Raw genomic sequence first — 71,010 nt, 5'->3', positions numbered from 1 at the left:
AGGAGTGCTATAGTTGGGTCATATGGTAAATCTTTTACTCAGGAACCTCCACACTGATTTCCACAATGGCTGGACCAGATTCCCACCAACAATGTAGAAGGATTCCTCTTTTTTACGCATCCTCGCCAACATTTATTGTCATTTGTTTTCTTGATAATAGCCATTCTGACAGGAGTGAGATGGACTCTCAAAGTAGTTTTAATTTGCATTTCCCTGCTGGCTGAGGATATAGAACATTTTTGACACATTTACAAGCCATCTGTGTTTCTTCTTCTCCTTCTTCTTCATCTTCTTCTTCTCCTCCTCTTCCTCCTTCTTTTTCTTTTTGGTTTTTCGAGGTAGGGTCTCACTCTGGTCCAGGCTGACTTGGAATTCTCTATGGAGTCTCAGGGTGGCCTCTACCTCATGGTGATCCTCCTACCTCTGCCTCCTGAGTGGTGGGATTAAAGATGTGCGCCACCACGTCTGGCTGTATTTCTTTTTTGGAGAACTCTTTATTTATTTTCATAGCCCATTTTTTTCTTTTTTAATTTTTATTTATTATTATTATTACTTTAATTTTTATTAGCATTTTCCATGATTATAAAAAAAATCTCATGTTAATTCCCTCCCCCCCACACACTTTCTCCTTTAAAATTCTATTCTCCATCATATTACCTCCCCATCACAATCATTGTACTTACATATATATAATATCAACCTATTAAGTACCCTCCTCCCTTCCTTTCTCTTCCCTTTATGTCTCCTTTTTAACTTACTGGTCTCTGCTACTAAGTATTTTCATTCTCACGCAGAAGCCCAGTCATCTGTAGCTAGGATCCACACATAGCCCATTTTTAATCTACACCTTCCATAATTATAAACACTAAACCATGGCAATTCCCTCCCCCATAGACCAGTTTTTAATTGGGTTGTTTAATTTCTTATTATTTAGTTTTTTGAGTTCTTTGTATACCATAGATATGAATCCTCTGTCAATTGTATAGCTGGCAAAGATTTTCTCCCATTCTGCAGGTTGTCTCTTTGCTCTGTTCACAGTGTCCTTTGCTGTACAAAAGCTTTATAATTTCATGAGGACCCAGTGTTTGATTAATGGTTTTATTTCCTGAGCACCTGGGGTTGTATTTAGAAAGTCACTGCCTATGCCAGTATTTTGAAGGGATTCCCCTACCTTTTCCTCTAGTTTCAGGTCTGATATTAAGGTCTTTAATCCATCTGAACTTGATTGTGCTTGGGGAGAGAGAAGGATCTATTTTTATCCTTCTACATATAGATATCCAGTTTTCCCGGCACCTTTTATTAAAGAGGCTATCTTTTCTCTGTGACTATTTTTGGCATTTTTGTAAAAAAATCAGATGGCAGTTCCTGTCTAGACTTACATCTGGGTCCTCCAATCTGTTCCATTGATCTACATATCTGTTTCTGTGCCAGTACCATGCTGTTTTTGTTACTATGGCTCTGTAGTATAGGTTAAAAATCAGGTATGGTGATACCACCAACCTTATTTTTGTTGCTCAGAATTGTTTTAGATATTAGAGGTTTTTTATGGTTCCAAATGAATTTTTGGAATTTTTTTCTATTTGCATGAGGACTGTCACTGGAATTTTGATGGGGGATTGCATTAAATGTGTAGATTGCTTTTTGGTAAGGTTGCCATTTTCACAGTATTGATTCTTCCGATTCAAGAACAAGGAATGTTTTTCCATTTCCTAGTGTCTTCTGCAATTTCTTGCTTGAGTGTTTTGAAGTTTTCATTCTAGAGATCCTTCACTTCCTTGGATAGGTTTACTCCAAGGTACTTTATTTATTTATTTATTTATCTATTTATTTTTGAGGCAATTGTGAATGGGAGTGATTCCCTGTTTTCATCCTCAGCATGTTTTTTAGTACTATATAGGAAATCTACTGATTTCTGTGTGTTCATTTTGTACCCTTCTACATTACTAAAATTGTTTATCAGCTCTAAGAGTTTGCTGGTAGAGTCTTTAGGGTCCTTTATGTATAGAATCATATCATCTTCGAATGATGATGGTATGATCTCTTCCTTTTCAATTTGTATCCCTTTTATGAGTGTGTCTTATCTTATTGCTATAGCCAAGACTTCTAGTACTATGTGAGTATTCTAATAGGCTGGTTGGAGCAAAACACAGGCAAATTCTAAAATTCAACTGAACAAGATACACATTCAATCAAAACCAGCATGGGGTATTTAAGTAAGAGTGGGCATTAAAACAGACAGATCAAGCCGGGCGTGGTGGCACACGCCTTTAATCCCAGCACTTGGGAGGCAGAGGTAGGAGGACCGCCGTGAGTTCAAGGCCACCCTGAGACTACATAGTGAATTCCAGGTCAGCCTGAGCTAGAGGGAGACCCTGCCTCGAAAAACAAAACAAACAAAACAAAAAACCAGACAGATCATCTAACAAAGTCAAAGTCCCCAAGGGTGTGTGTTGCCCCACATGCTTAATCCTGTTAACTGGGAGGCTGAGATTTCTGGCCTTTAAAGAGTTCCAGGTCAACCTGCGGTTGAGTGAGACCCTGCCCCCATGAGTGACAGAAGAGGAGACAACTGCACCATAAATCAGGAAGCAACAAAGGACAGCCCCAAAATATAGCTTATTTAAAAATGGCAGATCCCATCATCCATCAGATTTAGCACATAACTTGCTCTGATGTGGAACCTGTGATTAGCGCTTGCAATGCTGGGCTATATACCGGGCTCTTTGGGTGGGTACTAAGCTGGGGTAAGCAGGCCCCTGTGACCTTTTGGGATGGCTTTGGTCTCAGCTATGTGGCATGTCTGCTTGGGTCCCCTCTTTACTGCACTGTGGGCTCAGGTAGCGAGGCTGGGCCAGTGGCTGCTCTGATTCCCTGTGCTGTGTTCTGTGTGGCTGAGTTCCTTTCCCCAGGTCTCCGGTGGTTTCTGGAGGCTCTGGAGGGTGCCGGGCTGGTCCGGTGATCCTCTTCCTCATGAGCCGCTCAGCTGGTCCCTGCCGTCTTCTCCTTCAGCTTTCCTGTTTGGGGGGAGGTTGGTGTGAGTGGAGAATCCCTTCACCAGGCTGCTTCTGCGGTCTCTGGAAGCCCTGGGTCTCTCCTGCTTCTCTGCTGCGGATGACAATTTGTTATCTGCCTTCACTTTTTGGTAGAAGAGGAGTGTTTTGTTGATTTTTTTTTTGCACACTCCACTCCCCCCCACCTCCCCACAGGCTGCTTTGGTGTGGCTCCTATGCCACCATCTTACCTGGAAGTCATAAAAAACACCTTAAAATTCATATGAAAGCACAAAAGACCCCAGAGACCCAAAGCAATGTTGAACAAAAAGAGTGCTTCTGGGGCTGGAGAGATGGCGTAGTGGTTAAGCGCTTGCCTGTGAAGCCTAAGGACCCGGGTTCAATGCTCAATTCCCCAGGACCCACGTTTGCCAGATGCACAAGGGGGCGCATGCGTCTGGAGTTCGTTTGCAGTGGCTGGAAGCCCTGGCGCCCCCATTCTCTCTCTTCTCTCCCTGTCTGCCTCTTTATCTCTCTGTCACTATCAAATAAATAAATAAAAATAAACAATATATATATATATATTTTTTTTTTTTTTTTAAAAAGAGTGCTTTTGGAGGGATCACCGTGCCTGATTTCAGGTTTCATAGTACAGAGCCGTGACAGTGAAAACAGCATGGTACTGGCCCCCAAACAACAGACATGTAGATCAGCAGACTAGAGAAGAGCAGTGTGTATCAGTCTACGCAACCGTAGCCACCCGGTTTTGACGAAGATGCCAAATATATACAGTGCCTCCAACAAATGGTTCTGGGAAAACTGGATACCCACATGTGGGAAAATGAAGTTAGACCTTTATCTCTCACCCTGTGCAAGGTTATAAACTCCAAGTGGACCCAAGACCTCAATATAAGACCTAAAAGTATGGAACCACAGAAGGGAAGGAGTAGGGAGCACACTACATGACGTAGGCATAAGTAGAGGCTTTCTAAACAGGCTTCTAGGACTGGAGAGATGGCTTAGCAGTTAAGGCATTTGCCTGCAAAGCCAAAGGGTCCCGGTTCGACTCTCCAGGACCCATGTAAGCCAGATGCACAAGGGGGAGCACAAATATGGAGTTCATTTACAATGGCTGGAGGCTCTGGCACACCCATTCTCTCTCCTTTTCTCTCTCTCAAATAAATATATATATAAAATATTTTAAAAATAAAGTTTTAAATAGGTCTCTAGTCACACAGAAAATAAGGTTGGCAACTGACAAATGAAATTAAAAAGCTTTTGTAGGGCTGGAGAGATAGATGGCTTAGAGGTTAAGGCATTTGCCTGAAAGTCAAAGGACCTCGGTTCGGTTCCCAGGGTCCCATGTTAGCCAGACGCACAAGGGGGCACACGCATCTGGAGTTAATTTGCAGTGGCTGGATGCCCTGGCATGCCCGTTCTCTCTTTCTCACTCTCTCAAATACATAAATAAAAAAATTTTTAAAGAAAAGAAAAGAAAGCTTTTGTAGGGCTGGAGAGATGTCTAAGTGGTTAAGGTACTTGCCTGCAAAGCCTAATGAACTGGGTTCGATTCCCCAGTACTCATGTAAAGTCAGACGCACAAGGTGGAGCATGCATCTGGAGTCCATTTGCAGTGGCTGGAGGCCCTGGGCATCCACGTCCTATTTCTGTGAATAATGCCACTGGAATTCTAATGGGGATTGCATTAAATGTGTAGATTGATTTTGGTAAGATTGACATTTCCACAATACTGGTTCTTGCAATCCAAGAACAAGGATGTCTTTCCATTTCTAAAGAATGCAAAGTGCCTGAGCTTTGCCTGGAGTTCCTAAGTGTGCTTGCCCATGTCGGTGGTGGCTTTTCCGTTGGTGTGAAGGGAGCCCAGCTTCTGCCACCGTGGAACTTCCCCTGGATCTGTAAGCTTCAAGTAAGTTCCTTCTTCCTCCCATAAACTGTGTCTGCTCTTCAGGTTCATCCCCGCTGACGACTACAGTTATATGAGTTTAAAAGCTATGAGCAGGGCTGGGGAAATGGCTCAGTGGTTAAAGATGCTTGCTTGGAAAGCCTGCTGGCCCCAGGTTTGGCCCAGGTTCGAAGCCCCAGTACCCACATAAGGCCAGATGCACAGAGCGACACACGCATCTAGAGTGTGTTTGCAGAGGCAAGAGAGGCTCTGGTGTGCCCATCCTCTCTCTCTCCTTGCAAATAAATAAGTAAACTATTAAAAATTGTGAAAAGGGTGTGCCTCAGTGTGATCCAGGCTGGTGATGGGTGCTGTGCCCAGGTCTGAAAGTGGGGCCAGAAGGTTAGCAGACGTTCCCTCCGGGCAGAGGCGGTGGCTGTCTCAGCAGCAAACAATGGGCTGGAGAAGCTCTTTCTCCTTCCCTCCTTACATCCCTCTTTCCTTCCTTCCTTCCCTTTCTGCCTTACCGAGAGTCTGACCATACAGCCCAGACTGACTTTGAACACGGGACCCTCCAGACTCTTCCTTCTGAATGCAGAGGTTACGGGTGTGTGTTACTAATGGCCAGCCTTGCCAAGTCTTTCTTGGCAAGCTAGCTGTCCCTCCAGGACCTGGAGGTGCCAAGGGGGCCTCGGCACGCTGTCCATGGTGCTGAAGAACGGAAGGGATGCTGAGTTCCGGGTCTCTTACATTCCTGATAGCTGTGATCATCCTTAGGGAGCGCGTGCGAAGAGGGTGTAATGTAGCCTGCCCCCTCCCCCCCCCCCCGGGGAACTGAAGGATGCAGTAGATGTCGCTGCTCATCAGGACGTCCCAGTCCAGGTGCCCTCATGCAGTTTTTAGTGACCAAAGATGAGAAAAATGGCCCTGAGAGGCGTGGTGGACTCAGAAAGATCTCTTTAAAATGTCACTTTTGGGGCTGGAGAGATGGCTCAGTGGCAAAAAACACTTGCTTGCAAAGCCTAACTACTCAGGTTAGATCCCCTAGCACCCATGTAAAGGCAGATGCACAAAGTGACGCATGTGTCTGAAGTTCGTTTGCGGTGGCAAGAGGTCTTGCTGTGCCCACACCTGCTCTCTCTGTCTCTCATAAATAAATAAATAAAAAGTTTGTAAAAAATCTCATTCTTTATCCTATGTCTGTGAATGTATGACATGAGAAAAATATTTTATAGATTATATTAAGATGATTTATTTATTATACATTATTATATTGTTATTAGGTTGGTCAGAAAGTTTGTTTCTTTTTAACTTAAAAAAATTTTGCTTTTGGTTTTTCAAGGTCTCTCACTCTAGCACAGGCTGACCTGGAATTCACTCTGTAATATTAGGGTGGCCTCGAACTCATGGCAATCCTCCAACCTCTGCCTTCCTAGTACTGGGATTAAAGGCGTGCACCACCACACCTGGAAATTTTTAAAAAATATTTTATGAGAGAGAGAGAGGGAGAATGGGTGTTCCAAGGTCTCTAGCCAGTGCAAACAAACTCCAGATTGCATGTGCGCCACTTTGTGCATACTGGGGAATCAAACTCAGGTCCTTGGGCTTTGTAGACAAGTGCCTTCCTTAACTGATGAGCCATCTCTCCAGCCCCAGGAATTTTTTTGTAAATAATTGAGTGTGGTGGTGGCTTGATTCAGGTGTCACCCACAAACTTAAGTGTTCTGAATGCTAGCTTTCCAGCTGATGGAGATTTAGGAATTAACGCCTCCTGGAGGGAGTGTATTGTTGGGGGTGGGCTTATAGGCTTTATAGCCAGTTTCCCCATACCAGTGTTTGGCATACCCTCCTGTTGCTGTTGTCCACCTTATGTGGGCCAGGGGGTGATGTCCACCCTCTGCTCATGCCATCGTTTTCTCCTGCCATTGTGGGGTTTCCCCTCGAGCCTGTAAGCCAAAAAGAAACCTCTTTTTCCCAGAAGTTGCTCTTGGTTGGGTGATTTCTACCAGCAATGTGAACTGACTGCAACAGTAAAGTGGTACCGAGGAGTGGGATTGCTGCTAGACACCTGACTGTGTGGCTTTGGCCTTTTGGAGCTGATTTTCAAGAGGAATATGGAAGGATTTGAAACCTTGGCCTAAGAGATGCCTTGCAGTGCTGTAAGTACAGCTTGATGGACTATTCTGGTCAGAGTTGAGAGACCTGAATTCTGTAAGAACCATGGACTGTGAGGTTTGGCTTATGAGGATGAGAAAGAGCTTTGCCTAGACTGGGCTAGCAGTTTGTGTGAGAAGCTTGCTGTTATGCCCATGTACTGAGAAGTTGTGCAGGGTTGCTTTACATAGAAATGAACTGGTGTGAGCAGAGGAATATGACATAGAAAAAATGAAATCTTTGGGCCTAAACTGCTGCCCATTCAGCTGTAAATTGTTTGAGAGATTACAACCATTGAGACTGGGTCAGCTGACCTGCATTGGGGCAACAGGAAGAATGTAGACTCTTTTGAAAGGGCCTGAGTGCTCAAGGAGTGTCTTGTTCTTCAAAGTCTGTTTTATTTCCCCCAGATTAACAAGTTGGCACTCTACCTGGTATTACAGAGTATAAAAATGCAGGAAAGAGGGTCACTGAGTTTGCAACACGGTCTTGTGTTTTGGAATTGGCCATGGACGGTGTGAAGCAGGTTTGCTGGATGTCTATGTGGAGACCCCATGGAGACTTGAGGATGAACCATGGATTGCAGTGGAGACCCATTGGAGATGCTGGGACCACGAGATGGCTGCTAAGGAAAGCTGTCGGTCTGGATGAAGTTTTCCAGGACCGTGAGTAGCTTAGATGGAGGGGTGGAATTGGAATACCAGAGACTTGTTGCTGGTTAGAATTATCAGACTTGAAGCTACAGAGTTTGATGTTTGTCCTGGTTGTTTTAAGTCTTGTATTAGCTGAATGTTTCTTTGCTATGCCCAATGCCATCTTTTGCAGTGTGAATGCTTATTCTGTGCCATTATGGGTTTTGGGGGTTATTTTTTGGTATTATGGCTCAGTTAAAAGATATTGGACTACAGAGATGTATGAACATCATTGAAATTGATAAAAATTATGGGGTTTTAAAGTTGGATGAATGCATTGCATTTTATATCACATATGGTTATCAGTTTATGGGGCCAGGGACAGAATGTGGTGGTTTGTTTCCGGTGTCCCCTATAAACTTAGGCATTCTGAATGCTAGGTTCCCAGCTGATGGAGATTTAGGAATTAATGTCTCCTGGAGGCAGGGGCGGGCTTGTGGGTGTTATAGCCAGTTTCCTCTTGCCAGTGCTTGGCACACTCTCCTGTTGCTGTTGTCCACCTTATGTTGGCCATGGGGTGATGTCCACCCTCTGCTCATGCCATCGTTGAGCTTCCCCTCGAGGCTGTAAGCCAAAATAAACCTCTTTTCCCCAGATGCTGCTCTTGGTTGGGTGATTTCTACCAGCAATGCAAACCTGACTGCGACATTGGATGAGAAAGGACACCAGGTATTGTGGCACATGTCTGTAATCCCAGCACTCATCAGGCTAAGGTAAGAGGATGACCATGAGTCTGAGCCCAGCCTGGACCACACGTTACAGGTTCTTAGAAAGATTTGCTTAGGGAATGAGGTATTTTAATTCCCTTTGCCATTACACAGTGGCACACATTCCTCTTCATACACTTTATTTATTTATTTGAAGGGGGGGAGGATATGAATGGGCACACCAGGGCCTCCTGCCACTACAAATGAACTCCAGATGCATGCACCCCTTTGTGCATCTGGCTTTACATGGATACTGGGGAATCCAACCCAGGCCATCAGGCTTTGCAAGCAAGCACCTTTAACCGCTGAATCATTTCTCCAGTCCTGCTCTTCATAAATGGCTGCTATTAGAGATGACATAGTGTTTTCTCCATCTGAAATTTTCTTTTCTTCATTAGAAGTACCTTCTTTAAAAAAATTTTTTTTTGTTTATTTATTTGAAAGCGACAGACAGAGAGAGAGAAAGAGGCAGAGAGAGGAGAGTGGGTGCACCAGGGCTTCCAGCCACTGCAAACGAACTCCAGACACGTGCGCCCCCCCTTGCGCATCTGGCTAAAGTGGGTCCTGGGGAATCAAGTCTTGAACTGGAGTCCTTAGGCTTCACAGGCAAGCGCTTAACTGCTAAGCCACCTCCTCAGTCCCCCCCCCCCTTTTTTTTGAAGTAGGGTCTCGCCCATTGCCTCAAGTAGTATGTATGTGTGTATATGGAGAGAGAGAGAAAGAGAGAGAGAGGGAGGGAGAGAGAATGGTAATTCCATGGTCTTCAGTTACAACAAACACACTCCAGACACATGCACTGCAATGTGCATCTGGTTTACATGGGTACTGGGGTACTGAACTTCGGTCGTTAGGCTTTGCAGGCAAGTGCCTGAACCACTAAGCCATCTCTCCACCCCCGGGTATTTTCTTCCTTTTCTATTTTAGAGAGAGAGGGAGAATTGGGTTGCCAGGGCCTCAACCACTGTAACAGAACTACAGACACTTGCACCACCTGGTGGGCATGTGCGACCTTGCGTTTGCCTCACCTTTGTGTGTCCGGCTTATGTGGGACCTGGAGAGTGGAACATGGGTCTTTAGGCTTCTTAGGCAAGCGCCTTAACCAATGAGCCATCTCTCCAGCCCCAGATATTTTTTCTTTTAATGAAGCTTACGCTTCCTGCTTAAGTCCCTGGCAGCCTGGCTGGGGGAGGAGTCACTGGGGAGGCAGATCCTGGAGGTAAGGCTGAAGATGTGGTTTTGGGGGTGGGTGGGTGGGTCTTGATTCCAGACCAAAGGTGTGAGGAGAGCAGTTTGAGAGCTGGCCATGCTGGCTCGGGGTGCCGTCTGTCCGCTTGGACCTGTGAAAGGAGTCCGCATCTGTTGCCAGTAATGGAATTTCCTGTGGACTGTGTGAAGTAAATTCCTTCCTCCCATAAACCGTGTCTGGTGGATGTTCACCCCAGCAATGTGCAGCCGACCACAACAGTCCCTCGCCATTTGTGTCACAGGGGAACATTGACCCAGGACCCAGAGTCATGACTGAGCACCTGGCAGCTGTGGTGGCATGGGAAGGTCCAGCCTTGAGAGGTAAAGGAAGGGCCAGTGGCATGGGCAGGGCACTAGGGAGCTGTGTGCCTCTCCAGTGTCCCTGAACATGGCGTCCCCGTCACGGCCAGACCCTTTGCTCAGCTCAGCGTGCGACAGTAGTCATGTGGCAGGAGACCCCCCCTCCATGTTCACGGGCGCGCTGTCTTGGCTGGTCCCAGGCACTCTTATCTCAACACATGCGGACGCTGTGCACAATTCTGGAGACATGGAGGTGTCCAGGCTACGGTAAGCTCCCCCTGTGACGTCACTAAGGCCAAGCTCAGACCCGGGTTGGGGCGAGCCCCCTGTCCTGCAGGAGAAGAACGACCACCAGACGAAGATCCTTCTTGATCACACTTTATTGGAGAGCCTCTTGGTTAACAGGAAAGCTGATGGCGAGGGGCGCAGGAGTGTAGCTGCTTTTATAGGGCAGAATACTACGGGGCGCCTGCTGATTGGCTGCCACAGGCTCACCCGCCCACAGGAGCCACGGGATAGGCTCGGGACAAGGTGCGTCAAGCGCATGCGCAACCTCAAGCGAGGTTGGCGCCAAGGCGCTGCCTAAATAAGGAATTGATTACCTCGCGCTGAGCAATGTCTCCCTCGTAGGCAGAGCTGCGGCTCTGCTGTGTGGGGGGCACGAGGACAGGGGCCAGGAGTGGGTCCCTGGTCATGCCCAGATTATCCACGAGGGAGATTGGAGGACGCATCCCGGGTCTGCAGGCAGCAAGGGAGCAGCTGACAGAATGACAGAATGAGCAGGATCCTTGGCAGTTCTGGGACGGGAGAGAAAAAGACCCAGAATCACAGGATGAGTTCTTCCTCCTGCACTGCCCATCCTGGGGTGGGGTCACCTTGGGGGAAGCCGTGGTACCTTCCAGTCCTTGTGAGAGGGGACAAGATACAGGGTGGACCCCAGAGCCACGCCAGCTAGGACCCCAGTCACGATGCCCACCACAGTCCCCGCCAGGAGGCCTGAGGGGGTCTCCTGATGCTACAAAAAGAGAAACGGGAAGAAAGACCAGGTGGGCATCAGGGAAACCACAAAGGGCCCAGCGGGGTGGGGCCACGTGAAGGCCAAAGGACACAGGGCTGAGGGCCCAGTGAGACCTGATGATGTCATCACTGTGCTTCCCCCCCCCCCCAACCCCGTTGGCTGTGGCTTCTTGACTGTGTGGAAACCCGAGTCTTCCTCTAGACGTCCATCCTCCCGCACATAGCCCGTGCCATGTCCCATCATGTCTCTCTCTTCCTCTGCGTCTTTTCCATCTTTGACGGCATTGGGGGCAGGTCTCAACCATCATCCTGAAGCTCGTTTTGATAATGCGAGGAGCTGACTAATTTCAGGAGCATTCTATGTGTTACTCACCCTGTGAATCCCTTCACCCATGTCTCATCTGATCTGACTTTCTCCAAGAAGAGAGGTGGTGCCACCCCACTTTGCTGATTTAGAACTCGATGTATGCGTACTAATTCAGCCAACACAGCTCTCCGAGCCTGCGGAGGACGCAGGGCTCACCTCCTCCCCCTGTCTCAGCATCTAACACCAACCTTGTCAAGGGATTGAGTCGATGGAACCTCAGCTCTGTGCAAGATGCCAGGCCTGGGGCTGTGGTCCCAGTCATCCACCTATTAAACAGCCTCGCAACACAAACAAGATGCAAGTTTCTGTAAGAATTATACAGAAGGGGGAACTGAGGCACATCTTGTTGGGGGGGTCCCATGCAAAGTCCTACGTGGGGCTCACATCAGAACCCAACAACAAGGCAATGAATCCTGATTTCTATACACATTTTCTCCAGGTATTGTGGATGCCCTGTCCTCACTCACTGTGCCATTTTACTTTTCTTTCTTTCTTTCTTTCTTTCTTTTTTTTTTTTTGGTTTTTCGAGGTAGGGTCTCACTCTGGTACAAGCTGACCTGGAATTCACTATGTAGTCTCAGGGTGGCCTCGAACTCACGGTGATCCTCCCACCTCTGCCTCCCGAGTGCTGGGATTAAAGGCGTGTGCGCCACCACGCCCAGCCTTTTTTTTTTTTTTTTTTTTAATAACACAAAACAGCAGATGTTCAAGCAAGGGTCTGAAATAGGCTGAATGTCACCTACAGATCCCAGCCAGCCGCAGGGTGTCACTCTTGCTGGAGTTCAGTGTTGGAGACCTCACACTGGCACCCCCCGGGCACTCTCCTCGCCCCTCACAGGGCCAATGAGGACACCACTCATACTGAGGGGTTTCACCCTGTCCGTGAGCGGCAGATATGTTTGCTATGAAAGATCCGCTGGATGGAGAGTCCACTGCAACTGGAGAGGCATGCAAACCCCACAGCATCCTACTGGGCACGGAGCTGTCGGTGGCTTGGATGGAGGGCGGGGGTCACTGGATCTGTGGGCACACAGAATGGGATGGAGTTAGAGTGGGCCTGTGTCTGAGCCATGCTCCTTCCTCAGAGACCACAGGGCCACAGTGAGCTGTGTGAGGCAGCCCAGAGAATGACCTTGACAATCTGCAAAGATGGTGTGTCACGCTTTAGATGACTGTAAGCACAGGGCTGCATATTGTTTTCATAACCCCATAGAGACCGTTGAATGGGCCCCTGGACATGCCGGCATGATTCACAAAGAACTCTCTGGTCAGTCCATGAATCCATGAACTTGAGCATAAGGTGGATCTGTTTTTACTACTGGGCTGTGGTCAGGCATCTCCCACAGGTATTTAGTGATGGCATTAGTGGACTGTGATCTGTAACAATGGAAGATCTGAGCAAGGTGAACGCGAACAGAGCAGAGACCCATTACTCACAGTGGTGCACCCTGGGAAGTCCATGATCCAGGGCCGCATCCGATTAGGATCCTGGAGCTGCACTGTGATGGAGCCAAATCCTAATAAGACCTACTAAGAAAGAGAGGAAAATCCCTCTCTGCTCTCCTGTGCATCTCCCGTCCTCCAATGAGCGTCCCTCTCTGCTCTCCTGTGCATCTCCCGTCCTCCAATGAGCGTCCCTCTCTGCTCTCCTGTGCATCTCCCGTCCTCCAATGAGCGTCCCTCTCTGCGCTCCTGTGCATCTCCCGTCCTCCAATGAGCGTCCCTCTCTGCTCTCCTGTGCATCTCCCGTCCTCCAATGAGCGTCCCTCTCTGCTCTCCTGTGCATCTCCCGTCCTCCAATGAGCGTCCCTCTCTGCTCTCCTGTGCATCTCCCGTCCTCCAGGTTGGCAAGGTTGATGGTGATTTTGCAGCCAGAGAGGAAGAAAAGGAGAGAAATGCCCTGGATGATAAAGACGCCCTCCACAAGTCCCCTCCCTGCCTTGCCTTGCTTCCCTATCCACCAAAGCCCTTCGTGGGCTTGAGTTCTCCAAGAGAGGGCGAGGCGGAGTCCCACAGTAGCCCAGAGTGACCCGCAACCCACTGTATCCCGGGCTGACCTCAGACTCACAGCGAATGAACCTCCTACCTCAGCCTCCCCAGTGCTGGGACTGTAGGCGTGAGCCACCGGCTTCCAAATGCCGCTTCCAGGACAGCAGCCCCTCTGCCTCCCAGGGTGCTGGCCTTTGAATTGCTTCCTCCCCACTGACTCATCTCCTGAACGCTGGGATTTTGTTGTTTATTTTATTTTATTTTATTTTATTTTATTTTATTTTATTTTATTTTATTTTATTTTATTATTTGAGATAGGGTCTCTCTCTCTAGCCCAGGCTGGCCTAGAATTTCCTCTGTAGTCTCACGATAGCCTTGAACTCATTGCGATCCTCCTATCTCTGCCTTCCCAGTGCTGGGAAGAAACCCTACCTCAAAAAAAAAAAAAAGATAGGATCTATATTCTAATACTTCCTTCTTTGTGAGCAGCCCAGAATTTTATTTCTTAATTCATCTGGCAACAGATCAGTCATTTGCAATAGATTTTTATAGTCTCCTAACCTGTGTGACCTGGTTACACAAATCCAGTGGGGCAAAAACCTGACTTCCTGTAGGAGGAAACCATCCCCCCAGGCCGCCTGGGAAGGAGTAAGTCTGAAGAAGTGACCATCACAGCGTTCACTGTCGTTGGTATTCATGCTCTAGGGCGGAGAGCTGGCTTAGCAGTTAAGGTGTTTGCCTGCAAAGCCAAAGGACTCAGGTTCGACTCTCCAGGACCCATGTAAAGCCAGCTGCACAGGGTGGGCATGCATCTGGAGTTCGTTTGCAGTGGCTAAAGACCCTAATGTGCCCATGCTCTCTCTATCTACCTCTCTCTCTCAAATAAATAAATAAAATATACAAAAATTAAAAAAAAAAAACAAAACACCTTAGGGCTGTGAAGGCACTTGCCTGCAAAGCCTAAGGACCCAGGTTGAACTCCCCCATACCCACATAGGCCAGATACACAAGGCTCAGGCATGCCCATTCTCATTCTCTCTCTCATAAATAAATAAAATATTAGCCGAGTAAGGTGGCACATGTCTTTAATCCTAGCACTTGGGAAGCAGAGGTAGGAGGAGTGTTGTGATTTTGAGGCCAGCCTGAGACTACATAGTGAATTCCAGGTCAGCCTGAGCTACAGTGAAACCCTACCTTGAAAAACCAAAAAAAAAAAAAAAAAAAAAAAAAAGCCAAAAAAATTTATAAGTTAATTAAAATTAAAATCAAAAGAGAAAATGTGCTGGAGAAGATGGCTTGGCTGTTAAGGCACATGCCTGTGAAGCCTAAGAAACCAGGTTTGATTCTCCAGGTCCCACATAAGCCAGATACACATGGTGGTGCATGTATCTGGAGTTCGTTTGCAGTGGTTAGAGGCCCTGGTATGCCCATTCTCTCTCTCTCTCTTTCCCTCCCTCTCTCTGTCTCAAATAAATAAAATAACTTAAAAAAATTTTTTTGTTCATTTTTATTTATTTATTTGAGAGTGACAGAGGCAGAAAGAGGCAGATAGAGAGAGAGGGAGAGAGAGAGAGAGAGAGAGAGAGAGAGAGAGAGAGAGAGAGAGAATGAGCGCTCCAGGGCCTCCAGCCACTGCAAACGAACTCCAGATGCGTGCGCCTCCTTGTGCATCTGGCTAACGTGGGTCCTGGAGAATTGAGCCTTGAACCGGGGTCCTTAGGCTTCACAGGCAAGCACTTAACCACTAAGCCATCTCTCCAGCCCCAAAATAACTTTTAATAAAGGGAAAAAAAGCTTTAAAAATGACCATGCTCTTACTGTGAAGTTGAGACTCACAGACACGACCTTGTACCTCTACTTCCGTGTGCCGCCTTGGGATCGGGCCTGTGTCCAGCCCTGGAGTGGACAGGCCACAGCTCACCCACACCCCAGCCGTGTGAACACATCACACGCCACACCTGTCTGTTCTCTGGATCATTGACTTTGCCCAGTGGGAGCTCCTCACCAGACAGACTAGTGACATCCTTGTCATTCCCTCAACCCAGGGGCCGGCCTTGGTCACTAGGGATTCCAAATGGTGGCCATGTCTCACCTTATCAACTCTGGTGACAGCGAGTGCTGAGAAGAAAGAAATATAGCGACCCAGTCAAAAGGAAAAGTGTTTGTCAGCTATAGAAAAGAACTGATGGATGACAGGGGCCAGACGTAGTTTATTTATAAGAAATCCTAGAAAGATAAAACTTATGTCCAAAAACCAGGTCAGCGCCAAGGGACAAGGGTTTTCAATGAAACTATTTGGATGTGATAGAAATATTCTCTTATTATTTTCTTGTTTTATAAAAAAATATTTATTTATGGGCTAGAGGGATGGCTTAGTGGTTAAGGCATTTGCCTGCAAAGCCAAAGGACCCAGGTTTGATTCCCCAGGACCCACGTTATCCAGATGCACAAGGGGGTGCAAGTGTCTGGAGTTCATTTGCAGTGGCTGGAGGCCCTGGCACACCCACTTTCTCTCTCTCTCTGCCTCTTTCTCTCTCTAAAATAAATAAATAATAAAATATGGTTTAAAAAATAAAATATTCTTAAAAATATTTATTTATTAATTAGAAGGGAGGCATAGCAGGACTTTCTGCCACTACAGATGAAGTTGATATATGCACCACTTTGTGGGTCTGGTATTACATGGGTACCGGGAATTGAACCTGAGCCTTCAGGCTTCACAAGCAAATACCTTTAACCTCTGAGCCATCCGTCACACCCTTGTTTATTTTGAGACAGGGACTCACCATATTGCCAAGGCTGGCCTGGAAATCAAGATCCTCTAATCTCAGTCTCTCAGGTGCTGGGGTTGGGGGTGTATCCCACTACACCCTTATGTAATTAGGTAGAGGCTACACAGTCATATGCATTTGTCTTTCTTTTTTTCTTTTCACAATTTTTATTAACATTTTCCATGATTATAAAAAATATCCCATGGTAATACCCTCCCTACCCCCCGACACTTTCCCCTTTGAAATTCCATTCTCCATCATATTACCTCCCATCTCAATCATTGTACTTACATATATACAATACCAACCTATTAAGTACCCTCCTTCCTTCCTTTCTCTTCCCATTATATCTCCTTTTTCACTTACTGGCCTCTGCTACTAAGTATTATCATTCTCACGCAGAAGCCCAATCATCTGTAGCTAGGATCCACATATGAGGGAGAACATGTGGCACTTGGCACTTGGGTTACCTCACTTAGTATAATCCTTTCCAGATCCATCCATTTTTCTGCAAATTTCATAACTTCATTTTTCTTTACCACTGAGTAGAACTCCATTGTATAAATGTGCCACATCTTCATTATCCACTCATTTATCCACTCATTTAGGCTGGTTCCATTTCCCAGCTATTATAAATTGAGCAGCAATAAACATGGTTGAGCACGTACTTCTAAGGAAATGAGATGAGTCCTTTGGATATATGCCTAGGAGTGCTATAGCTGGGTCATATGGTAGATCACTCTTTATATGTTTTAGGAACCTCCACACTGATTTCCACAATGGCTGGACCAGATTGCATTCCCACCAGCGTAGAAGAGTTCCTCTTTTTCCACATCCCCGCCAACATTTATGATCATTTGTTTTCATGATGGTGGCCAATCTGACAGGAGTGAGATGGAATCTCAATGTAGTTTTAATCTGCATTTCCCTGATGACTAGTGACGTAGAACATTTTTTTAGATGCTTATATGCCATTCGTATTTCTTCCTTTGAGAACTCTCTATTTAGCTCCATAGCCCATTTTTTGATTGGCTTGTTTGATTCCTTATTATTTAACTTTTTGAGTTCTTTGTATATCCTAGATATTAATCCTCTACCAGATATAGTCCTGCAGGCAGACTAATTTTTTTTATTACTTTTCTACTTTTATTTTATTTTTTTCATTTTTCCTAACCCTTCCTTTCTCTTCCCTTTATGTCTCCTTTTTAACTTACTGGCCTCTGCTACTAAGTATTTTCATTCTCACGCAGAAGACCAATCAAGAAATCAAGATTCTCTTATCTCATTCTCTCAGGTGCTGGGGTTGGGGGGTGTATCCCACCACACCCTTATGTAATTAGGTAGAGGCTACACAGTCATATGCATTTGTCTTTTTTTTTTTTATCTGATAAAAGGAAATTTATTGGGTTAGTTTGTGATAGTCTGAGAATAGCAATCTGCAGGTAGCTGCTCTATGTGGCTGATGTCTTGGCAGTCCCCATTAGGCACTGAAGGCCTGGAGCCTTCCAGGAGGGCCACTGATCTTCAGTCCATGCTGGAAGGCAGAGGAAACTTCGTTCCAATGCCGAGGAAATATAGCCGAGGAAGTATAGCTGAACAGGATAGATGCTTTCACCAGGGGTAGCACAGGCAGCCGCATTTGTCTTTTTAAAATTTTTTTTTGTTTATTCTTACTTATTTATTTGAGAGCGACAGAGAGAGAGAGAGATTGGGAGAGAATGGGCACACCAGGGCTTCCAGCCACTGCAGAGGAACTCCAGATGCGTGCGCCCCCTTGTGCATCTGGCTAATGTGGGTCCTGGGGAATCGAGCCTCGAACCGGGATCCTTAGGCTTCACAGGCAAGCGTTTAACTGCTAAGCCATCTCTCCAGCCCCTCTTTTTAGTTTTTTGAGGTAGGGTCTCACTCTAGCCCAAGCTGACCTGGAATTCACTATGGAGTCTCAGGGTGGCCTTGAACTCACGGTGATCCTCCTACCTCTGCCTCCCAAGCGCTGGGATTAAAGGCATGCGCCACCATGCCCAGGCGACCTCTTTTTTTCGTTTAATGTACACTTGTAGTCATTTTATTTTCATTTTTGCATGAAAAGTATACCTCAATAAAATTGACAATATGTGCTTTCAGCTTATATTTGAATTTCCCTGATGGTCTCACGGTCTTTATCAGTGCAATAAACTCAATATTAGTTTACCGCACTAACAAAGATAGGAAGAGTGACAGATGTGTGACAAATTTAACTTTTCGAAAACAAAATAAATAACTACGGGCAGCTCAAGCAGATACATTCTTTTTTTCAGGTTGCTAGAGCAAGCACCTAGCAAAAACCAACCTAAGGAAAAAACAAGGGCTTGCTGAAGCCCACTGCTTGACAGCAGAGTCCAGCCCGGAGGTGAAGTCCTGGCGGGACTCAGGAAGCAGGGGGAAGAAGAGACAAACGCCAGCGCGTAGCTCGTTTTCTCCTAATTCCGTCCAGCTCTAGCCCAGGGAACGGTGTCACCCACAGTTAGAGTGGGTGTCCCCCCCCCCCACTACAATTTGCCTGATCCTGAAAAGCCTTCACACACATGTCTAAGAAGCTGTTTCCGTGGCCATTCTAAATCCCGTACCTCATCGAACGGAGTTTCCACAATTTAACAAAAGTCCTGTTTTGTTGTTGCTTTGTTGTTTTATTTTTCTCGTTCTCTTACACTGTGTCTACTTGGCAGAGTATGCACTTGAAGGAAGGCACCATCTGCTTTCTTCAGATACATAGACTGAGACAAACAGAGGCTCCGCCACAATCCATGGGTGGATCCAGGACTGTCCAAATGAAAACGTCCAGTCCCAGAGTGGTTGGAATCTCCGGATAATGCCCTTCTTGTCAAGCATGCCCCACTGCTGGGAACTAGCCACACGCTGGAAAACAGGGCGGGGGAGCTGGGCAATGCAGTCCCCTGCAGGGTGGTCCACTGGTTAGCAGCCCTGGGAGTGCACCATGGGCTTGTGTGTATGAAGGGGAGAGGGCTGCTGGGAACGGAACTCAGTGCCTTGGACAGGATAGGCAAACACTGCCAAAGATCCCCACCCACAGCCCCAACTGTGGATCCTAGACAAGTGCTCTACCACTGAGCCACGCCCCCAGCCCCTCACTATGGACTCTAGACAAGTGTTCTACCTCTGAGCCACGCCCCCAGCCCCTCACTGTGGATTCTAGACAAGTGCTCTCCCTCTGAGCCACGCCCCCAGCCCCTCACTGTGGATCTAGACAAGTGCTCTACCTCTGAGCCACGCCCCAGCCCCTCACTGTGGACTCTAGACAAGTGCTCTACCTCTGAGCCACGGCCCCAGCCCCTCACTGTGGACTCTAGACAAGTGCTCTACCTCTGAGCCACGCCCCCAGCCCCTCACTGTGGACTCTAGACAAGTGCTCTACCTCTGAGCCACGCCCCCAGCCCCTCACTGTAGGTTCTAGACAAGTGCTCTACCTCTGAGCCACGGCCCCAGCCCCTCACTGTGGATCCTAGACAAGGGATCTACCTCTCGCCACGCCCCCAGCCCATCACTGTGGATCTAGAAAAGTGCTCTACCTCTGAGCCACGCCCCCAGCCCCTCACTGTGGACTCTAGACAAGTGCTCTACCTCGGAGCCACGCCCCCAGCCCCTCACTGTGGATCCTAGACAAGTGCTCTATCTCTGAGCCACAGCCCCAGCCCCTCACTGTGGGTTCTAGACAAGTGCTCTACCTCTGAGCCACGCCCCCAGCCCCTCACTGTGGATCTAGACAATTGCTCTACCTCTGAGCCACGCCACCAGCCCCTCACTGTGGATTCTAGACAAGTGCTCTCCCTCTGAGCCACGCCACCAGCCCCTCACTGTGGATCCTACACAAGTGCTCTACCTCTGAGCCACGCCCCCAGCCCCTCACTGTGGATCTAGACAAGTGATCTACCTCTGAGCCACGCCCCCAGCCCCTCACTGTGGATCTAGACAAGTGCTCTACCTCTGAGCCACGCCCCCAGCCCCTCACTGTGGACTCTAGACAAGTGCTCTACCTCTGAGCCACGCCCCCAGCCCCTCACTGTAGGTTCTAGACAAGTGCTCTACCTCTGAGCCACGCCCCCAGCCCCTCACTGTGGATCCTAGACAAGGGCTCTACCTCTGAGCCACGCCCCCAGCCCCTCACTGTGGATCCTAGACAAGGGCTCTACCTCTGAGCCACGCCCCCAGCCCCTCACTGTGGACCCTAGACAAGTGCTCTACCTCTGAGCCACGTCCCCAGCCCCTCACTGTGGACTCTAGACAAGTGCTCTACCTCTGAGCCACACCCCCAGCCCCTCACTGTGGATCTAGACAAGTGCTCTACCTCTGAGCCACGCCCCCAGCCCCTCACTGTGGATTCTGGACAAGTGCTCTACCTCTGAGCCACGCCCCCAGCCCCTCACTGTGGATCCTAGACAAGTGCTCTACCTCTGAGCCACGCCCCCAGCCCCTCACTGTGGACTCTAGACAAGTGCTCTACCTCTGAGCCACGCCCCCAGCCCCTCACTGTGGATCCTAGACAAGTGCTCTACCTCTGAGCCACGCCCCCAGCCCCTCACTGTGGATCCTAGACAAGGGCTCTACCTCTGAGCCACGCCCCCAGCCCCTCACTGTGGACCCTAGACAAGTGCTCTACCTCTGAGCCACGTCCCCAGCCCCTCACTGTGGACTCTAGACAAGTGCTCTACCTCTGAGCCACGCCCCCAGCCCCTCACTGTGGATTCTAGACAAGTGCTCTACCTCTGAGCCACGACCCCAGCCCCTCACTGTGGATTCTAGACAAGTGCTCTACCTCTGAGCCACGCCCCCAGCCCCTCACTGTGGATCCTAGACAAGTGCTCTACCTCTGAGCCACGCCCCCAGCCCCTCACTGTGGATCCTAGACAAGGGCTCTACCTCTGAGCCACGCCCCCAGCCCCTCACTGTGGACTCTAGAAAAGTGCTCTACCTCTGAGCCACGCCCCCAGCCCCTCACTGTGGACTCTAGACAAGTGCTCTACCTCTGAGCCACGCCCCCAGCCCCTCACTGTGGATTCTGGACAAGGGCTCTACCTCTCAGCTACTGTCCTATCTCACTCCTTGTTAACTCAATCCGATGGCTTGGATGGGCTTGCAAAACCCAATTTTGAAAGTCAAGTAATTTGGGGTCCTAGTTATTGAACCTGTTAACCTGAATTTAGAGGTGATGGCTGGGTATGGTGGCACTTGTCAGTCCATACTCAGCCGACTCCTGTTGGAGTGGTGTCTTGAGTTCAAGGCCAGTCTAGGCTACACAGCAAGTATTATATTATCCAAATATTATATTATCCAAAACTAAATAGCAAGACTGCTTCCAAAGAAGTGAACAATAAGGGCTGAAGAAAGGGTTCAGCACTTAAAGGTGCTTAGTAGCAAAGCCTGATGGCCCAGATTCAATTCCCTAGCACCTACGTAAAGCCAGATGCACGAAGTGGCACATGTATCTGGAGTTCATTTTCAGTGGCAAGAGGCCCTGACATACCCATTTCTTTTCTCTCTCTCTTCTTGCAAATTAGTAAAAATATATTTTTTAAACTTTTATTTATTTATTTGAGAGTGACAGAGAGAGAGAGAAAAAGGCAGATAGAGAGAGAGAATGGGTGCGCCAGGGCCTCCACCCACTGCAAACAAACTCCAGATGTGTGCGCCCCCTTGTGCATCTGGCTAATGTGGGTCCTGTGGAATCGAGCCTCAAACCAGGGTTCTTAGGCTTCACAGGCAAGGGCTTAACCGCTAAGCCATCTCTCCAGCTCAATAAGTAAAAATATTTTTAAAGTGAGTACTAATAATAAAATATAATCAGATGAGAGAGAAACACACAAGAAAATTAGTTCACATTTGTAGATGCTGCTTTTCTCAAAAACTTGTTTCTAGAAAAGCATCCCTCTCATGTATTTGCTGCCAAGAAAATGTTGCATTGTGAAGGAATATCTTAATTCTCTATGAAGATCCACCTTTTGCTCTCTGTTCCCATCCGTAGCTCAGCTCCTTCCCAAGTAGCAGGGAAGTGTGGACCCCTGGGCTGTGAGGGAAAAGACCAGAATCAAAAGGCAGAATCTGGTGAAAGAGATGGCTTACTGGTTAAGGCGCTTGCCTATGAAGCCAAAGGGCTTGTGTTCAATTCCTCAGGACCCACATAAGGCAGATGCACAAGGTGGATCATGTGTCTGGCATTTGTAGTGTCTGGAGGCTCAGGGGTGCCTATTCTCTCTGCCTGTCTATCTCTGTGTGTGTGTGTGTGTGTGTGTTTCTCTCTCAAATAAATTTTAAAAAGATAAAAGGAGGCTGGGGCGTGGACTCTGGAGCCTTAGAGAGGAGGGGCCACCCAGATTCCCTACAGTCCCTTCTACTAGATGCCTAGTGGGTGGGGCCCAAGATTCATAGAGCAAGGTCTCTCCTCCCTGTTTCCTGGGCTACCTTGGGTATGAGGTAATAAAAGGACTGTGTTTCTTGATGAAAGAGCACAGGGGACTTGCAGCTGGGGACTGGCCATGAATCCTACCCCACTGCTGACCCTGCTGGGGCTAACCACTTTGCTGCCCTGTAAGTGAGCGCCTTCACCGGCAAACGGGTGTGTGTCCTGGGAGGCTGAACCTGGAGACCCGCTAAGATGGAACCTTTCCCCTTGTCTCAGGTGTGCCAGCCCTGACCTGCCAGTCAAGAACGACGCAGACCATGAAGACTGTGTCAGAGCTGCCCTTTAAGTGGACCGCCGGCAGGAGAAGATGTCAGGCGGGTGAGGGCTGCCAAGACACCCTGATGCTCATAGCGAATGGTGAGAAGGGAACCCCCCCCCCCAGGGCTGGCTCAGAGACCCGCCCCTTCCCCTCAGCCCTTGCCACCCAAAAGCATCCCATTTCCTGCGGAGCCCCCCCCCCCGCCCCCGCTTCACCTCATCAGCAGGCGTATAACCCTCCTGAGCCCAGCCCCCTCCTTTCCCGTATCTCATCCACCTCCCTCCAGGTCTCTGGAGTCCTGACAGCCAGCTCCACTGGCTCTTCTTCTCCATCCAGGACCCCAAGTAAATGTGCTTGTTGTCAAAGACTGTACGACGGCCGAGGACCAAGAGGCCCTGGTCACCCAACACAGGGCAGGCCCGGGCCTGTCAGTGGTCTCTTATACTCACGTGTGCCGAAACAAGGACTTCTGCAACAGCATGCAAAGCACCGAGGTCCTGGGGACCTTGCCCACGCCCGCAGGTACCACGGGGAGGAGGGGCAAGGGACTGTCAAGAAGACCAAGGTGCTGCAGTGAGCACAGGAGCCTGTGTGTTTATAGACACTCCCTTGCCGGGTGGATAGCTCGCCAGCTCAGTGGCTCCATCCTGCCCCACTGCATCTTTGTTCCTCGTGGCTCTCGTGATATCTCAGTCTCTATCTATCTCTCCTCCTCCTCCTCTTTCTCTCTCTTTCCCTCCTTTGTGCTGTCCACAAGGCACCTCGGCTCCTGTCAGCTTTTACCAACATCCTGGGAACAGATACCTGAAAAACTCTTTATTGATTGATTTATTTTTCTGTTTGTCGAGGTAGGGTCTCACTCTAGCCCAGGCTGACCTAGAACTCACTCTGTAGTTCCAGGCTGGCCTCAAACTCATATCAATCCTCCTACCTCTGCCTCCCAGAGTGCTGGGATTAATGGCATGCACAGGCGTCCGGCTTTTCTTTTTCTTTTTCTTTTTAAATGTGTATGCATGCACTGTGTTTAAGGATGTACATGTAGGGCTGGAGAGATGGCTCAGTGGTTAAGGTGCTTGCCTCCAAAACCTAATGAACTGCATACGATGACCCACTAGCCATGAAAAGCCAGACACACATATGGCACAGGTATCTGGAGTTTGTTTGCAGGGACTAGAGGTTTTGCTTAACCCATTCTCCATCTCTCTCTCTCTCTCTCTCGCCTCTCTGCTTGCAAATAAAATAAACCGATTTTAAAGTGGGGTGCACAGGAACTTGCACATGCGTGTGTGTGTACGCATGCATGTGGAAGCCAGCGGACATGCTTGGTTGTCACCTCTGGAATGCCAGCCTCCTTTTGTGAGGCAGGGTCTGTCGTTGGCCCGAAGCCAACCTACTGGGCTGCACTGGTAGGCAGGTGAGCCTCAGAGGTGGGATTCCAGGCATTTGCCACCGCGCCCACATAGTGACAGGCATTCTGGGAATCTAGCTCAAAACACACACTTACTTCCTCACTTGAGTTCCCTCCCCATCCCTGGGGTTTTCTTTCCTTCACTGTTTTCATTTTTGTTTTCAAGACCAGGTCCCATGTAGCCCAGGCTGGCTGGCTTTGAAACAGGACATGTAGCCAAGGCTGACCTTGAACTCCTGATCTGCCCACCTCCACTTCCAGAGTGGGCTGGGATGGCAGCAGGTACCACCAGGCCCTACTGGGTGGGCTTGCTGACTTAACTTGAGCTTTCAGCTCCGTTGTCCCTGGTGCCTCGAAGCTGCCCTTTGCTCAGCTCTCCTCTGTGAAGCTTGGATTGCTTCATTGATGTTGAATTCAGAGTTTCTACATTTCCCCGACTAAGGCACACGGTACAGATAAGATCCCCACCACCACGCTGACCACGAACATCAGGCCACGAATGGCAATTCTCTGCTCAAAAGGAGCTCTTCAGCTCACAGCTTGTCTCGTTGGACAGTTCAGTAGACATTGAGGTTTTCACTCAAGGGTCCTTTCGATGGCAGCCACTCCCATGCTTTGGCGAGTCCACACCTCTATCCAGTCTCATAACACCCCCCATCCTTAGATGAGTCCACGCCTCTATCCAGTCTCAGAACACCCCCCCATCCTTAGATGAGTCCACACCTCTATCCAGTCTCAGAACACCCTTCCCCATCCTTAGATGAGTCCACGTCTCTATCCCGTCTCAGAACACCCCCCATCCTTAGATGAGTCCACGCCTCTATCCAGTCTCAGAACACCCTTCCCCATCCTTAGATGAGTCCACGTCTCTATCCAGTCTCAGAACACCCCCCATCCTTAGATGAGTCCACACCTCTATCCAGTCTCAGAACACCCCCCATCCTTAGATGAGTCCACGTCTCTATCCAGTCTCAGAACACCCCCCATCTTTGATGAGTCCACGCCTCTATCCAGTCTCAGAACACCCCCCATCCTTAGATGAGTCCACGTCTCTATCCAGTCTCAGAACACCCCCCATCCTTAGATGAGTCCACGTCTCTATCCAGTCTCAGAACACCCCCCATCTTTGATGAGTCCACGCCTCTATCCAGTCTCAGAACACCCCCCATCCTTAGATGAGTCCACGCCTCTATCCAGTCTCAGAACACCCCCCCCATCCTTAGATGAGTCCACGTCTCTACCCAGTCTCAGAACACCCCCCATCCTTAGATGAGTCCACGTCTCTATCCAGTCTCAGAACACCCCCCATCCTTAGACGAGTCCACGCCTCTATCCAGTCTCAGAACACCCCCCATCCTTAGACGAGTCCACGCCTCTATCCAGTCTCAGAACACCCCCCATCCTTAGACGAGTCCACGCCTCTATCCAGTCTCAGAACACCCCCCATCCTCAGACGAGTCCACGTCTCTATCCAGTCTCAGAACACCCCCCATCCTCAGACGAGTCCACGCCTCTATCCAGTCTCAGAACACCCCCCATCCTCAGACGAGTCCACGTCTCTATCCAGTCTCAGAACACCCCCCATCCTCAGACGAGTCCACGTCTCTATCCAGTCTCAGAACACCCCCCATCCTCAGATGAGTCCACGCCTCTATCCAGTCTCAGAACACCCCCCATCCTTAGATGAGTCCACGTCTCTATCCAGTCTCAGAACACCCCCCATCCTTAGACGAGTCCACGCCTCTATCCAGTCTCAGAACACCCCCCATCCTTAGACGAGTCCACGTCTCTATCCAGTCTCAGAACACCCCCCATCCTTAGACGAATCCACGCCTCTATCCAGTCTCAGAACACCCCCCATCCTTAGATGAATCCACGCCTCTATCCAGTCTCAGAACACCCCCCCATCCTTAGATGAGTCCACGTCTCTATCCAGTCTCAGAACACCCCCCATCCTTAGATGAGTCCACGCCTCTATCCAGTCTCAGAACACCCCCCATCCTTAGATGAGTCCACGCCTCTATCCAGTCTCAGAACACCCCCCATCCTTAGATGAGTCCACGTCTCTATCCAGTCTCAGAACACCCCCCATCCTTAGATGAGTCCACGTCTCTATCCAGTCTCAGAACACCCCCCCCATCCTTAGATGAGTCCACGCCTCTATCAAGTCTCAGAACACCCCCCATCCTTAGATGAGTCCACGTCTCTATCCAGTCTCAGAACACCCCCCATCCTTAGATGAGTCCACGTCTCTATCCAGTCTCAGAACACCCCCCATCCTTAGACGAGTCCACGTCTCTATCCAGTCTCAGAACACCCCCCATCCTTAGATGAGTCCACGTCTCTATCCAGTCTCAGAACACCCCCCATCCTTAGATGAGTCCACGCCTCTATCCAGTCTCAGAACACCCCCCCATCCTTAGATGAGTCCACGTCTCTATCCAGTCTCAGAACACCCCCCCCCATCCTTAGACGAGTCCACGTCTCTATCCAGTCTCAGAACACCCCCCATCCTTAGATGAGTCCATGTCTCTATCCAGTCTCAGAACACCCCCCCATCCTTAGATGAGTCCACGCCTCTATCCAGTCTCAGAACACCCCCCATCCTTAGATGAGTCCACGTCTCTATCCAGTCTCAGAACACCCCCCATCTTTGATGAGTCCACGCCTCTATCCAGTCTCAGAACACCCCCCATCCTTAGATGAGTCCACGCCTCTATCCAGTCTCAGAACACCCCCCCCCATCCTTAGATGAGTCCACGTCTCTACCCAGTCTCAGAACACCCCCCATCCTTAGATGAGTCCACGCCTCTATCCAGTCTCAGAACACCCCCCATCCTTAGATGAGTCCACGCCTCTATCCAGTCTCAGAACACCCCCCCCCATCCTTAGATGAGTCCACGTCTCTATCCAGTCTCAGAACACCCTCCATCCTTAGATGAGTCCACGCCTCTATCCAGTCTCAGAACACCCCCCCCATCCTTAGATGAGTCCACGTCTCTATCCAGTCTCAGAACACCCCCCATCCTAGGATGAGTCCACGCCTCTATCCAGTCTCAGAACACCCCCCATCCTTAGATGAGTCCACGCCTCTATCCAGTCTCAGAACACCCCCCATCCTTAGATGAGTCCACGTCTCTATCCAGTCTCAGAACACCCCCCCATCATTAGACGAGTCCACGTCTCTATCCAGTCTCAGAACACCCCCCCCATCCTTAGATGAGTCCACGTCTCTATCCAGTCTCAGAACACCCCCCATCCTTAGATGAGTCCACGTCTCTATCCAGTCTCAGAACACTCCCCATCCTTAGACGAGTCGACGTCTCTATCCAGTCTCAGAACACCCCCCATCCTTAGATGAGTCCACGTCTCTATCCAGTCTCAGAACACCCCCCATCCTTAGACGAGTCCACGTCTCTATCCAGTCTCAGAACACCCCCCATCCTTAGACGAGTCCACGCCTCTATCCAGTCTCAGAACACCCTCCATCCTTAGATGAGTCCACGCCTCTATCCAGTCTCAGAACACCCTCCATCCTTAGATGAGTCCACGCCTCTATCCAGTCTCAGAACACCCCCCATCCTTAGATGAGTCCACGCCTCTATCCAGTCTCAGAACACCCCCCATCCTTAGATGAGTCCACGCCTCTATCCAGTCTCAGAACACCCCCCATCCTTAGATGAGTCCACGCCTCTATCCAGTCTCAGAACACCCCCCATCCTTAGATGAGTCCACGCCTCTATCCAGTCTCAGAACACCCCCCATCCTTAGATGAGTCCACGCCTCTATCCAGTCTCAGAACACCCCCCATCCTTAGACGAGTCCAAGTCTCTATCCAGTCTCAGAACACCCCCCCATCCTTAGACGAGTCCACGTCTCTATCCAGTCTCAGAACACCTCCCCCCATCCTTAGATGAGTCCACGTCTCTATCCAGTCTCAGAACACCCCCCCCCATCCTTAGATGAGTCCACGTCTCTATCCAGTCTCAGAACACCCCCCATCCTTAGATGAGTCCACGCCTCTATCCAGTCTCAGAACAACCCCATCCTTAGATGAGTCCACGCCTCTATCCAGTCTCAGAACACCCTCCATCCTTAGATGAGTCCACGCCTCTATCCAGTCTCAGAACACCCCCCCATCCTTAGATGAGTCCACGTCTCTATCCAGTCTCAGAACACCCCCCATCCTTAGATGAGTCCACGTCTCTATCCAGTCTCAGAACACCCCCCATCCTTAGATGAGTCCACGTCTCTATCCAGTCTCAGAACACCCCCCCATCCTTAGATGAGTCCACGCCTCTATCCAGTCTCAGAACACCCCCCATCCTTAGATGAGTCCACGTCTCTATCCAGTCTCAGAACACCCCCCCATCCTTAGACGAGTCCACGTCTCTATCCAGTCTCAGAACAACCCCCCCCATCCTTAGATGAGTCCACGTCTCTATCCAGTCTCAGAACACCCCCCATCCTTAGATGAGTCCACGCCTCTATCCAGTCTCAGAACACCCCCCATCCTTAGATGAGTCCACGCCTCTATCCAGTCTCAGAACACCCCCCATCCTTAGATGAGTCCACGCCTCTATCCAGTCTCAGAACACCCCCCATCCTTAGATGAGTCCACGCCTCTATCCAGTCGCAGAACACCCCCCATCCTTAGATGAGTCCACGCCTCTATCCAGTCTCAGAACACCCCCCATCCTTAGATGAGTCCACGCCTCTATCCAGTCTCAGAACACCCTCCATCCTTAGATGAGTCCACGCCTCTATCCAGTCTCAGAACACCCCCCATCCTTAGATGAGTCCACGCCTCTATCCAGTCTCAGAACACCCCCCCATCCTTAGATGAGTCCACGCCTCTATCCAGTCTCAGAACACCCCCCATCCTTAGATGAGTCCACACCTCTATCCAGTCTCAGAACACCCCCCATCCTTAGATGAGTCCACGTCTCTATCCAGTCTCAGAACACCCCCCATCCTTAGATGAGTCCACGCCTCTATCCAGTCTCAGAACACCCCCCATCCTTAGATGAGTCCACGCCTCTATCCAGTCTCAGAACACCCCCCCATCCTTAGATGAGTCCACGTCTCTATCCAGTCTCAGAACACCCTCCATCCTTAGATGAGTCCACACCTCTATCCAGTCTCAGAACACCCCCCATCCTTAGATGAGTCCACGCCTCTATCCAGTCTCAGAACACCCCCCCATCCTTAGATGAGTCCACGCCTCTATCCAGTCTCAGAACACCCTCCATCCTTAGATGAGTCCACGTCTCTATCCAGTCTCAGAACACCCCCCCATCCTTAGATGAGTCCACGTCTCTATCCAGTCTCAGAACACCCCCCCATCCTTAGATGAGTCCACGCCTCTATCCAGTCTCAGAACACCCCCCCATCCTTAGATGAGTCCACGTCTCTATCCAGTCTCAGAACACCCCCCATCCTTAGATGAGTCCACGCCTCTATCCAGTCTCAGAACAACCCCCATCCTTAGATGAGTCCACGCCTCTATCCAGTCTCAGAACACCCTCCATCCTTAGATGAGTCCACGTCTCTATCCAGTCTCAGAACACCCCCCCATCCTTAGATGAGTCCACGTCTCTATCCAGTCTCAGAACACCCCCCCATCCTTAGATGAGTCCACGTCTCTATCCAGTCTCAGAACACCCCCCATCCTTAGATGAGTCCACGTCTCTATCCAGTCTCAGAACACCCCCCCATCCTTAGATGAGTCCACGTCCTCTATCCAGTCTCAGAACACCCCCCATCCTTAGATGAGTCCACGCCTCTATCCAGTCTCAGAACACCCCCCATCCTTAGATGAGTCCACGCCTCTATCCAGTCTCAGAACACCCCCCCATCCTTAGATGAGTCCACGCCTCTATCCAGTCTCAGAACACCCCCCATCCTTAGACGAGTCCACGTCTCTATCCAGTCTCAGAACACCCCCCATCCTTAGACGAGTCCACGCCTCTATCCAGTCTCAGAACACCCCCCATCCTTAGACGAGTCCACGCCTCTATCCAGTCTCAGAACACCCCCCCATCCTTAGATGAGTCCACGTCTCTATCCAGTCTCAGAACACCCCCCATCCTTAGACGAGTCCAAGTCTCTATCCAGTCTCAGAACACCCCCCCATCCTTAGACGAGTCCACGTCTCTATCCAGTCTCAGAACACCCTCCATCCTTAGATGAGTCCACGCCTCTATCCAGTCTCAGAACACCCCCCCAATCCTTAGACGAGTCCACGTCTCTATCCAGTCTCAGAACACCCCCCATCCTTAGATGAGTCCACGTCTCTATCCAGTCTCAGAACACCCCCCCCATCCTTAGATGAGTCCACGTCTCTATCCAGTCTCAGAACACCCTCCATCCTTAGATGAGTCCACGCCTCTATCCAGTCTCAGAACACCCCCCCCATCCTTAGATGAGTCCACGTCTCTATCCAGTCTCAGAACACCCCCCATCCTTAGATGAGTCCACGCCTCTATCCAGTCTCAGAACACCCCCCCATCCTTAGATGAGTCCACGCCTCTATCCAGTCTCAGAACACCCCCCCCATCCTTAGATGAGTCCACGTCTCTATCCAGTCTCAGAACACCCCTCCATCCTTAGATGAGTCCACGCCTCTATCCAGTCTCAGAACACCCCCCCCATCCTTAGATGAGTCCACGTCTCTATCCAGTCTCAGAACACCCCCCCATCCTAGGATGAGTCCACGCCTCTATCCAGTCTCAGAACACCCCCCATCCTTAGATGAGTCCACGCCTCTATCCAGTCTCAGAACACCCCCCCATCCTTAGATGAGTCCACGTCTCTATCCAGTCTCAGAACACCCCCCCATCATTAGACGAGTCCACGTCTCTATCCAGTCTCAGAACACCCCCCCCCATCCTTAGATGAGTCCACGTCTCTATCCAGTCTCAGAACACCCCCCATCCTTAGATGAGTCCACGTCTCTATCCAGTCTCAGAACACTCCCCATCCTTAGACGAGTCGACGTCTCTATCCAGTCTCAGAACACCCCCCATCCTTAGATGAGTCCACGTCTCTATCCAGTCTCAGAACACCCCCCATCCTTAGACGAGTCCACGTCTCTATCCAGTCTCAGAACACCCCCCATCCTTAGACGAGTCCACGCCTCTATCCAGTCTCAGAACACCCTCCATCCTTAGATGAGTCCACGCCTCTATCCAGTCTCAGAACACCCTCCATCCTTAGATGAGTCCACGCCTCTATCCAGTCTCAGAACACCCCCCATCCTTAGATGAGTCCACGCCTCTATCCAGTCTCAGAACACCCCCCATCCTTAGATGAGTCCACGTCTCTATCCAGTCTCAGAACACCCCCCATCCTTAGACGAGTCCACGCCTCTATCCAGTCTCAGAACACCCCCCCATCCTTAGATGAGTCCACGCCTCTATCCAGTCTCAGAACACCCCCCATCCTTAGACGAGTCCACGCCTCTATCCAGTCTCAGAACACCCCCCATCCTTAGACGAGTCCACGCCTCTATCCAGTCTCAGAACACCCCCCATCCTTAGACGAGTCCACGCCTCTATCCAGTCTCAGAACACCCCCCCATCCTTAGACGAGTCCACGCCTCTATCCAGTCTCAGAACACCCTCCATCCTTAGATGAGTCCACGCCTCTATCCAGTCTCAGAACACCCCTCCATCCTTAGATGAGTCCACGCCTCTATCCAGTCTCAGAACACCCCCCATCCTTAGATGAGTCCACGCCTCTATCCAGTCTCAGAACACCCCCCCATCCTTAGATGAGTCCACGTCTCTATCCAGTCTCAGAACACCCCCCCATCCTTAGATGAGTCCACGCCTCTATCCAGTCTCAGAACACCCCCCATCCTTAGATGAGTCCACGCCTCTATCCAGTCTCAGAACACCCCCCATCCTTAGACGAGTCCAAGTCTCTATCCAGTCTCAGAACACCCCCCCCATCCTTAGACGAGTCCACGTCTCTATCCAGTCTCAGAACACCTCCCCCCATCCTTAGATGAGTCCACGTCTCTATCCAGTCTCAGAACACCCCCCCCATCCTTAGATGAGTCCACGTCTCTATCCAGTCTCAGAACACCCCCCATCCTTAGATGAGTCCACGCCTCTATCCAGTCTCAGAACACCCCCCATCCTTAGATGAGTCCACGCCTCTATCCAGTCTCAGAACACCCTCCATCCTTAGATGAGTCCACGCCTCTATCCAGTCTCAGAACACCCCCCATCCTTAGATGAGTCCACGTCTCTATCCAGTCTCAGAACACCCCCCATCCTTAGATGAGTCCACGTCTCTATCCAGTCTCAGAACACCCCCCATCCTTAGATGAGTCCACGTCTCTATCCAGTCTCAGAACACCCCCCCCATCCTTAGATGAGTCCACGCCTCTATCCAGTCTCAGAACACCCCCCATCCTTAGATGAGTCCACGTCTCTATCCAGTCTCAGAACACCCCCCCATCCTTAGACGAGTCCACGTCTCTATCCAGTCTCAGAACACCCCCCCCCATCCTTAGATGAGTCCACGTCTCTATCCAGTCTCAGAACACCCCCCATCCTTAGATGAGTCCACGCCTCTATCCAGTCTCAGAACACCCCCCCATCCTTAGACGAGTCCACGTCTCTATCCAGTCTCAGAACACCCTCCATCCTTAGATGAGTCCACGCCTCTATCCAGTCTCAGAACACCCCCCATCCTTAGATGAGTCCACGCCTCTATCCAGTCTCAGAACACCCCCCCATCCTTAGATGAGTCCACGCCTCTATCCAGTCTCAGAACACCCCCCATCCTTAGATGAGTCCACGCCTCTATCCAGTCTCAGAACACCCCCCATCCTTAGATGAGTCCACGCCTCTATCCAGTCTCAGAACACCCCCCATCCTTAGATGAGTCCACGCCTCTATCCAGTCTCAGAACACCCCCCCATCCTTAGACGAGTCCAAGTCTCTATCCAGTCTCAGAACACCCCCCCATCCTTAGACGAGTCCACGTCTCTATCCAGTCTCAGAACACCTCCCCCCATCCTTAGATGAGTCCACGTCTCTATCCAGTCTCAGAACACCCCCCCCCATCCTTAGATGAGTCCACGTCTCTATCCAGTCTCAGAACACCCCCCATCCTTAGATGAGTCCACGCCTCTATCCAGTCTCAGAACACCCCCCATCCTTAGATGAGTCCACGCCTCTATCCAGTCTCAGAACACCCTCCATCCTTAGATGAGTCCACGCCTCTATCCAGTCTCAGAACACCCCCCCATCCTTAGATGAGTCCACGTCTCTATCCAGTCTCAGAACACCCCCCATCCTTAGATGAGTCCACGTCTCTATCCAGTCTCAGAACACCCCCCCCATCCTTAGATGAGTCCACGCCTCTATCCAGTCTCAGAACACCCCCCCATCCTTAGATGAGTCCACGCCTCTATCCAGTCTCAGAACACCCCCCATCCTTAGATGAGTCCACGCCTCTATCCAGTCTCAGAACACCCCCCATCCTTAGAAGAGTCCACGCCTCTATCCAGTCTCAGAACACCCTCCATCCTTAGATGAGTCCACGCCTCTATCCAGTCTCAGAACACCCCCCCATCCTTAGATGAGTCCACGCCTCTATCCAGTCTCAGAACACCCCCCCATCCTTAGATGAGTCCACGTCTCTATCCAGTCTCAGAACACCCCCCATCCTTAGATGAGTCCACACCTCTATCCAGTCTCAGAACACCCCCCATCCTTAGATGAGTCCACGTCTCTATCCAGTCTCAGAACACCCCCCATCCTTAGATGAGTCCACGCCTCTATCCAGTCTCAGAACACCCCCCCATCCTTAGATGAGTCCACGCCTCTATCCAGTCTCAGAACACCCCCCCCATCCTTAGATGAGTCCACGTCTCTATCCAGTCTCAGAACACCCTCCATCCTTAGATGAGTCCACACCTCTATCCAGTCTCAGAACACCCCCCATCCTTAGATGAGTCCACGCCTCTATCCAGTCTCAGAACACCCCCCATCCTTAGATGAGTCCACGCCTCTATCCAGTCTCAGAACACCCTCCATCCTTAGATGAGTCCACGTCTCTATCCAGTCTCAGAACACCCCCCCATCCTTAGATGAGTCCACGTCTCTATCCAGTCTCAGAACACCCCCCCATCCTTAGATGAGTCCACGCCTCTATCCAGTCTCAGAACACCCCCCATCCTTAGATGAGTCCACGTCTCTATCCAGTCTCAGAACACCCCCCATCCTTAGATGAGTCCACGCCTCTATCCAGTCTCAGAACACCCCCCATCCTTAGATGAGTCCACGCCTCTATCCAGTCTCAGAACACCCCCCCATCCTTAGATGAGTCCACGTCTCTATCCAGTCTCAGAACACCCCCCCATCCTTAGATGAGTCCACGTCTCTATCCAGTCTCAGAACACCCCCCCATCCTTAGATGAGTCCACGTCTCTATCCAGTCTCAGAACACCCCCCATCCTTAGATGAGTCCACGTCTCTATCCAGTCTCAGAACACCCCCCCATCCTTAGATGAGTCCACGCCTCTATCCAGTCTCAGAACACCCCCCATCCTTAGACGAGTCCACGCCTCTATCCAGTCTCAGAACACCCCCCATCCTTAGACGAGTCCACGCCTCTATCCAGTCTCAGAACACCCCCCATCCTTAGACGAGTCCACGCCTCTATCCAGTCTCAGAACACCCCCCCATCCTTAGACGAGTCCACGCCTCTATCCAGTCTCAGAACACCCCCCATCCTTAGACGAGTCCACGCCTCTATCCAGTCTCAGAACACCCCCCATCCTTAGACGAGTCCACGCCTCTATCCAGTCTCAGAACACCCCCCATCCTTAGATGAGTCCACGTCTCTATCCAGTCTCAGAACACCCCCCCATCCTTAGATGAGTCCACGTCTCTATCCAGTCTCAGAACACCCCCCATCCTTAGATGAGTCCACGTCTCTATCCAGTCTCAGAACACCCCCCATCCTTAGATGAGTCCACGCCTCTATCCAGTCTCAGAACACCCCCCCATCCTTAGACGAGTCCACGTCTCTATCCAGTCTCAGAACACCCCCCATCCTTAGACGAGTCCACGTCTCTATCCAGTCTCAGAACACCCCCCATCCTTAGATGAGTCCACGCCTCTATCCAGTCTCAGAACACCCCCCCATCCTTAGATGAGTCCATGTCTCTATGCAGTCTCAGAACACCCCCCATCCTTAGATGAGTCCACGCCTCTATCCAGTCTCAGAACACCCCCCATCCTTAGACGAGTCCACGCCTCTATCCAGTCTCAGAACACCCTCCATCCTTAGATGAGTCCACGTCTCTATCCAGTCTCAGAACACCCCCCCCATCCTTAGATGAGTCCACGTCTCTATCCAGTCTCAAAACACCCCCCCATCCTTAGATGAGTCCACGTCTCTATCCAGTCTCAGAACACCCCCCATCCTTAGATGAGTCCACGTCTCTATCCAGTCTCAGAACACCCCCCATCCTTAGATGAGTCCACGTCTCTATCCAGTCTCAGAACACCCCCCATCCTTAGACGAGTCCACGCCTCTATCCAGTCTCAGAACACCCCCCATCCTTAGACGAGTCCACGCCTCTATCCAGTCTCAGAACACCCCCCATCCTTAGACGAGTCCACGCCTCTATCCAGTCTCAGAACACCCCCCCATCCTTAGATGAGTCCACGCCTCTATCCAGTCTCAGAACACCCCCCATCCTTAGACGAGTCCACGCCTCTATCCAGTCTCAGAACACCCCCCATCCTTAGACGAGTCCACGCCTCTATCCAGTCTCAGAACACCCCCCATCCTTAGATGAGTCCACGTCTCTATCCAGTCTCAGAACACCCCCCCATCCTTAGATGAGTCCATGTCTCTATCCAGTCTCAGAACACCCCCCATCCTTAGATGAGTCCACGTCTCTATCCAGTCTCAGAACACCCCCCATCCTTAGATGAGTCCACGCCTCTATCCAGTCTCAGAACACCCCCCATCCTTAGACGAGTCCACGTCTCTATCCAGTCTCAGAACACCCCCCATCCTTAGACGAGTCCACGTCTCTATCCAGTCTCAGAACACCCCCCATCCTTAGATGAGTCCACGCCTCTATCCAGTCTCAGAACACCCCCCCATCCTTAGATGAGTCCATGTCTCTATGCAGTCTCAGAACACCCCCCATCCTTAGATGAGTCCACGCCTCTATCCAGTCTCAGAACACCCCCCATCCTTAGACGAGTCCATGTCTCTATCCAGTCTCAGAACACCCCCCATCCTTAGACGAGTCCACGCCTCTATCCAGTCTCAGAACACCCCCCATCCTTAGATGAGTCCACGCCTCTATCCAGTCTCAGAACACCCCCCCATCCTTAGATGAGTCCACGCCTCTATCCAGTCTCAGAACACTCCCCATCCTTAGATGAGTCCACGCCTCTATCCAGTCTCAGAACACCCTCCATCCTTAGACGAGTCCACGCCTCTATCCAGTCTCAGAACACTCCCCATCCTTAGATGAGTCCACGCCTCTATCCAGTCACAGAACACCCTCCCATCTTTATCCAGCCTCAGAAGACACTCTACCTCCCCCATCTGGGGACTCAGTCCCCCCGTGAACTCCAGTTCTCCTCTGTACTCTGTCCTGGTTTTCCCACTAATCCTGATTATTTCTCCAGTTGTTCCTCTGAGTGTGCCAAGGAGCTATGGTGTAGAGGTGGGACATGAGCTGCTTGGTTCTGAGAGCTGACATAACGAAAGGGTCAGAAGGCGCTTGAACACGACCCGGGGCTCTCTCCCTGCCCCTCACTGCCTGTTTCTGTCCCTTCCAGTCCCAGGCCCGGTTCGCTGCCCATTGTGCCTCTCTTCCTCTCTCTGTGACAATGCACCGGAGCAGGCTTGCCCCGAGGGCCACACTCACTGCTACTCAGGAACCCTCAGGCTCAGGAGCGGTAAGCTTGAGTGGCGGGTTGGGGGTGGGGGGGTTCCTTGGAAAATGGATGGGGAGGGCCAGGCGTCGAGATCCTGGTGCCTGGGGAGGAATGGTACGGTGACATAGGAAATGGTGGCCCCCAAGAGGGTGCGGCTGGCCTCCTGGAGCTGAACTCACCTCTGAGGCTTGAAAGGTCCTTGTGTCAGGGTCTCTGGCTGTAGGTGGACAGACAGAAACTTCTGTCTCTGTCTTCTGTTCCCAGAGGAAGTAATCAGCAACCTGAGGGTGCGGGGCTGCCTGCCAGAGCCGGGCTGTAACCTGCTCAATGGTACCCAGAGAATCGGGCCGATTGATGTGAGCGAGGACTGCCGTTCCGCGTTAGGTGAGTCTAACGTGGGAGACGAGGCTCTGCCCTGCACCGTGGCCTCGGGGCCAGGTCATCTTTGCGGGGTGTGGGACTCCAGGAACCATGAAACAGGGCCAGCCACGAAGACCTTGGTCATCACTCGTTTCTGGGTTTGACACCTAGGAGGCAAAGACCTCTAGGTGCACGGTGCTCTAGGAAGAACATGGGCAGCCAGGACCCACGTTAGCCAGATGCACAAGGGGGCGCAGGCATCTGGAGTTCGTTCGCAGAGGCCGGAAGCCCTGGCGTGCCCATTCTCTCTCTCTCCCTCTGTCTGTCTTTCTCTCTGTGTCTGTCGCTCTCAAATAAATAAATAAATAAAAATTTTAAAAAAATGCACATGTCTAAAAAAATACAGTCAGGGGGCTGGAGGGATGGCTTAGCAGTTAAAGCATTTGCCTGCAAAGCCAAAGGACCCAGGTTGGATTCCCCAGGACCCACGTTAGCCAGATGCACAAGGGGGCACACGCATCTGGAGTTCATTTGCAGTGGCTGGAGGCCCTGGCGTGCCCGTTCTCTCCCTCTCTCCCTCTCTCTTTCTCTCTCGTCACTCTCCAATAAATAAAGAACAACAACAACAACAAAAAAAAGAACATGGGCAGGCCAGTAAGGAGCGAGGAAGACAGGAGTGTGGTTAAGGAACAGAATTCAAGGGGGAGGCACAACGGTAGAGGCCTGGAGTGATGTAGGATCTGTGAAATGTGGGGGTGGGGGGGGTCCTGTCTATGTGACACCCGGGAGTTTGGGAGGAGGAAAGGCAGAGTAAGGGCTGGCTCTGTAGCCCTTGTGCGGACCTCGCTTCAGCACCCCGGGCTGGTTGTCTTGCTGACAGTGACTGCATCCAGTTCTGTTTCTCCATCCGCCCACCCCACCACCCTGGGTAGCTGTGATGGTTCCAGCAGCTTTTATCCTCCACTGTACTGTTTCTCCCCCGCCCCACCCCATATGATTGGAGTACCCCAGCAGCCTAGCTGCAAGGGAAAGGCGATCAAAAAAGGAATTGGGGTGAAGGCAAATGTTAAACGGGGGGGGGGGGGAGGGAATGGCAGGAGCTGGAGAGATGACCCAGTGGTTAAGGCCCTTCCTTACAAAGCCTAACTCCGCCTGGTCCTGTTCCCCAGTATCCACCTAAAGCCAGAAGCACAAAGTGGCACATTCATCTAGACTTTGTCTGCAGTAGCTAGTGGCCCTGGTGCACCCATTCCCCTCCCCCAGAATAAATAAAAATTCCCTAGAAGGGGGGCCGCTGGAGAGATGGCTAAGCAGTTAGGAGACTTCCTGTACAAGCACGAAGAAGCCCTAAGACAGTCCTCAAGTTTGATCCCCAAAGCCCACGTGAAACAAGTGGACATGGCCATGTGTATCTGTAACCCCGGCCTTGTGGGGAAGCAAACAATGGAGGATCTTCGGGTGGAAGGGAAGAGAATGCACCAAGCCGTCAGGGAGCCCATGGGGTGCCACATAGACTCCTCCATAAGCAAAGCAAAGCAAAGAAAAGAAAAGAAAAGAAAAAAAGCAGGGGGTTGCAAGACAAAAGAAAGGTATGGGGCTGGAGAGATGGCTTAGCGGTTAAGCGCTTGCCTGTGAAGCCTAAGGACCCCGGTTCGAGGCTCGGTTCCCCAGGTCCCACGCTAGCCAGATGCACAAGGGGGCGCACACGTCTGGAGTTCGTTTGCAGAGGCTGGAAGCCCTGGCGCGCCCATTCTCTCTCTCCCTCTATCTGTCTTTCTCTCTGTGTCTGTCGCTCTCAAATAAATAAATAAATAAAAAGAAAAGAAAAGAAAAGAAAAGTAATGTGGGGAAAGAGGAAAGGAGTCCTGTCGCCCCAGGAACACAGACTTTCCTTTAAAAAAAAAAAAAAGGTATTTGAGCTGGAGACATGGCTCAGCGGTTAAGGTGCTTGCCTGCAAATCCAAAAGACACTGGTTCAACCCCCCCAGGACCCACGTTAGCCAGATGCACAAGGGGGCACATGCATCTGGAGTTTGTTTGCAGTGGCTGGAGACTCTGGTACACCCATTCTCTCTCTTTCTCTCTCGCTCTCTCGCCCTCTCTCTGTCTCTCTCTCTCTGCCTCTCTTGTCTCTCTCAGTCAAATAAGTAAATAAAATAAAAATGAATTATTTACTTATTTGAGGGGAGGGGTGGCAGATAGAGAGAATGGGAGCTCCAGGGCCTCCAGCCACTGCAAACAAACTCCAGACACATAAGCCACTTTGTGCATCTAGCTTTATGTGGGCACTGGGGATTTGAACCTGGGTCCTTCAGCTTGACTGGCAAAGTACCTTAACTGCTAAGCCATTTCTGCAGCCCACAGTCTTCCTTTTTGCTACCTCAGTTTCCTCATCTGTCCATTGCATGTTTGTCCTTAGGGTTTCTAGGCTGGAGGTGAGTGAGTTCAGGAAACCTTTGTGTTGTGCTTTTTATTTTTATTTTTTTTTTTTTGAGGTAGGGTCTCGCTCTAGCCCAGGCTGACCTGGAATTCACTCTGTAGTCTCAGGGTGGCCTTGAACTCACAGCAATCCTCCTACCTCTGTCTCCTGAGTGTTGGGATTAAAGGTGTGCGCCACCACACCAGGCTGTGCTGAACATTTTACCCAACTAGATTGACAGGTTCAAGGGCATGGGCTGCTTGGCACTGACAAAAAATTTCCTGCTTTCTACATCACAAAACATGGTCTGTGAAAGGGGTCATGTTGCTGCCTGTAATATATGTCCCACCAGGAAGGGGTTTCCATGGACATGGAGCTGGAAACCTGCTAAGATGGATTTCTTTTGTTGCTGTTGTTGGTGTTAAAATAGCTATTTATTTATTTATTTGGTTAGTTAATTAATTATTTAGTTATGTATGTGGATGTGTGTGTATGAGAGAGAGAGAGAAAGGGGAGGACAGGCAGATAGAGGGAGAGGGAGAGAATGGGTATGCCAGGGCCTCTAGCCACTGCAAATAAACTCCAGGAACATGAACCATCTTGTGAGCCTGGCTTATGAGCGTACTGGGGAATCAAACCTGAGCCCTTGGGCTTCACAGGCAAGCGCCTTAACCTTAAAGCCATCTCTCCAGCCCCTAAGACGGATTTCTACTCCCTCGCCAGGCCCTCAGATTCTGGACTGTTACAGTGGGACCATCGAGACCATAATTAAGGTGTCAGACTTGCACCTGGGCTGGACAATGCACTGGCAAACCTGTGCGGCAGACGAGGGCTGCTTTGAAAATGTGATGCTGATAGATAATGGTAAGAAGGGGTCCTTGGGGGGATAAAGTGCCCCTTTTCAACTAAGCTTGATCCTCAGCCTTTTGGGGCAGACCCAAGAGCCCTGGCCACAGCACCAACAGCCGCTTTCCCTCCTTAGCATTTACAGTCCTTCCTGGGCCTAGAACCCCTGCTCAGCATCTCAGCCACCTCCCACTAGGAAGCTGCAGTCCTCACCCCCAACCCCACCCCCACCAACCTTCCCACACCCCTCTTTCTCCAGGACAGCAAGTGAATTTGTTAGTCAACAAGGGATGTACCGTAGCGGAGAACCAAAACCCTGAAGTCACCAGGCATCTTGAAGGCCCTGGAATCGCCATCACCTCCTATGCCCAAGTGTGCCGGCAAAAGGACTTCTGTAACGATTACTCCACCACGAACGCCCTCTGGACCCCGCCCCCCGCCCCAGGTACAGCAGGAAACAGACACCTTAGGAGAAGAAGGAGAGGGAATGTCTGCAGGGAGTAAGGACAAAGAGCTTATTGATTTCATCTTATTGGTTTTTCATGTCTCATGGTGCTGGGAAGGAACCCAGCCTTGAGAATGACAGGAAAGCGCTCTACTGCTGAGCCACGTCACAGCCCCTCACTGTGGATCTAGACAAGTGCTCTACCTCTGAGCCACGCCCCCAGCCCCTCACTGTGGATCTAGACAAGTGCTCTACCTCTGAGCCACGCCCCCAGCCCCTCACTGTGGACTCTAGACAAGTGCTCTACCTCTGAGCCACGCCCCCAGCCCTTCACTGTGGGTTCTAGACAAGTGCTCTACCTCTGAGCCACGCCCCCAGCCCCTCACTGTGGACTCTAGACAAGTGCTCTACCTCTGAGCCACGCCCCCAGCCCCTCACTGTGGACTCTAGACAAGTGCTCTACCTCTGAGCCACGCCCCCAGCCCCTCACTGTGGATCTAGACAAGTGCTCTACCTCTGAGCCACATCCCCAGCCCCTCACTGTGGGTTCTAGACAAGGGCTCTACCTCTGAGCCACGCCCCCAGCCCCTCACTGTGGACTCTAGACAAGTGCTCTACCTCTGAGCCACGCCCCCAGCCCCTCACTGTGGATCTAGACAAGTGCTCTACCTCTGAGCCACGCCCCCAGCCCCTCACTGTGGACTCTAGACAAGTGCTCTACCTCTGAGCCACACCCCCAGCCCCTCACTGTGGACTCTAGACAAGTGCTCTACCTCTGAGCCACGCCCCCAGCCCCTCACTGTGGATCTAGACAAGTGCTCTACCTCTGAGCCACGCCCCCAGCCCCTCACTGTGGGTTCTACACATGCACCTCTGAGCTATATTCACAACGCTGGGGCTGTTTTTTCACAACTGCTTTCTGGCTGGGTAGTAGCCTTTCTAGGTCTGTGGGTCTGCACAGGTCTCCTTTGTCCTTGCTTCTGGGCCAGTGACTGAATTTCCTGCATCTGGGCTTCATGAAAGGATCCCAAGGAAGGTCATACAAAGAGGAAACAAACAACTGGATTCTTAGAGCTAGCATGGTGTTGAGAGATGGGGGAAGGTGAACAGAAGACACTTGCACCCTAAGCTAAAACCCTCCCGTTACCCCCTCGCTCACCGCGTCTGTTGCCTCCCAGGCCCAGGGACGCTGCACTGCCCATTCTGCATTGCGAAATTTGGCTGCGAAAACGCCAAACAGCGGGTCTGCCCTGCAGGCCTAACTCACTGCTACCAAGGAGTCTTCAAGTTCAGGGGAGGTAAGCCTGGGTATCGGCATCCCTGGTGGAGTAGATGGGGAGAACTGCCTGTTGCGATCGCGGTGCCCTGGGGAGGACTGGTAAGCTGGGGTGGAACACGACGCGGCCAGCCTCCTGGAGCTAAACTTACCACTGGGGCTTGAATGGTCTTTGTGTCAGCATCTCAGGGTCTCTACCTCTCCGCCTTTCCTAGGGAACATTGCCACCAATCTCAGGGTACAGGGCTGTGTGCGCCAGCCAGGCTGCAATCTAATCAATGGCCCCGTGAAGCTTGGACCGATAGATTTGAGTGAAGACTGCACTTATCTAGGTGAGTCGCAGGTAGGAAGACAACCCCATGCCCTGCACAGTAGCCTTGGAGCCATATGATCCTTGTGGGGTGTGGGACAGTTAAAGCTGTCATTGGGCTGGAGAGATGGCTTAATGGTTAAGGTGCTTGCCTGCGAAGCCTGAGGACCCAGGCTCGACTCCCCAGACCCACATAAAGCCAGATGCACAAGGTGGCGCATGTGTCTGGAGTTCATTTGCAGTGGCAGGAGGCCCTGGCATGCCCATTTTCTCCATCTGCCTGTCTCTCTCTCTCTCTCTCTTTCCCCAATAAATAAATAAACTATTTTTTAAAAAAGCAGTCATCACGGCTGGAGAGATGGCTTAGTGGTTAAGGTGCTTCCCTGCAAAGCCTAAGGACCCATATTCGACCCTCCAGATCCCACCTAAGCCAGACGCACAAAGGTGAGGCAAGTGCAAAGTTGCACATGCCTGCTAGGTGGCGGAAACGTCTGGAGTTTGATTTCAGTGACTGAGGCCCTGGCACACCAATTCTCTGTCTGTCTGTCTGTCTCTCTCTCTCTCACATACACACACACACTCTCTCTCTCTAAAACAAAAACAAATAAAAATAAAAAGTTAAAAAGCTGCCATCAATAAAGGATAGCTACCCCAGGACACTTGGATGTGTGCCAGTGAGGGGATTCTCCCAGAAGGCTGTGGCGAAGGGAGGAGGACAGCCAATGGAAGGAGAGAGAGGAGTGTGGGCCCCGGGGGCCAGAGCCCATGAGGAGTGGCTTTGACTGTGAGCCAAGTGAGTTGGGTTGGCCTGACCGTGTGGGAAGATGAACTCAGTGGAGAAGACTGGTACAAGTGTACACACTGGTTTTCTTGCTGGGACTGACTGGTGTTTTCTTGTTTTATTTATTTATTTATTTGAGAGAGAAAGACACAGAGAGAAAGACAGATAGAGGGAGAGAGAGAGAATGGGCATGCCAGGGCTTCCAGCCTCTGCAAACGAACTCCAGACGCGTGCGCCCCCTTGTGCATCTGGCTAACGTGGGACCTGGGGAACCGAGCCTTGAACCAGGGTCCTTAGGCTTCACAGGCAAGTGCTTAACCACTAAGCCAGCTCTCCAGCCCTTGTTGTTGTTTTTGATTCTATACATTCCCACACCGGGACACCCTGGGTCGCCCATATCCCTTGGTTCCTCACATTTCCTTTCATTTCCATCCATCCTCACCCATGGTACTGGAGGACCCCAGTGGCCTAGCTGGAAAGAAAGTCAGAAGAAAAAAAAAATCCCTGGGCTGGAGAGGTGGACTACTGGTTAAGGTGCCTGCCTGCAAAGCCTAAAGACCGGGGCTTGATTCCTCAGCACCCACATAAAGCCAGATGCACGAAGTAGCACATGCATCTGGAGATCATTTAAAGTAGCTGGTGGCTCTGGTATGTCCATCATCTTCCCCCTTCTCTCTCTCTCTCTCTCTCTCTCTCTCTCTATCTCTATCTCTCTATCTCTTTTGCTGTGTGTCTGTAGCTCTCTGCTTGTAAATAAATTTTTTGATTAAAAAAAAAATCACTGTTGGGCTGATCCATTATCTTCCCCTTTCTCTCTCTCTCTCTCTCTCTCTCTGTCTCTCTTTTGCTGTGTGTCTGTAGCTCTCTGCTTGTAAATAAATTTTTTGATTTAAAAAAATCACTGTTGGACTGATGAGATGGCTTAGCGGTCAGGGCGCTTTGCCTGTGAAGTCCTAAGGACCCAGGTTCGATTCTCCAGGTCCCATGTAAGCCAGATGCACATGGTGGAGCATGCGTCTGGAGTTTCCTTGCAGTGACTAGAGGCCCTGGCGCACTCATTCTCAATCTCTCTCTCTTGCTTTCTCTCTCTCCTTCTCCCTGTCTCTAATAAATTAATTTTTAAAAATCAGAAAAAAATTTTAAAACAATCACTGTTGGGCTGGAGTGATGGCTCAGTGGTTAAGCGCTTGCCTGCGAAGCCTAAGGACCCCGGTTCGAGGCTCGGTTCCCCAGGACCCACGTTAGCCAGATGCACAAGGGGGCGCACACGTCTGGAGTTCGTTGGCAGTGGCTGGAGGCCCTGGCGCGCCCATTCTCTCTGTCTACCTGTCTTTCTCTCTCAAATAAATAAGTGAAAATAAAAGTATTTCTTTTTTTTTTTTTAAAAAAATCGGTTTCTTGGGGCTGGAATCAAGATGTTTGCCTGAAAAGCCTAACCATCGGGATTCAATTCCCCAGTACACACTCAACCAGACGCACAAAGTACAGAGTGAATCTGGAGCTCTTTTGCAGTGGCTAGAGGCCCTGGTGTGCCCATTCTCCTCTGTCTCTCTACTTGCAAATAAGTAAGTAAAGATTAAAGAAGAAAAAAAAAAGCACTGTTTGTTTCAGTGACAAGAAAAGCAATGGGGATTCTGGGAATGTCCTCAGTTGTGCACTTAAATGCAGCCCGCAGTGCAGCTGACAGAAGAGAATGCCGTGGACTTTCTCAGTAAGAACAGACTGAGGCAAAGGGATGCCACCCCGTGGAAGGCAGGTGGAACAGGTAGCTATCCTGCCTTCCACGGGCTCAGTCTTTCCTGTCCCTGCCACAGCTTCCTCATCTGTCTATGCCATCCTTACCCTTAGAGCTTTGAGGAGGGAGTTGAATGGATTCAGCAAATCCCTCTTCGCTTTTTTAAATTTTTTTATTTTATTTTATTTTACTAGATAGGATCTTGCTCTAGCCCAGGCTGACCTGGAATTCACAATGTAGTCTCAGGGTGGCCTCGAACTCATGGTGATCCTCCTACCTCTGCCTCCAGAGTGCTGGGATTAAAGGCGTGCGCCACCACGCCAGGCAAACATTCCTTTTTCCGTTTCAGTCTGTGAACCAGATTAGACTGGGGACTGGGAGACTTGAGAACTTAGGTTGGATGTCACTGCCTTGTCATATACCACAGAGGTGGCTTCAGATAGATGAGTGATAAACTTGTGGTGCTTTTTTTTTTTAAATTATTTATTTATTTATTTGAGAGAGAGAATGGGTGTGCCAGGGCCTCCAGCCACTGCAAAGAAACTCCAGATATGCGCAACCTTGTGCATCTGCCTTACATGTGTACCGGGGAATGGAACCTGGGTCCTTAGGCTTTGTAGACAAGCGCCTTAACCATTAGGCTATCTCCCCAGCCCTTGTGCTGCTTTAAAAAAAATATTTTATTTTTATTGACTTATTTTTGAAAGAGAGAAATAGGGAGAGAGAGAGAGAGGGAGAGAGAGAGAGAATGGGCACACCAGGGCTTCCAGCCACTGAAAACGAACTCCAGATGCACGCGCCACCTTGTGCATCTGGCTTACGTGGGTCCTGGGGAATCAAACTGGGGTCCTTTGGCTTTGCAGGCAAGCGCCTTAGCCGCTGAGCCGTCTCTGCCGCCCTTGTGCTGCTTTTGATAGACTGTCCTCCTGGTCCCGCTCTTACGCTTTGCTCCCCCTCTCCCAGGCAAGCAGGTGATGGAATGCAAGAGTGGGCATGTTGAAGACGTGTGGCCAGTAATCACACTGCCCCTGCAATGGTCAACTGGCTGGGAAACCTGTAAGAAGGGCCAGGGTTGCCAGGATACCGGGATTGTCATAGTCAATGGTGAGAGTGAAGCCTCCCTCTGAGACCCCGCCCTTCCTGTGGAGAGCCACCTTCAGCAGTCAGCATGCAGACTCTGAAAGCCTGCATCCCCAGAGCTAGGGCTCAAGTCCTTTCCTCAGAGGACGGGGACTTCTCCTTGCCCAGCCCCTACCTGTCACAATCACCTCACCCACCCCAACTGAGGCTCCATCTTCCACTAGGGCCCCTGGACTCTTCCCTTATCTCCACCCTGGCCTCTCCACCTCTCTCCTTCCAGGACCGCAAGTGACCATGGTAGTCACCAAGGGCTGTACAAGCAAAAAGAACCAAGAGGTCAAAATCACCAATCACAGGACAGGACCCAGGCTCTTTGTCACCTCCTACAGCCACGTGTGCCGAGACTGGGATTTCTGCAATGATCTGTCTTCCAGTGACATGATCTGGTCCCCGTCTCCTAACACAGGTGCCAGAGGGAGGTGGTACCACAGGAGGATGTCAGGATGAAGGCGGGGCAGAGCTGTGGGGTTGAAGGGAACATTGGTTCATTATCTCCACGCAGTCCCCGGGTGGCTCTCTGGCTCTGCCTGGCCCTTCTTTGCTGTACCCATCCCTACTTCCTGCCTACCTGCCCCCCAACCCCGTCCTCTGAACCTCAGAAAGGCCCTGGCCACTTCTTCCCAAGGTCCTGGAGCAGTGGCAGTAGATGGCTTTTCTGATGCATAAACCACCAGCCACAATCTCTGGTCACCGTCCAGCCTTGCCCGTCTTGCACAGTCCTTTTCGTTGTACAGGGAGTAGACCTGGAACTCACTGTGTAGACTCAGGGTGGCCTCCACCTCACAGCGATCCTCCGACCTCTCTGCCTCCCGAGCGCCGGGATTAAAGGCGTGCGGCATCACGCCCGGCTTTGGCACAGTATATATAATTTATTTATTTATTTACAGTCAGAGAGAGACAGAGAGAATGGGCACGCCAGGGCCTCCAGCCACTGTAGATGAACTCCAGATGGATGCACCCCCCACCCCGGGTGCATCTGGCTTATGTGAACCCTGGGGGAATCGAACCTGGGTCCTTTAGCTTTGCCAGCAAGCGCCTTAACTGCCAAGCCATCCCACCAGCCCTGGAACAACTCTTTACAATTGCTGTCATTCACTAATATCTCATTAATGTGGTTTTATTTTTTTTCTTCCTAATGGACATTGGTTCATAACTTTCCACTGTCCTAATGTGGTGTTAAACAGAGTTTGGGACAATGACTTGCAATTTCTCTGTAATATCTGGCGACCTGACTCCCTGAGTCCTTTGGATATTGAAAAGACATTGTGGGCGAGGCCTCTTGACAGCGACCTGGATACTCCCTCCCTCCCTTGGCCAAGTTTATGACTCTGTCCAGTGACACAGAAAGGAAACGACCGGCGTAGCCCCCTCTTGCATGCAGCCCCCCCCCCCACCAGGGTCTCTGCAATCCTCCCCCACCATTTGGCCTTGCCCAGTTCTCTGCATGAGAGGAGACTCAGGGGACATGTTGGGAGAGGAAACTGAGCCACTCAGTTACTAGGGTCAACATGATGTGAGGGATGGAGGACATCGGTTCTTAAACCCAGAACCTTCAGCTCCCCTCACTGTGCCTGTCTCCCCCCCCCCCGCAGCCCCCCCAGCCCTGGGGATCCTGCACTGCCCACAGTGCCTTTCTAAAAGCAGATGTCCTGACAACACAGTAAAGCAGGTGTGTCCCGCGGGCCACAATTACTGCTTCGACGGAGTCCTCAGCTTCGGGGGAGGTAAGCCTGGACCCCAGGGTCCCTGGGGAGGGCGGGGTGCTGAATGGTGTAGAGTGAGGGCGATGGTCTGAGCGTCTGGAATGGAAGGGCGAGTTCAGGCAAGCTGTGGGGCCCAGAGAAAGTAGAATGATGGGATTCAAAGTTGAACTTTTATTTATTTATTTATTTATTTTATTTATTTATTTTTGAGGTAGGGTCTCACTCTAGCTCAGGCTGACCTGGAATTCACTCTGTAATCTCAGAGTAGCCTCGAACTCTCAGCGATCCTCCTACCTCTGCCTCCCAAGTGCTGGGATTAAAGGCGTGCACCACCACGCCCGGCAAAGTTGAACTTTTTCGTTGTTGTCATTGGTTTTTCAAGGTAGAATCTTGCTCTAGTCCAGGCTGACCTGGAATTCACTGTGTAGTCTCAGGGTGACCTTGAACTCATGGTGATCCTCCTACCTCTGCCTCCTAAATGCTGGGACTAAAGGCATGTGCTACCATGCCCAGCAAACTTGAACTTTTATTTTTTATTTATTTATTTTATTTTTTGAGGTAGTGTCTCTCTCTAGCCCAGGCTGACCTGGAATTAACTCTGTAGTCTCAGGGTGGCCTTGAACTCATGGCGATCCTCCTACCCCTGCCTCCCGAGTGCTGGGATTAGAGGTGTGCGCCACCATGCCTGAATAAAGTTGAACTTTCAATCCACCGCACACACGTCTTGCTGCCATGGTGCTAATTCCCAGCAGTAGGTACAATTCATTCATCTTATACATGCTGTCTCTGCTATCCTATTTTCTTTTAAAGTTGTCGCTCTGGCAACCTTATCAATACGCATTGCTATGCCACCTCTGAATGCCACACAGTATCTGCATCTCTTAACTCCTCTCTGCTCTTTCACTAGATAGGATAAGTTCAATACTCTCTCTTAAATGTAAACCCCTTTGAGGATTAGCTTTTGTAAACAATCCCCAGATGTGCCTTCTTTAAGTTACTTAATTAGTTACCTGCTACTTGAACTTTTAAAAAAATATTTTTGCTGGGTGTAGTCAGTAGTGAGACCCTACCTTCAAAAACATATATATATTTATTTATTTATTTATTTATATTTATATATAATGTATTTTCAAATTTTTATTTTATTTTATTGAGAGAGAGGAAAAAAATGGGCACGCTAAGTACATCCAGCCACTGCAAACAAACTCCAGATGCATTTGCCACCTTGTGCATCTGGCTTGTGTGGGTCCTGGGGAATCAAACCTGGGTCCTTTGGCTTTGCAGGCAAGTGCCTCAACTGCTAAGCCATCTCTCCAGCCCCTACTTGAACTTTTTTATCCATAACCGTGACAGCCTGAACTTCAACAGATGAATTTCCGATAATCAAAGACAAGTTTTTCCTTTGCAACTGTGCGCGTCTCCACCCAGAGCTCAGCCCCGCGGGCTTTCTCAGCACGTATCTCGTTGGTCTGAGATCTTGCACCATCTCATAAGTCACTTCCCCGGGGGAAGCAGAAATCCATCTCCTGTGGCAGAGCTGCCCTTCCTGGAGCTGGGCTGGTCTCTCCGGCTTGCGTGGCGTCTCTTGTCTCTCTTATTTCTGTTTCCCCCTTTCCTAGGGCACATATCCACCAAGCTGCACATGCAGGGCTGCATGCCCCAGCCAGTCTGTGACCTGCTCAACGGCACCAAGGAATTCGGACCCGTGCACGTGAGCGAGGACTGCCGTTCTCAGTCAGGTGAGGGGCACGGGGCGAGACAAGAGCATGGCCCGTGCTGCAGCCTCGGGGACCGGTGATCCTTGTGGGGTGTGGGACGGCCAAAGCCATCAGCCACCGAGAGCCGCCCCCACGCATTTAGATGTTCATTGCTCACTCAGACATGGGCAAGTGAAGGGGTGCTCCAGGGAGGCTGTGGGGGTCGGAGGGGAGAGGGTCAGGAAGAGGTCCACTGAAGGAGCATGGTCCAGGGCAGAGCTTTAAATAACTTTGGGCCAAGTGAGTTTGGGTGGCTTATCCACGTGGGAGTTGAGGGGGTGAGTGGGAGGAAGGTTGGGGTACAAGGAGGACCCTGAAATTCTGCATTCAGGGCGTAAGTGTTCGTTTCTGATTGTATTTCTTCCCGTGTGTGTGTGTGTGTGGGTGGGTGTTGTCCAAAGTCATGGGTTTCATAAGGATATTTTTATTTATGTACATCATGTGCGTTGACCATATTCACCATTCTTTTTAGTATTTTTAACTTTTATTTATTTTTTTATTTTATACCTTCACTTTTCAGACGAAGGGTGTATTTTGCTGTGGTTTTTCTCAAATCCCTCCCTAGGCTGGATTGGTGTGACTTCTATGCAGCCATTTTACCTAGAAGTCTCAAACTTTTTTTTTTTTTAAATTTTAGAGACAGAAAAAGAGAGAGAAGCGGGGGGGGGGGGGAGAGAACTGGTGTGCCAGGGCCTCAGCCACAGCAGTGGAACTCTAGACATTTGTTCCACGTAGTGGACATGCCACCTTTGTGCGTCTGGCTTACGTGGGATCCAGAGAGCCGAACATGGATCCTCATGCTTCTCAGGCAAGCTCCTTAACTGCTAAGCCATCTCTTCACGCCCAATATTTGCCACCCTTCATTACTTTTCTTAATTGCTGTGATAAAACACCAGACAAAAGTAAGATAAGGGTGGGCGGGTTCGTTATGGCTCAGAGTTGGAGAGGAGGGTTGATCAGAGTGGGGAAGGTCTGCTGAGAAGAAGGGGAGGAAGCCGGTCACACTGCAGTCAGGAAGCAGAGACTCGAAGGCAGGTGCTCAGATCACTTTATCCTTTTTTCCATGAGAGAGAGAACGAGCGAATTGGCAGAGCAGGGCCTCTAGCCACTGCTGTGGTACTCCAGACGCATGCGCCACCTTGACTGCATGCATGACCTTGTATGCACCTTGGATGCCTGGTTTAAGTAAGTCCTGGGTCCGTAGGCTTCACAGGCAAGTGCCTTAACTGCCAATCCATCTGTCTGGCTCCACCTTATTCTTCCTGTTGCAGTCCAGGACCTCAACCCATAAAATGGGGTCTCCCATAGTTAGAAAGGGTCTTCCTACCTCAATTCACCAGATTTAGAGACTCCCTCATAGACACAATCAGAGGTTTGCCTCCCCGCAGGTGATTCTAGATCCTGTTGACAATCAATATTATTAACCATCACTCCTGGCGTGGTGGCGCACACCTTTAATCCCAGCACTTGGGAGGCAGAGGTAGGAGGATCACCATGAGTTCGAGGCCACCCTGAGACTACATAGTGAATTCCAGGTCAGCCTGGGCTAGAGTGAGACTCTACCTTGAAAAACCAAAATAAATAAATAAATAAATATTTATATTTATAAATAAATATTTATATTTATAAATAAATATTTATATTTATTTATTTATAAATATATTTCTATACATAAATTTTAAATATATATATTTATTATTATATATTTTTTATTTATTTATTTATTAACCACCACAATTACCCTCTCCTGTCCCCAGCTGTCCTGCTAGCCTCCTTTTCCTCCCCCCCCCACAAAACTAGAAGTCTCTCCTTTACTTTCTTGTCATATGTGTGTCTGTGTGTGTGTGTGTGTGTGTGTGTGTATGTGTGTATATATATATATAAAATTTAGGCTTAACATATGAGAGAAAACATGAAATATTTGTTGTTCTGAATCTGGCTTATCTTTTTTTGTTTGTTTGTTTGTTTTTCAAGGTAGGGTGTCACTCTAGCCCAGGCTGACCTGGAATTCACTATATAGTCTCAGGGTGGCCTCGAACTCATGGTGCTCCTCCTACCTCTGCCTCCCCAGTGCTGGTATTAAAGGCATATGCAGCCATGCCCAGCTAATTAATATGATGATATCAAGTTCCATTCATTTTTCTGTAAATAGCATGATTTCATTCTTTATGGATGAATAACTACTGTGGTCCTTTGGGTGTATATAACATGTATCACACCTTGACCATGAGTAACTCAGTTCCCTTTGGTCAACCCCGTTCTCTCTCCATCTTCATCCACCCACACCCACATACTTGAGCCCTCCAGTGGCCTTGCTCCAGAAGAAGGAACTCAGAGATGTTACTGAGGGCGCTCTCCGTGTGACACAAAAGTCAAGGGTGAAGTGGGGACTCTGGCACTTAAACATCAGACATACTGGCCTATATACCTGAAAGACAGAGAAGATCATGGAAAACCCCAACACGCGGACTACAGGGCAGCAGGAAGCCATGGTGGAGAGGAGACCCGGACAAGAGCCCTGTTTCCATGGAAACAAGATCTTCTCCGTCCCTGCCTCAGTTTCCTCCTTTGCCTGTGTCATTCTGTGTTAGTTACTTTCCCACTGCTGTGAACAGGTGTCTGACCGGAATCAATTTAAGGAAGAAAAAGGTGCAGTGTGACTTACGTTCAGTCCGTCTTAATGGGGAAGGGTGCGGGAGCAGGTGCAGGAGCTGGAGTCAGGAAGCAGAGGACAAACCGGAAGTGGGGCTGAGCTAGGAAACCTCAAGGCCCGCCTCCAGGGACCCACTTCCTCCAGCAAGGCTCCACCTTCCAAGGGCTCTACAACAGCACCAAGTGTTCAAACACATTCAAACCACAACACACTCTATCTAACCTCAGAGCTTTAAGGAGAGAGCTGAGTGTGAACAGAAAACATTACTCTTTTAAAAATTTTATTTATTTGAGAGAGAGAGAGAGAAAGAGGTAGGGGGGGTGGGGAGAGAGAGAATGGACATGTCAGGGCCTGGAGTCACTGTAAGCAAACTCCGGACGCGTGTGCCCCCTTTGCGCATCTGGGCTAACGTGGGTACCGGGGAGTTGAACCTGGGTCCTTGGGCTTTGCAGGCAAATGCTTTAACCGCTGAGCCATCTCTCCAGCCTGATCTTTTCCCCCCCTAACTAGACCAGGAGACTTGAGGACATGGGCTGCAGCTTCCCTGTGTCAGGGTCTCCTGCCTCGGGCTGCATGAGTGGAGATTCCGGATGGGTCTCCTTGCTGCTGCCCGTGACTGAAGTCCCACCACGCGGGGGCTCTCTCTGGACGTGGGTCTGGAGGTCACACTGAGGTGAGCATGTGCTCCCCCGTTTCTAGCCGTGAAGATCCTGAGGTGCCAGAAGGGAACGCTGGAGACCATAATGAACGTCACAGACCTGCCCTTTCAGTGGAAAGCAGGCCGGACAAAGTGTAAGGTCGGTGAAGGTTGCCAGGACACGCTGATGATGATACAGAACGGTAAGGTGGTGCGCAGTCCCACTCCTCCTAACTCAGCCCTGTTCCTACCGTCCAGTAAGAAGACCCTAGAGGCCCTTTCTCCGAGGGCCACAAGCCCTGTACCCCCTTCAGCACTTGCAAGCCCCGAAGTTCCGAGGCCTCCTCTCTCCAGCAGCTCACCCACCCACCTCAGCATGCGAGACCTCTGTCTGTCCCACCAGGAGACTTGAGTCCCAACCTCCTCCCCAGCCTGCTTCTTTCTGTCTTCCCAGGACACCAGGTGAGCTTGGTGCTCACAAAGGGCTGCACCACCACCAGTGACCACGAGGTCAGCATCACCAAGCACAGGACGAGCCCCGGGTTCTCCTTCATCTCCTACACCCACGTGTGCAGCCGCAAGAACTACTGCAATGAACTGTCCACCACAGCCCCTCTCTGGGTTCCACCTCCCGTCGCAGGTACCTGAGGGAAGCGAGGCTTTGGGTGGAAAAGGTCTGATGGGAGAAAAGGGATACAGGGTTCCGGAGTTGAGGGGGGGTGGGCGAACACAAGAGGAGCTCACTTCCTTTCTGGAGAGTGTCCAAACTTACTCTCTCCATCGTGACATTGACTGAGACGTTCCTTCTTGTCCCTGTCATCTCGCACTCTCCATCTCTTCTCCACGCCCTTCGTCTGACCTTGAGGTCCATAACATTGTAGAACTCCCCTGGCCCACTCTTGTCCAACAGTCTGGGTGGGTTTTCTGTCCTTCCCCCCCCTTCGCATATTTGTTTGTGGGCACGTGTGTGCACATGTGTGTGTAATCCAGAGGGCAGCCTCTTGACCACTGTCTCCTGGTGCTTGGGACAAGGTTGTTAGCCTAGAGCTCACCCATCCAGTTACACAGGCTAGACAGGAAGCTCTAGAGATGCGCCTGCCTCTGCCTGCCCAGTGGTGGGATGGCGGTCATGTACCACCATGCCTGGCTGTTTTTGCACGGGCATTGGGGATCAAACTTGGGTCCCCATTTTTGTGAAGCAAGCACTTGATTCAACTAAGCTATCTCTCCAGTCAGCGCCCCCTTCCCCCCCCCCCCACCCAGGTGAGTTTTCTGATGCTATACCACCCACCTCACTCTGGACTTGATCCAGCCATGCCCACCACTGAGGTCTTACTGAACAGTAGGCTGTAACTTTCCTCTCCTCTTGCCTGGTGTTAAGACTTGGGGGGGGGGTCAGGCTGGAGAGACGGCTCAGTGGTTAAGGCACTCGCCTGTGAAGCCTAAAGGACCCAGGTTCGATTCCCCGGGACCCACATAAGCCAGATGCGCAAGGTGGCACATGTGTCTGGACTTTGTTTGCAGTGGCTGGAGGCCCTGGCACGCCCATTCTCTGTCTATCTGCCTCTCTTTCTCTCAAATAAATAAAACATTTAACACTCAGGGGTCCTGCTCTTTGTTCCTTTATAAATATCCATGACCGGTGCACATGGTCTAGTAGAAATCGTGGGTAAAGTTCCTTCCAGAGTTGTCCTGCCTATGTCTGGCCATGTCTGAGTCCAGACCCAGAGGGTTCCACCAACCTTAGCTCCAGAATCCCTCCTGCACTTAGCCCCAGGGTCTCTGAAGATCTCCCCTGCCCTCTGGTCTTGCTTTGCCAATAGGCCATAACCTGAATCCCCCCTGAATCTGCTAGGAGGACATGTTGGGGTGACTAAGTAGAGGAAGGTATCTGAGCCTAACCTAGAACCCTCTCCCTGCCCCTCACTCCCTCCCTGTTCCTGTCACCTGCCAGTCCCAGGGACCCTGCACTGCCCGCTCTGCCTTTCTACCTCTGGCTGTGAGAATGTGCCGAAACAAGTCTGCCCTGCGGGCAACACTCACTGCTACAACGGAGTCCTCAGGCTCAGGGGCGGTAAGCCTGGACATCAGCGTGGGGGAGTGGACGGGGAGGACTGGACGTTGAGATCTGAGCATCCAGAAAACAGGGATAAACTGAGGCTCAGCCTGGAACCCAAATGATGTTAGGACTGGCCTCCCAGAGCTGGGCTGGTCCTGTGTCGGCATCTCTTGTCTCTCTACGTTTCCTCCTTTCCTAGGGAACATTGCCACCCGGCTGAACGTGTGGGGCTGCATGCCCCAGCCAGGCTGTGACCTGCTCAACGGAACCCAGGAGATCGGACCCGTGCACGTGAGCGAGGACTGCAATCCTCAGTCAGGTGAGGGGCACGGGGCGAGACAAGGCCATGTCCCGTGCTGCAGCCTCGGGGACCAGTGATCCTTGTGGGGTGTGGGACGGCCAAAGCCGTCAGCCACGGAGAGCCGCCCCCACGCATTTAGATGTTCATTGCTCACTCAGACATGGGCAAGTGAAGGGGTGCTCCAGGGAGGCTGTGGGGGCCGGGGGGAGGGTCAAGGGTCAGGAAGAGGTCCGCGGAAGGCGCATGGTCCAGAGGAGAGCTTTAAATAACCTTGGGTCAAGCGAGTTTGGGTGGCTTATCCACGTGGGAGGAAGGTTGGGATGTGAGGTGCGTAGATCTGCATGGGACTCTATGCTAAGGGCAGTGCACTGGCTCCCCCGAAGAGTGCATTTTGTTCTTTTTAGCATTATTCTTATTTTCTTTAAAACGAGAATGAATGAGAATGGGTGCACCAGGGCCTCCAGGCACTGCAAATGAACTCCAGATGCATGTGCCATTTTGTGCACCTGGCTTACACGGGTCCTGGGGAATTGAACCCCGTGTCGTTAGGCTTTGCAGGCAAGTGACCTAACCATGGAGCCATCTGTCCAGCCCCCAGAGTGCATTTTGGGAGCGAGTGCTCACTACCAGCCGTATTTCCAAACACCGTGACCGTGCATCACCTTCAATCTCCCGCTTTTCTCGACCGCCATCACCTATCCTTATGCTAGAGCATTCCAGTGGCATCTCTCCACTGGAAAAGAGAACCAGAGAGAGAGAAGTGAGGGGGCTTCACGTGTGGTAATGCAGCGGTGTGGACTCTGGGAGATCCCACTCATGCATGTAAATTCAGCCACAGTGGCACACACACACACAGGACTGATGCAGAGGGTCAAAGAGTGTCTCAAAACAAGGGGAAGCTAGTCGGGCATGGTGGTGCACGCCTTTAATCCCAACATTCGGGAGGCACAGGTAGGAGGATTGCTGTGAGCTCGAGGCCAGCCCCAGACTACATAGCGAATTCCAGGTCAGCCTGGGCTAGAGCGAGACCCTCCCTTGAAAAACCAAAACAAAACAAAACAAGTCACGGGTGGGGGGTAGCTACAGAGGTTGCTTAGCAGTTAAGACGTTTGCCTGCGAAGCCAAAGGACCCAGGTTCGATTCCCCAGGACCCACATAATCCAGGTGCACAAGGGGGTGCATGCATCTGGAGTTCGTTTGCAATGGCTGGAGGCCCTGGCATGTCCTTTCTCTGTCTGGCTCCTCCCTCCCTCCCTCTCTCTCTTTCTCTCTCTCCCTCCCTGAAAATAAATAAATAAAAACCCAAAAAACCATTTAAAAAAGTCAAGGGGAAGGTGAACTGCGGACAAGAGGTAGGATAGGAATCCTGACTCCCTTGCTCCTGCCTCAGTTTCCTTATTTGTATCCCTGCATCACTCTGCCTGAGTAGGCTGTTTGCAGGAAGCAGAGCATGCTCAGGACATCCTCCTCTTAATGCGTCAGTCACCCTGCCCAGCTAGGTTAAGATCTCTTAGGCTTAGCGGCTAAGTAAGGCACTTGCCTACAAGGCCTAAGGACTCATGTTCTACTCTCCAAGTCCCATGTAAGCCAGACACACAAAGTGACGCCAGCACACAAGGTTGCACATGCTCACAAGGGGGCACACCCATCTGGAGTTTGCAGTGGCAGAGGCCCTGGCACACCCATTCTCTCTCTCTCTCTCTTTGTCTCTCTCTCTCGCTTGTAAAAAAAAAAAAAGCTTGTCTGTTGGACTTGCCTCAGCAATAAAAAGGGGGGGCTGGAGAGATGGCTTAGTGGTTAAAGCACTTGCCTGTGACGCCTAAGAACTCATGTTCGACTCTCCGGGTCCCACATAAGTGCGATGCAGTGATGCAAGCATGCAATGCCACACATGCCCACAAGGGGGTGCACATGTCTGGTGTTCATTTGCAGAGGCTGAAGGTCCTGGCGCACCCATTCTGTCTCTCGCTTGCGTGCTCTCTCTCTCACTCTCTCTCAAAATAAAGAAAAAAAATAAAAAGAAACTTACGGATGTGGCTAGACACCAACATACTCTGGTTCTTGCAGAACAGACCTTGGGAAGGGTGTCCTGGATGAGTATACCCACGTGAGGTCACACAGGACCCCAAAGCCTCCCACAGAACCCTCATACGAGTTAGACTCTCATCCTGTCCAGCAGGTCTCCAAGATTGGATGGGGGCAGACACCGTGGCTTGGGGCGCTCTGAGCTGTGGCAGTCTGGTAGCGTTGTGACCTGTCGTAAGCGCGAGGTGCAGATGCTCTGTAGAGAAGGCGTCCTCTGTCCCTATTTTCCTGTCTTGGAACAGGATGACAATTATAACATCATCTGTTTAGGGAGTTGTGATAAGGAAGTGACAACCGAGTCAAAAGCGAGGGTTAGAGCCTGGCCTGTGATCCCGGTGCTCAGGAGGCCAGAAGATTGGGAGTTCGAGGCCAGCCTGAACCAGGTAGCAAGATCCCGTCTAGGAGGAAGAGGGAGGAGTGACCCTGTCCAGACACAGAGCAAGCACTCAGTGTCGACCCGGAGCAGGTTGAGTCCTTTTGTTTGGAACATACCTGTGGTTTCCCAGTTGAAGAAACCACCTTCCTTATTATCCAGTGAGGACTCCAGAGTCCCGATGGGAGAGGCGAGGTGGGTCAGGGATAAAGATGAGTCCTCCACAAGAGGCACAGCTTTCCTCAGAAGGTCACACAGGGGCTGGAGAGATAGCTTAGTGGTTAAGGTGCTTGCCTGCAAAGCCAAAGGGCCTAGGTTCACATCCCCAGAACCCATGTAACCCAGAGGCACAAAGTGGCACATGCATCTGGAGTTCATTTGCAGCAGCTAGAGGCCCTGGCATGCCCATTCTCTCCCCCTCCCATAAGTAAATAAATAAATAAAATATTTAAATCCAAGACTAAGGGATGGCACAGCCAGGTCACACAGAGTATGGTTTAGAATGCAATCACTGGGGCTGGGGAGATGGCTTAGTGGTTAAGGCACTTGCCTTTGAAGCCTAAGGGCTCATGTTCGATTCCCCAGATCCCACGTAAGCCAGACACACAAAAATGAGGCAAGCACAAGGTTGCACATGCCCACTAGGTGGTACAAGCATCTGGAATTCGATTTCAGAGGCTGGAGGCCCTGGTGCACCAGTTCTCTCTCTCTTTGTTAGGGTTTTGCTGACCTGGAATTCACTATGGAGTCTCAAGGTGGCCTCGAGCTCACAGTGATCCTCCTACCTCTGCCTCCCGAGTGCTGGGATTAAAGGTGTGCACCAAAAAATGTTTTAGCCTTGTGTGGTGGCGCATGCCTTTAATCCCAGCACTGGGGAGGCAGAGGTAGGAGAATTGCCGTGTGTTCAAGGCCACCCTGAGACTCCATAGTGAATTCCCAGGTCAGCCTGGGCTAGAGTGAGACCCTACCTCGGGGAAAAAAAAAAAAAAAAGTTAAAAAAATTTTAAATATAATAAGATACAACCACAGAAACTAAGGGGACAGACATGAGGTTCCCTGGCTCACACAGACCATGGTGAAGTTTCTTCTCCACAGACACGTTGACCTGTCACAAGGGGGTGTTGGTGAAGTTTGGCAGAGACTTGTCCAAAAACCCAGTGGAATGGACCGCGTCGGAGGAGCAGATATGCGTCGCTGGTGAGCTGTGTCAGGAGACCCTGCTGCTCATCGACGTCGGTAGGTGGGCAGAGCATGAGAGCCACACCCCTGCACCGGGGGCAGCCCAGTCTTACCCCACATTCCTGCCCAGTCCCTCTCAGGCCTGGATAATCCTTCTCTCTGCCCCTTTTACCCCCTGGTTAAAAAAAAAAAAAAAAAAAAAAAAAACCTGGGGCAGGGCTAGAGAGATGACTCAGTGGTTAAAGCACTTGCCTGTGAAGCCTAAGGACCCATGTTCGACTCTCCAGGTCTCACATAAGCCAGACGCACAAGGTAACACAAGCATGCAAGGCCACACACGCACACGAGATGGCCACGTGTCTGGAGTTCAATTTCAGTGGCTAGAAGCCCTGGCATTAAAAAAAAAAAGGGAGGGGGGAACTGGCGCAAAGCTATAACCTACCCTGCTGGCGTGGGTTGCCCGTACATGTGGTTGTCCCGTGCAAAGGGGTGAAAATGGTGCCGCCCAGGGGAGCCTCAGGGATCGCATTCATTTGGGAAGAATGGATAGTGGGCTGCAGACACAGCTCAGCTGGCGGAGTGACATGCACAGAGCCCTGGGTTCAATCCCCAGCACCACATAAGATTGAGTGAGTACACTCCTGTGATTCCAGCGCTCCGGAGGTGGAGGCAGGAGCGTCAGAGGCTCGATGTCATCCTTGGCTGGAAAGAAAGGAAGAAAGAGAAAAGAAAAGAAAAGAAAAGAAAAGAAAAGAGAAAGGGAAAGGAGAGGAGAGGAGAGGAGAGGAGAGGAGAGGAGAGGAGAGGAGAGGAGAGGAGAGGAGAGGAGAGGAAAGGAAAGGAAAGGAAAGGAAAGGAAAGGAAAGGAAAGGAAAGGAAAGGAAAGGAAAGGAAAGGAAAGGAAAGGAAAGGAAAGGAAAAGAGGGAGGGAAGGAAAGAAGAGAAGAGAAAGAAAGAAAACAGAAAAAAATAAAAGAAAAAGAGAAGAAGGTGCTAGCCAGGCATGGAGACGCACGCCTTTAATCCCATCACTTGGGAGGCAGAGGTAGGAGGATCGCCATGAGTTCGAGGCCACCCTGAGACTCCATAGTGAATTCCAGGTCAGCCTGGGCTAGAGTGAGACCCTACCTCAAAAAAAAAAAAAGAAAGAAAGAATGAAAGAAAATAAGAAGAGAGAAGAAGAAAGGAAGGAGCAAGGGAGGGAAAGGAATGAATGGAGGGAAGGGTAGGAGGAAGAAAAGGGAGGAAGGGAAGAAAAGAAGGAGGGAGGAGGAAAAGAAGTGCACTAAGCAGGTATTTTAGATTTCTACAAAGTCATGCATGCAGGGTAATGGAAAAAGGGAAAGAAAAACATACAAAAAGGAGCTAACTAGGGCCGTAGAGATGGGTCAGTGGTTAAGGCGCTTGCCTGCAAAGCCAACGGTCCCAGGTTTGATTCCCCAGGACTCATGTAAAGCCAGATGCCCAAAGTGGAGCATATGACCGAGGTTCATGCGCAGTGGCTAGAAGCCCTGGTGGGTCCCTTCTCTCCCCCTACTCATAAATAAATTTTTTTTTAAAGGTGCGGGGGTGGGGAGGGAGGTAACTGGGTATGGAGAGAACTCTAGAAAGATCCAACAGGAGCCCAGGGGAGAAAATGGAAAAAGGACAATCGAACAAGATGCACCAGAAGGTAGAACTGAAGGACCCAGGGTCAGGCTTCAGTCTGTGTGTGTGTGAGAGAGAGAGAGACAGAGAGGGTTTTCCAGTGTGTGTGCGTGCATATGTGTGTGTTTGCACGTGAAGGTCAAGGGACAACCTCCGATGTCTCTCATGGACCCGGAGATCACCAGTTAGGCTAACCTGGCTGACCAGTGAGCCCCAGGAATCCCTAGCACTGAGATACCACCAAATGCCACTATGTCCAGCTTTTTATTTTATTTTCTTAATTTTTTAAAATTTTATTATATTTCTTTTTTTCCTTTTTAAAAAATTTTTATTTATTTGTTTGAAAGTGACAGAGAGAGAAAGAGGCAGATAGAGAGAGACAGAGAATGGGCGCGCCAGGGCCTCCAGCCACTGCAAACAAACTCCAGACGCATGCGCCCCCTTGTGCATCTGGCTAACGTGGGTACTGGGGAATCGAGCCTCGAACTGGAGTCCTTAGGCTTCACGGGCAGGCACTTAACCACTGAGCCATCTCTCCAGTCCAAAATTTTATTTTATTCCTTTAAATATTTTATTTTTCTTTATTTGAGGGAGGGAGAGATATATACAGAAATAGGCAGGTAAGAGAAAGAGAGAGAGAATGGATGCACCAGGGCCTCCAGCCACTGCAAACAAACTCCACTCCAGACTGGTGTGCCCCTTGTGCATCTGGCTTACATGGGTCCTGGGGAGTCGAACCCGGGTTATTTGGCTTTGCAGGCAAGCGCCTTAACCGTTAAACCATCTCTCCAGCCCTAAATTTATTTTATTTGAGAGAGAGAGAGAGAATGGACGCACCAGGTCCTCTAGCCACTGTAAACGAACTCCAGACACGTGCCACTTTGTGGCTTAGCAGGGTCCTGGGGAATAGAACCTGGGTCTTTCTGCTTCTGCAGGCAAACGCCTTGACGGCTAAGCCATCTCTCCAAACCCAGCTTTTGAACCTGAGTTCTGAGGCTTGAACTCGGGTCCCCTTGCTTGGAAGGCAGGCACTTTACCCACTAAAACCATCTCCCCATCACTTTGCCAGACATTACACATGACTTGTGCTGTTACAAGGGATGTATTGCATTGGCTCTCATTCTTGTCACACACCCCCCCCCCCCCACTCAGGACACCACTCGCTCCTGTTAGGGAGCAAAGGCTGTACCGAGGCCGGGACACAGGACATCACAGGTGTCACCCACAACTCGCTGCCCCCTGGGATGGTCGTGGCCTCCTACTTCCGGTTCTGCTCGGACTCCGACCTGTGTAACAGCGCCCGGCTCAGCAGTGAGCTGTTGGACACCTTCCCGCAATCAGGTAGGGAGACCCTGGAGCCGACCCTTGGGGGTCCGGCTTGGTGGCCGCGGCATGGAGCAGAGCGGTGTCCCCCAACTCAGGCGCCTTCTCTCTGTCCCCAGCTGGGCCTGCGCCTGGACACCTCCAGTGTCCAGCGTGCGTGCAGTTTTCCGGGTCTTGCAACAACTCCGAACTTGTTGCCTGCGCTCAGGGCACCTCACACTGCTATAGTGGAAATATTGAGCTCACAGGGGGTGAGTGTTGAAGGCTGGAGCCCAGAGGGGAAGGAAGTGGAGAACTCCACCCCTGGGTCCGAGGGAGGAGGGCTGGGTCTGGACCCCCGGGTCTGAGGGAGGAGGGCTGGGTCTGGAGCCCTGGGTCTGAGGGAGGAGGGCTGGGTCTGGACCCCCGGGTCTGAGGGAGGAGGGCTGGGTCTGGAGCCCCGGGTCTGAGGGAGGAGGGCTGGGTCTGGAGCCCCGGGTCTGAGGGAGGAGGGCTGGGTCTGGAGCCCCGGGTCTGAGGGAGGAGGGCTGGGTCTGGACCCCCGGGTCTGAGGGAGGAGGGCTGGGTCTGGACCCCCGGGTCTGAGGGAGGAGGGCTGGGTCTGGACCCCCGGGTCTGAGGGAGGAGGGCTGGGTCTGGAGCCCTGGGTCTGAGGGAGGAGGGCTGGGTCTGGACCCCCGGGTCTGAGGGAGGAGGGCTGGGTCTGGAGCCCCGGGTCTGAGGGAGGAGGGCTGGGTCTGGAGCCCCGGGTCTGAGGGAGGAGGGCTGGGTCTGGACCCCCGGGTCTGAGGGAGGAGGGCTGGGTCTGGACCCCCGGGTCTGAGGGAGGAGGGCTGGGTCTGGACCCCCGGGTCTGAGGGAGGAGGGCTGGGCCTGGACCCCTGGGTCTGAGGGAGGAGGGCTGGGTCTGGACCCCCGGGTCTGAGGGAGGAGGGCTGGGTCTGGAGCCCTGGGTCCGAGGGAGGAGGGCTGGGTCTGGAGCCCTGGGTCTGAGGGAGGAGGGCTGGGTCTGGACCCCCGGGTCTGAGGGAGGAGGGCTGGGTCTGGAGCCCTGGGTCCGAGGGAGGAGGGCTGGGTCTGGAGCCCTGGGTCTGAGGGAGGAGGGCTGGGTCTGGACCCCTGGGTCTGAGGGAGGAGGGCTGGGTCTGGAGCCCTGGGTCTGAGGGAGGAGGGCTGGGTCTGGACCCCCGGGTCTGAGGGAGGAGGGCTGGGTCTGGAGCCCTGGGTCCGAGGGAGGAGGGCTGGGTCTGGAGCCCTGGGTCCGAGGGAGGAGGGCTGGGTCTGGAGCCCTGGGTCTGCGGGAGGAGGGCTGGGTCTGGACCCCTGGGTCCGAGGGAGGAGGGCTGGGTCTGGACCCCTGGGTCCGAGAGAGGAGGGCTGGGTCTGGACCCCTGGGTCCGAGAGAGGAGGGCTGGGTCTGGACCCCCGGGTCTGAGGGAGGAGGGCTGGGTCTGGACCCCTGGGTCCGAGAGAGGAGGGCTGGGTCTGGACCCCTGGGTCCGAGGGAGGAGGGCTGGGTCTGGACCCCCGGGTCTGAGGGAGGAGGGCTGGGTCTGGACCCCTGGGTCCGAGAGAGGAGGGCTGGGTCTGGACCCCTGGGTCCGAGGGAGGAGGGCTGGGTCTGGACCCCCGGGTCTGAGGGAGGAAGGCTGGGCCTGGACCCCTGGGTCTGAGGGAGGAAGGCTGGGTCTGGAGCCCTGGGTCCGAGGGAGGAGGGCTGGGCCTGGACCCCTGGGTCTGAGGGAGGAGGGCTGGGTCTGGACCCCTGGGTCCGAGGGAGGAGGGCTGGGTCTGGACCCCCGGGTCTGAGGGAGGGGGGCTGGGTCTGGAGCCCTGGGTCCGAGGGAGGAGGGCTGGGCCTGGACCCCTGGGTCTGAGGGAGGGGGGCTGGGCCTGGACCCCTGGGTCTGAGGGAGGAGGGCTGGGTCTGGACCCCTGGGTCTGAGGGAGGAGGGCTGGGTCTGGACCCCTGGGTCTGAGGGAGGGGGGCTGGGCCTGGACCCCTGGGTCTGAGGGAGGGGGGCTGGGCCTGGACCCCCGGGTCTGAGGGAGGAGGGCTGGGTCTGGAGCCCTGGGTCTGAGGGAGGAGGGCTGGGTCTGGACCCCCGGGTCCGAGGGAGGAGGGCTGGGTCTGGACCCCCGGGTCTGAGGGAGGAGGGCTGGGTCTGGAGCCCTGGGTCTGAGGGAGGAGGGCTGGGTCTGGACCCCCGGGTCTGAGGGAGGAGTTCTGGGCCTGGAGCCCTGGGTCTGAGGGAGGAGGGCTGGGCCTGGACCCCTGGGTCTGAGGTTTGCTGACATGCATCCCTGTGGCTGGGCCCACACCCTCTAGGTGGACTTTCTGGCACCGTCAGCATCCAAGGATGCATGGCCTCGTCTTCCAAGTTACTGTTGAGCAAGAACAAGACAATTGGGATATTTTCTGTGAACGAGGAGCTTGCTAGAGACACCAGTGCCAGTAGTCCTGTTTCTCCAAATGGAGTTGCCCCTGGCTGTCACGTGGCTGGCGCATTGCTGCTGGGCATAACCCTCGCCCTTTTGTTTGGAGGGTTGCGTTCTCCCTGTTGACTCCCTGTCATGGCTAACCCATGCTGACCGCCCAAACCCAGATGTCCTTCCGACCCGATAACCTCATAGCCTTGAACCTGAACTTGTTTTCCCAGGCTGCCCACCTGTTACCTTCCCTCACCCACACACGCGCTATCATCTGATGAGCATATATGTATATACACACACACATATATATATGGTAGGCTTTGGCCAGCTCTACTGAACTCACTCTGTGGGAGAGTGGACATCCACAAATTTGCTACATGTTTTGGATAATAAAACTCCTGATCTTTCTTCAAACGCCGGCATCCTTCTATATAAATGGAGCACAAGATGGGGGGGGGGGGGAGAGTTTCCCACTAAGAGGATCACTAGCGGGCTGGAGAGACGGTGCATTGGTTAAGGTGCTTGCTTGGGTTCGATTCCCCAGGACGCACGTAAAGCCAGATGCACAAAGTGGCGCGTGCATCTGGAGTTTGTTTGCAGCAGCTGGAGGCCCTGGTGTGCTTGTTCTCATTCTCTCTCTCTCTCTCTCTCTCCTTGAAAATAGATAAATAAAAATATTTGGGACTAGTACCCACATAAGACAGATGCACTTGTGGGCCCATGCCGCTGAAGGTCCTAGCACATCCCTTCTCTCGATCGTTCTCTCTCTCTCTTCCTTTCAAATAAATAAAAATAAAATGGAAAAAAAATTAAAATAAAATAAAAAAGAAAGTCACTACCCGGGAATGGTGGCACATGCCTTTAATCCCAGCACTCAGGACAGAGGTAGAAGGATCGCCGTGAGTTCGAGGCCACCCTGAGACTACATAGTGAATTCCAGGTCAGCCTGGGCCAGAGCGAGACCCTACCTTGAAAAACAAAACGAAACAAAAATTTTATTTTTGAAAGAATCACTCACATCCATTCCCCATCGGCCCGTATCTTTGCTCCAACCCGTGTTACGCCGCACACCTTTCAGGGACAGCGCTGTGTGCTGAAGCGCTGGGACATTGCCACGACTCTGGAGATGAAGGAGCCGGGTGGCCGTGAGCCCTCCTCCTTGTCAGTCAGCATCGCTGCATAAGCCAGGGGCGCTCGGCTCATCCCAGTAACAGGAGTGGAGGTTCAAAGTGTGCTGATTTAAGGGGATAATTAATTGACACATAGGAGATGGGTTGAGAACAGGGTTAACTAAGGCTTTTTGTATTAGGTCTTTGCTACCATCACAGGCAGGAAAAGGTGAGGGTCAGAGGCCATTTCTGGAGAGGGGGCCAGGAAAAAGGGAGGATAAGGAGTTAAAACAGTTTGAAGGCTGGAAAGATGGCTTATGGCTTAGCGGTAAAGGCGGGTGCCTGAGAAGCCTAAGGAACCAGGTTCGATTCTCCAGGTCCCACGTAAGCCAGATGCACATTGGTAACACATGTGTCTGGAGTTTGTTAGCAGGGGCTGGAGGCCCTGGTGTGCCCATTCTCACTCTCCCTCCCTGTCCTAAATTAATTAATTAAAATCTTTAAAAAGGGGGCTGGAGAGATGGCTTAGCGGTTAAGCGCTTGCCTGAGAAGCCTAAGGACCCCGGTTCGAGGCTCAATTCCCCAGGACCCACGTTAGCCAGATGCACAAGGGGGCGCACGCGTCTGGAGTTCGTTTGCAGAGGCTGGAAGCCCTGGCGCGCCCATTCTCTCTCTCTCCCGCTTTCTGTCTTTCTCTCTGTGTCTGTCGCTCTCAAACAAACAAACAAATTAATTAATTAATTAATTAAAAAAGAAAAAGAAAACTCGGGGCTGGAGAGGTGGCTCAGTGGTTAAGGCACTTGCCTACAAAACCTAATGACTGGAGTTCAATCCCCGAATACCCACGTGAAGCCAGATGCACAAAGCGGCACATGCATCTGGAGTTCTGTGCGGCGCCTAGAGGTCACGGTGCACCCATCCCCACCCCCCCAGTGTGGTGGCACACGTCTGTCATCCCAGCACTCCTCCGCTTCTCTGCGTTCCCTTCTTGGCCGGAGGGTGTGGCTGGCTGTGCCTCCGGCTCCCACCACTGTCACCAGAAACCTGAAGGCAGTCGAGCGTTTCACGGATTGGGAGCTCTGAAATTGTGAGCCCAAATAATTTTCTCTGTGTGTGGGTCTGTTTTTCTCTTTGGGTCATCTCTCTTACCTTTCACACTCACCATACAGCCACGGTGTGTACAAAGTAAGCCATCCGGGTTTGCGTGCGCACAGTGATGTTCGCACAGTGAGAAAATTACCTGATGACACATTTCTCGCAAGATAGCCCCATCATTGGCACGTTCCATTTGCGCGAGTTCTGTGCTTGTGCCTCGGTTTATCTTTCTGCTTTTTGGCTTGGCTGTTGGTTGGTTTGTTGGTTTATTGAGACTGTGTATCCTAGGCTGGCTTCAAACTCACCAGTCTCCTGGCTCAGCCTCCGAGAGAGAGAGAGATTGAGAATGGGCACACTAGGGCATCCTGGCACTGCAAACGACAAACTCAGGATATATGCGCCACTTTGTACATCATCTGGCTTTACATGAGCACTGAGGAATTGAACCCGGGCCATCAGACTTTGCAAGCAAGCACCTTTAACTGCCGAGCCAACTTTCCAGCCCCAAGAGTAATGTATTCCTCACAGTTAAAGAGCTAAAGGCTCTTTCAATTTTAAGGTAGAATATAATGTCTAGTGTATCTGTAATTTTTTTAAGACGGTGTCTCATGTAGCCTAGGCTGGCCTTGAACTCACTGTGTAACTGAGGATAACTTTAATCCTAATCCTCTTGCCTCAACCTCCTGAACACTGGGGTTACAGGCCTGTACCGCCATGCCCAGTTTATGCAATGCTGGTACTGGATCCAGGGCCCTGTATTCTATCAACTGAGCTGCTTCCCAGCCCCCTTCTTTCACCATACACAGATCACCAGATAGATTCAAGTCAGGCTTGATGGAGCCCAGCCCCGGCCCCTAACTGAGCTGAAATGGTCAGATTCCCTCTCTCACCACAAGGTGGTGCTCTCCACGCCTAAAGTTCCCACAGTCACAAAGTCTAGGAAACTCAGCCTCACAGGATGACATTGTCCTTCAGAAATGTCTCTGGGAGCCTTTAATCCCAGCACTCGGCAGGCAGAGGTAGGAGGATTACCATGAGTTCTAGGCCACCCTGAGACTACAGAATGAATTCCAGGTCAGCCTGGGCTAGAGTGAAACACTCGAAAAACCAACCACACGAAAGAAAGAGAGAGAGAAGGAAGGAAGAAAAAGAAAAGAAAGGGTGGGGGACTGTAGAGCTGGTTCAGTGGTTAAAGGTGCTTGCTTGCAAAGTCTGGCGGTCTTGGTTCGATTCCCCAGTACCAACCTAAAGCCAGATGCATGAAGTGGCAAATGCATCTGGAGTTCATTTGTAGTGGCACAAAGCCCTGGCACACCCATACGTTTGCATTCGCTCGCACTCTCTCGCAAATAAATAAATAAATTGTTTAAAGAAGAAAGAAAAGCTGAGCATGGTGGTTCATAGGCAGAGGTAGGAGGATCAACATGAGTTCGAGGCCATCCTGAGACTATATAGTGAATTCCAGGTCAGCCTGGGCTAGAGTGAGACCCTTCCTCAAAAATAAAAAAGAAGGGCTGGAGAGATGAATTAGCGGTTAAGGTGCTTGCCTGCAAAACCAAAGGACTCAGGTTCCATTCCCCAGAATCCACATAAGCCAAAGTGGTGCACACCTTTAATCCCAGCACTCGGGAGGCAGAGATAGGAGGATCGATGCAAGTTCAAGGCCACCCTGAGACTACAGTGAATTCCAGGTCCTCCTGGGCTAGAGCCTCAGTAAATAAATAAATAATAAAAAGAAAAAAGAAAAGCTGGGTGTGGTGGCACATGCCTAACCCTAAACCTTTAATTTCAGGAGGCAGAGGTCGGAGGATAGCCATGAGTTCAAAGCCACCTTTTAGCCACTGAGCCAACTCTTCATCCCTTATGTATGTATCTATGTTTGTGTGTATATATATATTTTTTCATTTGGGGGGAGGGGTGAATTCTCTAAGTAGCCTAGGTTGGTCTCCTGCCACCCTGGTAAGAACTCTTAGAAGAAACTTAAATTTTAGTTCCCATATTGTCATCATCAGACTCGCAATTTTATAGGAACTTAATGTAATTAGCTTTGGGGTCAGTGTTTTAACTTTGCTAATCTCCTAAATTGTCTTGTTCAGTTTATTTAACTCATGAAGCAGACAAAAGTGTTCACATGGAATTACGCCAAATTAAGCTGGGGCCTCCAGAGGCTCCTTGAAATCTAGCCCCACCTCCTCGCTCGCCCTCTCCGGATGGATCAAGGAGCTCTTTGTTCCACAAGCTTCCTACACCAGGAGAGGGCTGGTGGCATCCGGCTCACCATTTGCATACCTGGTCCTCACCACAGTGTTTCTCAATGCAAGATCAATATCGAGTTATAATTATAAAAAGATATTTATACTGTGGGATGGAGAGATGGCTTAGCCGTTAAGGTGCTTCCCTGCAAAGCCAAAAACCCAGGTTTGGTTCCTCAGGACCCATGTAAGCCAGATGCACACGGTGCTACATGTGGTTGGAATTGGTTTGCAGCAGCTGAAGGCCTTGACATGCCCCTTCCCACCCTCTCTCCCTCCATAATTCTCTCTCTCTCTCAAAGTAAATAAATTTACTTTTAAGAAATATTTAGGGCTGGAGAGATGGCTTAGCGGTTAAGTGCTTGCCTGTGAAGCCTAAGGACCCCGGTTCGAGGCTTGGTTCCCCAGGTCCCACGTTAGCCAGATGCACAAGGGGGGTGCACGAGTCTGGAGTTCGTTTGCAGAGGCTGGAAGCCCTGGCGCGCCCATTCTCTCTCTCTCCCTCTATCTGTCTTTCTCTCTGTGTCTGTCGCTCTCAAATAAATAAATAAAAAATTAAAAAAAAAAAAGAAATATTTATATTTTATTTGGCAGAGGGAAGTGGGGAGATGGGCGGGCACACTCAGGCATCTTGCCATTGCAAACCCACCCCAGATGCATGGGCCACTTGGTGCATCTGGCTTTACATGTGTACTGGGGAATCGAACCTGGGCTGTGAGGCTTTACAAGCAAGTGCCTTTTAACCACTGAGCCATCTCTCCAGTCCTACATTTATGATTTTGTTTTGGAAGAGGGTCTTGCTATGTAGCCCAGGCTGTTGGCCTCAAACTTGAGGTCCCTCTGCCTCTACCCCCCCCCATGGTGAGATTACAGGCCTTCACTTCCATACCCAATTTCTTCTATTTATTTTTTGATGGTGGAGGGGTCGGGGTGGTTTCTGAGAGAAGGCTTTATGTAGCCTGGCCTGGTCTCAAACTCCTGACCCTCCTGCCTCTGTCTCTGAAGTACCAGGTGTGCAGGCACGTATCGCCACATACAGAGGCCACGGGGTGACATCAGGTGTCTTCTGACACTGCTCTTTTTTTTTTTTTTTTTTTTTGAAAAAAATTTGTTTTTTAAGTTTCTTATGTTTTGAGAGAGAGAAAATTGGCACATTGGAGCCTCAGCCACTGCAATAGAACTCCAGACACTTGTGCCACCTAGTGGGCACGTGCGACCTTGTGCTTGCCTCACCTTTGTGCATCAGGCTTATGTGGGATCTGGAGAGTCAAACATGGGTCCTTAGGCTTCTCAGGAAAGTGCCTTAACCACCAAACAATCCCTCCAGCCCTGGACTCCTCTTTATTTGCTGAGGCAGGATCAGTCACTTTAACCCAGGGCTTGCCAATGCAGCTAGTGTAGCCTGCCCCAGGGAGTACCGTCTCTGCCTTCTCCAGGATTAAAAGTGGGCAACTGCACCCTCCTGGCATTTATGTAAACGTTGGGGATTCAAATTCAATACTTCCTTTTGTGTGGAGACCTTTATCCACTGAGCCTCAGCCCCTTTTCACCCTTATTTATTTTTAATTTTTTTTTTTTAAAGAGACAGAGAGGGAGGGAGAATGGGCACACCAGAGCCTCAGCCACTGCAATGGAACGCCATACACTTGCGCCACCTAGTGGGCATGTGTGACCTTGCACTTGCCTCACCTTTGTGCATCCGGCTTACGTGGGATCCAGAGAGTCAAACATGGGTCCTTAGGCTTTGCAGGCAAGCGCCTTAATGGCTAAGCCATCTCTCCAGCCCTCACCCTTACTTATTTCTGCTTTTTGAGCTTTTGTAGTATATGGTGTGTGTGGTGCATGTACATGTGTTGTGGAAAACTTTTCCCCAGGGGAGGCACGGCCACACATCTGCACCCCCAATA

At 51.1% G+C, this 71,010-nt stretch overlaps 1 protein-coding gene across 1 annotated transcript; it reads left to right on the top strand.

Annotated features, from left to right (window-relative positions):
- The first annotated feature begins 22,662 nt into the window (after positions 1-22,662).
- Cd177 (CD177 molecule) lies at positions 22,663-65,830 on the top strand. Its single transcript, XM_045134180.1, has 18 exons — positions 22,663-22,714; positions 22,806-22,946; positions 23,185-23,370; positions 37,087-37,206; positions 37,450-37,569; positions 40,688-40,828; positions 41,070-41,255; positions 42,434-42,553; positions 42,747-42,863; positions 53,310-53,450; positions 53,702-53,887; positions 55,202-55,321; positions 55,506-55,625; positions 59,161-59,301; positions 62,044-62,232; positions 62,334-62,465; positions 64,544-64,710; positions 65,726-65,830. Exons 1-18 carry the CDS (start codon positions 22,663-22,665, stop codon positions 65,828-65,830), a joined length of 2,484 nt encoding a protein of 827 aa, XP_044990115.1.
- The last annotated feature ends 5,180 nt before the right edge of the window (positions 65,831-71,010 follow it).

The sequence above is a fragment of the Jaculus jaculus genome, chromosome 14 (assembly GCF_020740685.1).
Source record: "Jaculus jaculus isolate mJacJac1 chromosome 14, mJacJac1.mat.Y.cur, whole genome shotgun sequence".
NCBI lineage: Eukaryota > Metazoa > Chordata > Mammalia > Rodentia > Dipodidae > Jaculus > Jaculus jaculus.
Note: the sequence above shows the minus strand (reverse complement) of the source record. Positions and strands in the feature narration are given on the sequence as shown.

Bases quoted from the DNA above. Each gene is read 5' to 3' on its own strand.
- Cd177 (XM_045134180.1), top strand. From the start codon at position 22,663: ATGAATCCTACCCCACTGCTGACCCTGCTGGGGCTAACCACTTTGCTG. The intron at 22,947-23,184 runs GTGAGAAGGGAA...TTCTCCATCCAG, and splicing joins CCTGATGCTCATAGCGAATG to GACCCCAAGTAAATGTGCTT. The intron at 40,829-41,069 runs GTAAGAAGGGGT...CTCTTTCTCCAG, and splicing joins TGTGATGCTGATAGATAATG to GACAGCAAGTGAATTTGTTA.